A 72089-nucleotide genomic window follows, 5' to 3' on the forward strand; every position below is an offset into this window, starting at 1 on the left:
CTGTGTTCTCTTAGGGTCTGCATGATATCCATCCAGGCCCTTCTGGCTTTCATAGTCTCTGTTGAAAAGTCAGGTGTGATTCTAATGGGTTTGCCATTATATGTTACTTGGCCTTTTTCCCTTGCAGCTTTTAGTATTTTTTCTTTGTTCTGTATACTTACTGTTTTGATTATTATGTGGCGGGAGGATTTTCTTTTCTGGTCAAATTTGTTCGGTGTTCCTTAGGCCTCATGTATTCTTATTGGCTTCTCCTTTAACTTGGGGAAATTTTCTTCAATGATTTTGTTGAAAATATTTTCTGGGCCGTGGAGAAGGGAGTCTTCTTTTTCCTCTATACCTATTATTCTTAGGTTTTGTCTTTTCATATTGTCTTGGATTTCTTGGATGATCTGTGTCAGGAATTTTTTTGGATTTAACATTTTCTTTGACAGATACATTGATTTCTTCCATTGTATCTTCTATATCTGAGATTCTTTCTTCCATCTCTTGTAGTCTGTTGGTTATGCTTACCTCTGTAGTTCCTGTTTTCTTCCCTAAATTCTTTCTCTCCATTATTTTCTCCATTTGTGTTTTCTTTAATTTTTCCAGTTCTTTCTTTAGGTATTGATTTGTTTTGTTTACTTCCTTCACTTGTCTGATTGTATTTTCCTCTTTTTCTTTTAGTTCCTTCAACTCTGTTTCTTTTACTTTTTTCAGTGATTTAATTATCTCTTCTGTGAAGGGTGCAAACTGTTTGGCTGCATCTTCCTGTATTTCTTCACGGATGGCCATAATCAGTTTGTCTTTATCTTCCTCCATTTCTTTACGGATAGCCATGATCTATTTGGTTTTATCTTCCTCTATTTCTTTACGTATTTTATTTGTTTCCTCTATTATCCTCTTCATCATCATAGATGTAAGGTCATCTTCTTGATTTTCTATTATGCTTCATTTTCCAGGGCTGTTCGCCCCTGGATGGCTGGGTTCTGGAGATGCCATATTGCTCTGTCTATTTTTGGTTGAGCTTTTATGCTGACCTTTATCCATTGGGCTGTTTCAGGTGTTGGCTGTTAGTTTCTGTACTTCCTGAAGTCCTGAGGTAGGGAGAATCCCCTTGGTCGGAAGATGATTTTTCCTGAAGGAGTCCTCCTCTGCTTTTTGGTTATGGTCACTGTATGGCCAATGTTTCTCAGGAATTGCCACTGCTCACCTCAGGTGTATAGCCCTGAGTAGTAGCTGTGGTCTTTGTTAGGCAGGGGGGGGTGGGGGTGGGGGCTCTTCTCTTACCCATAGAAGTTCTCAAGACAGCTGCCCCACTTTTGGGTTTCTCGTTATAAATTTTCTCATTATAAATGAGCTGCTGCTGTTGTTACAGTTTTCCAGGTACAGTCCTCTTGAAGAACCTGCTGATTCCCTAGCTGTGGGGTTTTTTCCCAACAGGGATACTCAGTCTGTTATTCTGGGGCACACAGTTTTGTCCAAGAAAGTGAGAGGAGCGCCCAGCAAGTCTCTGGGCCAGAGGCTGAGTGCTCTGCTCTGGGCCTAGAGAATGTGCACCTAGGTTTAGTTGGCGCCTGGGGGCGCCGCCCTGGTCTGGAGGCTGGGTGCCTCAGTCTGGACCGGAAGCTGTGTGTATCTGTTTGGGATGTCGGCTGCAGGCACTGCTCTGGTCCAGACGCTGTGGGTGCAGCCCTCTTGAAGTACCAGGGATTCCCACAGTTTTGTCAGTCTAGCTAGGGGTAACTGGTTGATCCTTGGCACAGTATCTGAGGGCTGCTGTAATGGCTCTCTGGCTTTTGTAGGTCTGAGGATGCAGCTGTGTGCCCCAGTGCCCTAGGGGTACTCAATAATGGCAGCTGAGCACAGCGCTCCTGCCTGCATTAGAAAGCTAGAACCTAGAGTCTACGTGAATCCAGAAGGTCGTTTGGTGCTAGGTGTCCTGAGCGTTAGACCTGATGATCCCCCCCGCTGGGGGTTTCTTCCTGCCAGGGACACCCAGTCTTTGATTTGGGGACCGTCATTCTGTTTGGGGTGTCGGCAAGTAGAACCCACAGGCACAGACGCCTGCCCGTGGCTCCACCTTTCTGGCAGTTGGGAGCCTGGGCGTCTGCCTAAACTAGGTAATTTTCCCAAGACCTTTTCAGGGTGGTGGTATCAGCTGAGTGCTCTGAGATCAGACCAGCTGTTTCCCTCCCTGTGGGTTTGCACCCAATGGTGAAACTGAGTCTCTGGTGCCCTGGTGCCCACAGTTCTATCTGAGGCGGCAAATCCGGCAGGCAGGGCTCTGTGCAGGCGCCTGGGTCCCCGGCTCTGGCTCCGGACCCAGAGGAACCTGAATCTTTTCCAGGGGATGTCTGGGTGACCTAAGGTCGGTCCCAATTGTTTCCTGCTCCGTGGGGTTATTTCTCGACTGGAAAATCCAGTCTGTGATATTGTGGTCCCACAGTTCAGTCTGGGACAGTGACCAGATCACGCTGGCGTGTAGCTCTGGGCTGGTGACCAAGTGCCTGGCGGAACAGGGTCTCTTCCGCGGTTTAGCCGGTTGAGTTAAAGCTGATTGAATCCCCCACCGTGGGGTATCCTCTCACCTGAGAAACACAATCACTTGTGTTTTTTGGCCCCGAGTTTTGCTTGCTGGTCACTGTGCCGATCCTGCTGTGCTGCTGTTCAGAATGAGAGTCCTCCTGGCACAGCCATCTTGCCCCGCCCCCACCCCTCTATTTTCTTGAAAGTAGTTACCTTTTTAGGGATGGAGTTTTCCTCCTAGTATTTTCTGTAAGGCTGGATTTGTGAATAGATTTTGTTTAAATTTGCTTTTGTCTTGGAATATCTTGTTTTCTCCATCTATGGTAATTGAGAGTTTTGCTGGGTATCATAGTCTGTTCTGATGGATGCTTGTGGTTTCTTAGTGTTTGCAAAATATCTGTCCAGGCTCTTCTGGCTTTTGGAGTCTTTGGAGAGAATTCAGTTACAATTTTGGCAGGTCTGTCTTTATATGTTACTTGGCCTTTTCCCTTTGTAGGTTTTAATATTCTTTCTTTGTTTTGTAGGTATAGTGTTTTGATTAATATGTGGTGGGAGGGTTTTTTTTTTTTCCTGGTCCAGTCTAATTGGTGTTCTTTATGCTTCTTGTATGTTTATAGGCATCTCTTTCTCTAGGTTGGGGAAACTTCTATGATATTTTTGAAAATATTTTCTGGCCCTTGGAACTGGGACTCTTCCCATCTTCTGTTACTATTATTCATTGGTTAGGTCTTCTCATAGTATCCCAGATTTTCTGAATGTTTTGTGTCTTGAATTTTTTAGCTTTAACATTTTCTTTGACTGATGTATCAATTTCTTCTATTGTATCTTCTATGCCTGAGATTCTCTCTTCCATCTCTTGGATCCTGTTGGATATGCTTGACTGTCATTTCTTTTTTCTTCCCTAGGTTTTCCGTCTCTAAGATTCCTTCAGAATGTGCTTTCTTTATTGTTTCTACATCCATTTTCAGGTCTTGGACAGTTTTCTTCATTTCCTTCACCCTTTTAATTGTGTTTTCCTGTATTTCTTTAAGGGATTTATTTATTTCTTCTCTAAAGGTTTCTATCATCTTCATGAAACTGGATTTATGGTTGTTTTCATGCTCCTCAGCTGTGCTAAGATATCCTGGGCTTGCTGTAGAATGATACTTGGATTCTCATGTTGACATATTGCCCAGGCTATTGTTTTGTTTTTTTTTTTTCTGCCACTGGCCTTTACCTATATGGTTGTCTCTGGTAGTGGCTGGTAGGCCCTGAAGGTCACCAGCTTCCAGGAATGCACTTAGGTGTGAGGTCCAGTAGATGGAGGATGCTGGGAGCCAGGTGTAGCTCACCTCAGCTGTGTTTGTGCTGCATCCTGGTAGTCTCTGTTGGTCCCTGGGCCCTCAGGCTTCTGTGCATGCAGGTAGGGGTTAGGTCCAGTAGATGGAGGGTGCAGGGAGCTGGGCACAGGTCATTGCTGCTGTTTGCCCAGTGGCCTGGTGTAAGCAGGGGGCTGGCATGTTGAAATCTCACCAGTCTTTCCCAGGTGCCCACTGAGGACCTCTAGGAAGGGGGCACTGGACCTAGAATGAGGTACACCCAGATTAATTATTAATAGGTGCTACATCTATACAATGCACAAGATATTCTTTCTATGAGTTGTTACATAATTCAGGTCTGTGTAGGCAACTATCTTTTGGAGATTTCATGGATTCAGCTTCCTTGTGTTGGGAGCAAATTCGACTCATGGCTTTCTCAGAGAGCCTGATAAAAAGACAAAGAGGATGTTAGTTCTTGCCCAGAGGCAGATTTGTCAAGTTCAGGTCTGGGGCTGGGGACAGGGCCTTGGAGGAATCCAAGTTGTAGTTTCTAAGAACCCAACTCATCCTCCTGAAGGTTTGTGATTATCAGCCTCAAGGCTGCTGTGTGCTCAGTCTGAGGTATCCTGTGCTCTCCTTTTCAATACTGCTTACTTGACTTTCTGTTCCATTATCTTTCTTCAAACATTATAAAAGATGCTGTACTTCTCAATAAATTTGCTTGGCATATGCTATCAGCTTATGAAAATTTTTCTTGTTTCAAAATTTCAGTTTTATTTGTCTCCTCATCCCTGGTTCTCCTCCTCAACACCGTTCTGTTTAAGTGCCCAATTCCTGCAGGTTCAGTCATCCAGTCATGTGTAAATGGTCTTATCTAGCAACAGGTTTCCTGGTTCTCTAGCTCTTGAAATCTTACTACCCTCCTTTCTATGATCTCCCTTAAGTTCTACATGTAGGGTTTGCATTGCAAATAAATAATTTAGGACTGTGTGTCCCACATTTACTCATTATCAGTTTCATCAGTTGTGGATATCTGTAGTAGTCTGCAAAAAGAAGCTTTCTTTCTTTCTTTTTCTTTTTCTTTTTTCTTTTTTTTTTGATGAGGGCTGAGAGCTATATTCACCTGTAGGTGAATATAAAGGTAAATATAGAGTACAGTTTTTTTTAAAGTAGCAATACAGGCATATTTTTGTCTTGGTTACTGTTCTTTTGCTGTGAAGAGACTTCATGATCAAGGCAACTCTTAAAAAAACATTTAACTAGAGGCTTTCTTACAGTTTTAGAAGGTCAGTTCATGATTATCATGGTAAAATACAGGCAGGCATGGTACTGGACTAGTAGCTGAGAACTTCATATATGAGACAGAGAGAGAGAGAGAGAGAGAGAGAGAGAGAGAGAGAGAGAGAGAGAGAGAGGACCTGTGTGGGCTTTTGAAACCTCAAAGCTCACCCCCATGGACACACCTCCTTCAACAAGACCACAACCCTTAATCCTTCCTAAACAGTTCTACCAGCTGGGGACTGAACATGCAAACTTAGAAGCCTATAGGGGCCATTATCATTCAAACCATGAGAATTTTATTTCATGTTTTTATTAGTAAATTGAGGAGGGTGAGGAATAAAATAGTCCATTAAAGTGTAAGTCAACACAAAATGTATCAAACTAGCCTTTTCTTAAAAGTTAAAATGAAGAAAAATACCTATAATTTTAGCTAAGAAAACAATTGAAGTCAAGTATGTTCTTTTTGGTTTCAGAAAGTCGAAAATTATATTTTAATATTTTAAATTGCAAGTGTAGGTCTTTTTTTTATCAGAGTGGAAAGAAGTGGAAAGGCTTAATTTTCCAAAAGAACTATATATTTCTCCTTCCAATGTCATAACATTTCAATAAGACAAGGAAATCAGCAAAAAAAATGTCTAGAAAAAAGGAAAAAAAGGAAGTGCTATTCCTAGTTGTCTGAGAAAGCGCCAGATTGATTTCCAGAGTGGTTGTACGAGTTTACATTCTCACCAGCAGTGGAGAAGGGTTCCCCTTTCTCCACAACCTCTCCAGCATGTGTTGTCACTTGAGTTTTTGATCTTGGCCATTCTCATGGGTGTAAGGTGAAATCTCAGGTTTGTTTTGATTTGCATTTCCCTAATGGCTAGTGAGGTTGAGCATTTCTTTAAGTGCTTCTCTGCCATTCAGTATTCCTCTACAGAGAATTCTCTGTTTAGCTCTGTTCCCCATTTTTTAAGTGGATTACTTGGTTTGCTGCTTTTCAGCTTCTTTAGTTCTTTATATATACTGGATATGAGACCTCTATCAGATAAAGGGTTGGTGAAGATTCTTTCCCAATCTGTAGGCAGTCGCTTTGTTTTGATGAAGGTGTCCTTTGCTTTGCAGAAGCTCTTCATTTTCATGAGGTTCCATTTATTGATTGTTGCTCTTAGAGCCTGTGCTGTTGGTGTTCTGTTCAGGAAGTTGTCTCCTGTACCAATGAGTTCTAGGGTATTTCCCACTTTTTTTTCAAGCCGATTTAATGTGTCTGGTTTTATGTTGAGGTCTTTGATCCACTTGGACTTCAGTTTTGTGCGGGTGATAAGTATGGACCTATTTTCATTTTTCTACATGTAGACATCCAGTTGGACCAGCACCCTCAAGATCCAGCCATACCACTCCTGGGCATATATCCAAAAGAGGCTCAAGTACACAAAAAGGACATTTGCTCAACCATGTTTGTAGCAGCTTTATTTGTAATAGCCAGAAGCTGGAAACAACCCAGATGCCCCTCAACTGAAGAAATTGTGGTACATCTACACAATGGAATATTACTCAGCAATGAAAAATAAGGAAATCATGAAATTTTCAGGTAAATGGTGGGATCTGGAAAGGATCATCCTGAGTGAGTTGTCCCAGAAGCAAAAAGACACACATGGTATAAACTCACTCGTATAGACATACAACATAGGACAAACCCACTAAAACCTGTGCATCTAAAGAAACTAAGCAAGAGAGAGGACCCTAACAAAAATGTCCAATCCCCATCTGGAAAGGCAAAGAGGATGGACATCAGAAGAAGAAGAAAACATGAAACAACCTAGGAACCTACCACAGAGGGCCTCTGAAAGCCTCTGCCCTACAGACTATCAATGCAGATGCTGAGCCTGATGGGCAACTGTTGGGCAGAGTGAAGGGAATTTTATGTAAGAACTGGGAAATAGTAAGAGCTGGAGAGGACAGGGTCTCCACAAGGAGAGCAATAGAACCAGAAAATTTGAACACAGGGAACTTCCCAGAGACTCATACTCCAACCAAGGACTATTCACAGAGATAACCCAGAACCCCTGCACAGATGTAGCCCAGGGCAGTTCAGAGTCCAATTGGGTTACATAGTAATGTGAAGAGGGACTGCCTCTGACATAATCTGATTGGCCTGCTCTTTAGTCACCTCCTCCTGGGGGGGAGCAGCCTTACCAGGCCATAGTAGAGGACAATGCAGCCACTTTTGATGTGAACTGATAGACTAAGATCAGAAAGGAGAGGAGAACCTCCCCTATCAGTGGACTTGGGGAGTGGCATGCATGCAGAGGGAGAAGAGAGGGTGGGATTGGGAGGGGAGGAGGGAGGGGCTTATGGGGGGATGCAGAATGAATAAAGTGTATTTGATGAAAAAAAAAGGAAAAAAGGACTAGAAACATAAGGTTTGATTATTAGAAAAGAATCCCAGAATGATTAAAAAACTGTCTATGTGTGTGTCTATGTGCATGTGTTTGTAATGTTTGGTGTGTGTGTGTGTGTTTGTGGTGTCTCTCTGTGTTTGTGGTGTGTGTGTTAGGGGTATCTCTGTGTGTTTGTGGTGTGGTGTGGAGTGTGTGTTGGAAGAAACTGATTTCATTTTGAAAATTAAGTCAAAATGAATTGAACTTTCTCTGCTCAGTCTCAGGATATATAGAATTGACTATCATTTAATGACACTTGAGTTGGAAAAAAATAACCTCAAAATGCAGGACTCTGAGTTAATTTCACACCAAATAATGAGTATGAATGACCGTATTCAAAATGTTCTGACTTGAGCCCAAGACCTTCATCAGCTCCTGAAACCAAATCAAACAAAACAACCACAAGGTATATCTCAGGGGATGAAATCTAGAACCAGCCCCTTATTCTTTAAGTCAGACTGAACCACTTCTGCCTACCAGAAGTCAATGCACCCCAGCATCTGGAATGGATTGCACTCTCATTAAAGGCAAACCAAGTCTACACTGATCGCCCCACCATGGGCTGAGTGGTGTACTTCCTTTTTTCACTATGGTTCCCTGAGTCACTAGTATGTACGCATGTATGTATGTATGTATTTTTAAGGCAAGGTTTCTCTGTGCAGCCTTGGCTGTCCTCGAATTCACAGAGATCTGCCTCTCTCTGACTGCTCCCATGCTGGGATTACAGGTATGCACCACTGTGCCCGGCTAAGAGTTAGCAGTATTTTAAAATTTATCACACCAAACTTTATTTATTTATTTATTTACTCAGAAACATGAAAGGAAAGATACATTTGTACATACAGATTGAAATCTTCATGAAGTACTCCACTTTGGGTCTGTATATAGATCAGATGAACCAGTTTTCAAAAGAATGATGCTACCGTATGCTTGGTGTGCAGGCCATTATAGTCCGAAGGTCACGGTGCACAAGGCACGACCCCAGCCAGTCTCACAAAGAAATGATTTTTAGTCTGCCAACAGTTTCTACTTCTGCCAGCCAGCTGTTCTGAAGAGGTGAAGATGCCACAGCCCTTGGCTTGTAAGTGAGAAAGGTCAAATTAGCCTCAACTCCCCAACCCAGTTCTAACATGAAACAGAGAGCTTGCTCAGGAATATCAGCAGATTGATTATTGCTGGCTTCACAATTCTGTGTGCGGATAATTTTAGATTATCAGAACCTCTGCAGCTTTACCTTAATTTTTTAAAATGAAGGCACTGCCTCTCCCTCCCTTTCTTCCTTTCCCCCTCCCCTTCTCTTCAAAAAAGGGGATGCTGCCACCAACTCATTCCAGCACATCAGGTTGCATCAGGACTAAGCTCAGCCTCATCAACTGAGGCTAGGCATGGCAGCCCCACCAGAGGTAAGTGTTTGAAAGCCAGCAGCAGAGTCCATGCCATAAACAGCCCTTACTCAACTCACTAGGGGACACACAGGAAGGTTAAATTGTCCATCTACTACACATGTATGGGAGGTCCAGGTTCAGTTCATGCATGCTCCTTGGTTGGTGCTTTTGTCTCCGCAAGCTCCCTGGTCCAGGTTAGTTGGCTGTGTTAGTCCTTCCATCATCCCTCCACCCACCTCTTCCATAGGACTCCTCTAGTTCTGCCTAATACTTGGCTGTGAGTCTCAGCCTCTGATTTGATCTGATTCGGTCAGTTGCTGAGTGGGGCCTCTCAGAGGACAGCTATGTTAGGCTTCTGTCTGTAAACCGGAGAGTATTGTTAAAACCTTCATTAATGTTGTCATTCTGACTTACTAAGGCACAGTCTCTAGCTTTCCTTAAGAGGATCTATGAAGATCTGGCATCCTCTTAGTTAAAGGTTATGGGAGCATCTGTCCTGGACAGGTGTGAGAGCACCTTAGATGTTGAAGCAGTCCCCATTTATAGTTTCTGGGAGAAGTTGTACACGAGATATGTGAGAATGAAGGGACCTGTCCTCCACGCTGGCTTCACCATGTTGTCTGGTGTGCAAATTGCAGGCATGCGGTATTTTGTGTGTGGTGAAAAATGGCAATCTTCTATGAACAGTTAGGGCGACTCCTGGGAGACAATGTTTGTGACCCTTGGAATGTCACCTCCTGTTTGAGAGAACTAGTGGAAAGAAGACCTTGGTATAGTGTTCAGTCAGGGTTTGTGAAGACAGTTGGAAGTGAAAGGGACCACGTTTTTCTGGTCTGTGTTCCACCCAGAGAAGAAGCAAAAGTATTACGTTCACTTCCGTGGTTGATTATTTTCTGCCTCTTCCTCCAAAATTTTCAAAAGGTTTCCAGAAAATCTGAACCTTCTGGTAAGAGTTCTGACAGGCAGGCCATGGAAGTGTGGTGAGGGCTGCAGTGCCCTCTGGGGCAGCTCAGCCCACAGAGCCAATCCAGGTCTTGCATGACATATTGTTACACTCCAATTGTTGTGGCAGAGCACTGTGATCAAAAGCAACTCATGGAAGAGTTTATTGTGGTGCACAGATCCAGAAGAAGAGCCCATAACTCTGCGGAGGAACAGATGCCTTAGCTGTCAGTGCCGGATAGGTCCTCATTTTTTTGTCCACATTAGAATCAGCTTTTGACAGTTATTATTATTATTTTGAGCAAGTAACAGTCTAGGCTTTCTCTTTTCACATATTGTAAGCTTAGCTCAGTGGTTCTGTTTTTTCCCATTGTTCCAGTACAGAGCAGTTTCCCCTTCATTGTAATCTCTCTAACAATTACAGGCTCCTTTTAGCTCATGCATTGGCTGTAACAATAAGTTTTCTGTTACACTATTCTCTCCAAATTGTACATTCTGTGTTTTTTTTTCTATCCTTCCTGATCTTTTTCATTGTCGGTTTGCATAAGGTTTATTAGTACTAACCATACAACAGACTCAATTTGCAATATGCATGTAATTATTTAAAATAGATTCTGTTCTCATACAATATCTTCTGTTTACAGTTTCCTCTCCCTTTACTCCTTCCAGTTCTTCTTCACTTCCCCTCCACTCCAGATCCACTCCTTTTCTGTCTCTCTTAGGAAAAGATCTCTTAGGAAAAGAACAGGCTTTTCCTAAGAGGTAACAACAAAATGCAACAAAATAAAAATATAATAAGATAAAACAAAAACCATTACAGGTTGGATAGGCAACTGACAAAAGGAAAAGAACCCAACAACTCATTCAAGAATCAGCGACCCACTCATTCACATGCTTAAGCATCCTGTAGTACCTGATGGCTGTGTCAGCCACTGGCTGCAGCACTCAGGAGAGAATGCCCTGCATCTCTCCTGGGCAGCACAATAGAGATGATCCTGGTCATGGGACTATGGGTGAGCCAGCCCCAAGAGCACTGGAGAGCTGTCCCTGCCACTCATCTGTTGTGCAATGGCATGGGCAAGGCATGGCATGGCATGGCCCCATACCTGTGGTGAGCAGAAGAGCTGGCTCCGGGTCATGAGAGCTGGAGAGCTGTCCTTACCCCTAGCCTGCTGTAGCACTCAGGAGAGTGAGCCCTGTGCCTCACCTGGACAGCACAGTAGAGCTAGCCTGATGTAAAGGCATGGGTGAGCCATCCTCTAGGGCATGAGAGAAGGAAAGCCGGCCCTGCCCTTTGCCAGCTACAGCACTGGGTGAGCTAGCTTGGGCAGTGCTGGAGAGCTCACCTTGGTGATATGGGAGAGCTGGCGGGCTGAGCAACTGAGCCATCACCCAGGCTCAGATCCAGGGCTTTTAGTTGGCCCACTTCAACATCCACCTTATCTATGAACTATGGGAGCACACGAAGGGGCACAGGACAACAACAGGGTATCTGAAAGAAGTCCTGGTGAGGATCCAGCATTGATAGTGTCGCAGAAACCAGAGGCCTTGTACCACTCACCACTCAAATGACTCATTGCAAGGAACATTTGTAAATAAAGATGTGTGGACAAAAGGGTGTACTGTGGGACACACTTTGGCATACTATAGCTTCCACAAGAAGATGTTTTGTTTTGTTTTATTTTTGATTCTTTTGGAGGGAGGTTGCAAGGGTGGAGGTGGATACAAAGGGACAGAGAGATGAGTGGGATTGGTGTGCATGATGTGAGATTCACTAAGAATCAACAAAGGGTGAAAAATACTGAGTTAAAAGCTATTGTATGTGGTGAAGACTTATGTAGGCCATGTGCTTGCTGCTTCAGACTCTGAGCTCATATGAGCCTTCCTAGGTTGATTCAGAGGGCTTTGTCCTCCTGGTATCCTCCATCCATCTGGCTCTTACACTTTCTGTGTTATCGTCCATGGGGTTCCCTGAACTCCGAGGGGAGGGACTTGATGGAGACATCCACTTAGAACAGTGTGTTCCAAGGATACTCCCTCTCTCCATAATGTCTGGTTGTGGGTCTCTACATTGCTGTGTCTGTTTTCATCTACTGCAGGAGGAAGCTTCTCTGATGATGGCCGAAGTATGCACTGATCTGTAATTGTAGTAGAATATCATTATTTTATTAATATATTTTATTATTTTTTAAGACCAGGGTCTCTAGGCTATCTAGTCTGTTATGACTGGTCAACCAGGCTGTGATGAATATGGGTTTCATCTCATGAAATGTGCTGTAATTTAAATCACACATTGGTTGACTCTTCCCACAAGTTTTGTACCACTGCTGGCGCAGCGTATCTTGCAGACAGGGCAGAGGAAGGTAAAAGGTTTTAAGGCTGGGTTGGTGTTTACATTTCTCTTTTGGTAGCCTGCAGACTATCATTCTGTAGCAAAGACATTAGGATGTTGGGGTGAAGGCTTCCTGTAGGCACCAGTTCAACTCCTCTGTGTTCAGTGAGTTGTGGGGGTGTTATACTCAGAGATGGGGCCCAGCTGTCAGTTTTCAGAAAGCAACCTTGTCACCAGCCCGTGTTGTTTGAAGATCTCCATGGGATGCCTTTGGCCAACAACCCAATTGAGTACAACCCAGTTCCATCTCCCTCATTTTTAGGAGACTTCATTAGGATCACCGTCATATATTTAGAGAAGTTTCTACTCCGCTAAGTTTCCATACCATCCTTCAAATGCCCCTCCATTCCAGCTGTTTCTTCCTACATTTCCTCCCTCAACCATATCTCCCCCCTCACCCATTCCAGCTTCATGCCCTGCCTCCTGCCCCAAGGCCATCAATAGAATGAATCTATTTTATTTTCTCTTCCCACGGAGATCCATGTGCCCCTTAGTCTTTTACTCTACACCAAACTTCTCTGGGTGTATGGATTGTGGCTTGGTTATTATTTATTTAGTTACCAGTATTCATATATAAGTGAATATCATATTCATACCATATTCATCTTTCTAGGTCTGGATTACTTCACTCAGGATCATTTTCTTTTTCTAGTTCTGTCTATCTTCCTGAAAATTTCATGTAGTAATTTCTTTTAAAGAGCTGAGTAATACTCAGCTCTTTAAATGTGTAAAAGTAACACATTTTCTTTATCCATTCTTCTGCTGAGGGACATCTAATTTGTTTTCAGTTTCTGACTATTATGAATAGAGCAGCAGTGAACATGGTTGAGCAAGTGTCTCTGTAGAAGGATGAAGTGTCTTTGGGTATGTGCCCAAGACTGGGATAGCTGGGACATCATATTGATTTCTATAGTGGCTATATATGTTTGCACTCCCACCAGCAATGGAGGAGTGCTCCCCATGCTCCACATTCTCATCAGCATGAGCTGTTGCTTATTCATTCTGACAGGTATAACATGGAATCTCAAAGTAGTTTTGATTTGCATTTTCCTGATAGCTAAGGATGCTGAACATTTCTTTAAGTGTTTCTTAGCCATTTGAGTTTCAAAAGAGATTGAGAATTCTCTGTGCTTATACCTTTGTTATAGGTTTGTTTTCAAAACTCCCAATAGAAGTTTACCTTGTATATCCAACCTTTTTTCTCTTAGAATACTTGGAAGATATTAAGACTTAACCTTCAGCTTTTGGGTGTCCAGAATGTACCTAACCTGCAGGTTCACTGAGCTCATCCGGTTTCACTTGTAGCCATTCCTTACAGGAATGACATGACAATGGATCCTTTAGTTACTCCTGAGCTGCATGTACATAATCTCACCTCCAGAATCCAGTGCTAGAGTCCAGTTGGTCTCCAAAGGTTCTTCACAGTCACCCGGTATCAGTGTAACAGCTTCCAGAGAAGTCCCAGCCTCAGATCAATGCGTTTTTTTTCTGTTTATAGCTGCCTCAGGTACTTTATACATTAAACTGACCTCACTGCTGACACCGCTTCTCTCAGTGATGTTTTTTTGAGCATATAGAAGACACTCTCAGACTCCTACACTCCACAGTGACAGAGAGTGTCATAGATGTATTCCTGGGGCCATTGTAGTCAAGAAAACCATCAACAAAAAGCACAAACCATGAAGATTGTGAAACTTAGTTGCTCATGGGGAGAGCCGATGAGAGTTGGAACAAGGACTAGGGTTGTTGTCTGCTGGGGTGTGCATACTCATGATTCAACTTTACCCAGGCCATCAGTGCACAAGGCATATGTCAAAGAACCACTGATTTGGACTTTGGGGTGCAAATGAATTTTTATCAGTACTCAAATGTAGCATATGCAAAGTGTTATGGGTATTCTAACATTAGGAGACTAAAAGTGGGCATTCAGTTTCTAGCCTATGTGCATACAACTGTGACATTGATTCAGGGATGCTGTTGATTCTTCCTGAAATGATGACCTGCAAATTTTAGAAGTACAGACATTTTTTTGAAAACACAGAAAACTTTTTTTTTTTTTTAGTCTGTGGTTTGAGCATATTTACTTCATCCTTCAGCTCCTCCCAGACCCAGCTTTCTTTTCTTAAGCACTCATATTCATGTGCCCTTTTCTTTAAATCATCATGCCTGATCTGTGCTGCCCATAAATTCTTTGGTGTAAGGCCACTGACCAGAATGTGGTTGATCTCCTTGGGTGACATCCTTAAAGAAGTCCAGTGTTCCCTCTCCTAGCAGCTATCAATTGCTATTAGACTTTTCAGTTAGGGGTGGACTTCTTCCCACTTCCCCTCTCCATGCTGGGGTTTTGTCTGGCTTGAGACTTACTCTTATGTGTTGTTACATCCAGTAATAAGTTAACTGGCAAATAGACATGTTAGGAGCATCATAGAGAAAAAGTACTAAAAACATCTCTATCCAACTTATATATCCAATCCTCTTGAAATACTGTTAATGTTTTCAACCTAAAATCATTTTTGGGCCCCCAAGCTTTTACTGTGACTCAAAGTTGTGAATCTACTCGCTTTTTTACAATGTATATATAAGTACGGATTGCAAACAGTGGTAATGCTAACCTATCTGTTGTAGGAGGCGATTAATATTTACTATTGATATATCTTCTGGTATTTCTGCTGTTAGTCCTAAACAGATGTATTACCAAATCACCACACAGAGACTGGGTTTATTTAGTTAACCTAGAACACAACCCCGGGCAATAGTTATTCCATCCTAAACCTCCAAGCTCTCATAGTTTCCTAACATTTAGATTTCCCACATTATGCTTGCTTTTTGTGAAATCTTAGGTCTGGTTCATGCTCCATGTCCTCCAAGATCTCTCCTCCAGCTCTGCTCTCCAAGCTCTCTTACACCTTCTCCTTCCACTCATTATTTCTTGCCCTTTGGCTCCTCCCCTCTTTCCTGTCTTCTGGCTTCTCCCTTTGCACAACATTGTGGCTAGTTGTTTTATTTTGGCCTGTTTACACACAGTTGAGACAGGATGCTTAGAATAAGTATCACCATGCAACATCTGGCTTGAAACCAGAGAGTGTGTGTGTGGGGTGGCAGAAATCAGCATTTGAATGAACAAGGGTAAGGTGTATACATTTCAAAAAAACATTATACCAACACCTATCTAAAAAATGTCAACTATTTTTGTAAACAAAAAACATGTAAGCTTCAGGGAATCAAGTTTTTGTGTCTCCCCCCATCCCCAATAAATCTCTTGTATAATGTCTGTTGCAGTGTGTGAATCCATCTCTCACAGGTCAAATGGACTCCAAATAAGTACTCCTGTTTCCCTAATTTCATGTTCCTGAAGGTGGGCTTCTTCTCTCTTCACTTGGCTTAGGACTGCCCTCCCCCAACTACCTGGAAAGTAGACATAAAAGTTTCAAATATACATCCAAGATAAAAAAAATTTCCTAAACTCCTTAACTTTACCTTTGTCTCTAATCTAGATCTGTTTCAATACATTTCCAATTAAATAAAGACTACAAACTGCTTCAGTCTCACCAGTCCTTGGTACTTCTGACATAATTCCAGCAAGCCTGAGCCTCTGAATTCTGAAGTATTCCAAAGAAGCTAATCACCAGTAGTCTAGCCTCACAGACGGTTCTGATGTGGACAACATGTTCTCCTCAGCCTTTGCCAGCATTCTTAGGTGGCCGAAGATGTCGACATCCCAGAGAACGACAGCAGCTACAGCAGCAAACAGTCTGAAAAGCCTGTCTCTCTCATTCCTGCCTCACCGTCACCCCACTCCTATGTTCTTACCTTTTACAATAAACAAAAGGGAGGAATGTTAGTTAACTGAGACCTGCACACACCCCAGAACCCCCCAGAACCAGGTTCCTTCCTGGCTTCAATGACTTAGCATCATACCTGCCCGCCCCCAGATGTCTATGTAACACATTTCCACCATCACCACAGCCTCCATATTTTTCCAGTGCTCATGCTCCGTATCCCCTATAAAGCCCACCATCATGACCTGGTCCACCACTGTCATTTTTCAGAGGCAGCTTTCTTTCTTCCTTCCTTCCTTCGTTCCTTCCTTCGTTCCTTCCTTCGTTCCTTCCTTCGTTCCTTCCTTCCTTTCTTTCTTTCTTTCTTTCTTTCTTTCTTTCTTTCTTTCTTTCTTTCTCTCTCTCTTTCTCTTTCTTTCTTTCTTTCTTTCTTTCTTTCTTTCTTTCTTTCTTTCTTTCTTTCTTTCTTTGTCTTCCCCTGCTTCCCAATAAATCTCTCCCTTGAGGTTTGTTGCATTGTGTGATTTTTGTGGCATTCCTTGGTCTCAATTTCCAAGATTCTTTTTTTTTTTTGCAGCAAAAATCCTTTCATCTATGTCCTGATGTGGCCATGACTAGAAACACTCCAAGGGATGCAGTTTAAATTTTCATAGATGAAAAAAAAAAACATGTAGTACGAACCATTAAATGTGATTGGTGGAGTTTTGGCACTGCTAGTGACAATAATGTAATATTTCTTGTGTGTTCACTGGCATATAAACATATCAGTTTGTATGTAGTAATTTTTGTAGTGATCATTTCTTAATATGTCAGTTAATGTGGACAGATGACTGGTAGATGGTACATAGAGAGATGGATGTAAAAGAGACATGGGGTGACAGGTGGATTTATTGGTAAATGCACATGGATGGAAACTGTACAGATAGAGTACAGAGCACATCTCCACCCCCCTCTCTCTATAGTCAGTAGATCAATGGATGATAAATGTATAACTGATACAAGGATAGACAATGAGAGGACACTCAGACAGGAGGACAGGAGATGATAGACAGCTAGATAACTGAAGTGCAGGGCAGGTGTAAGAGGCCACTGCTCAACTGTGTTATTATGTGAGGGTGATGAACTGCTTCTGTATTTGAAAACAGTTAGGAGTGTCACCATGTATGTCTGCATCTTAGGGAGCGATGCCCACATTTTCACAATGGACCTGAACTGCTCTTATTTCAAGGCTCTGAGTGACTTTACAACAAAGTAGGAGACAATGCTTAGTCTTCTTGCTTCATCCTCAAAAAAAAGCAAAAACAAAAACAAAACAAAACAAAACAAAACAAAAACCCCAAAAAACAAAAGCAACAACAACAACAAAAAACCCAAAACACAGAATGGTTCCCCCATGGCTGATTTCCACCGCCTGGATTTGCAGACTTTGATCTTCTTCCTGGGTCACAGTCAGCTACAGGTCCCTGCTTTTATAAGTCAGGCTCTATAGAAGGAAGCTCTAGTGTAGTGAATGGATGCATTTCCTGTCAATTAAAAATGTATGGCCTGTAGGAAAGGGTAGACTAGAAGGCAGGACATCTGGCAGGCAGAATGGATTCTATGATAAAGCCAGGTGTAGGGGATTCTACAGGAAAATGTCAGAAGGACAGATGCATGGTATCTGGGCACAGGTAACCAGCGATGTGGCAGAACTAAGAATAGTATAAAGGGGCTATTTTAAAGTATGAGCTAGTCACAGAAGAGCATAGATATATGGCCTAGGTATTTGAAAATTTATCTTAAGTTTCACAAGTCTTTATTCTGGTAGTTTAGGGCCAAGAGGAAAAACCACCACAAGACTCTTTCCAAATGTTGAGTGGACAGGGGACACTGGCCCTCAGAGCACACTAAAGTCAGGTCTGCGGTGGGTTTTCTCCATTTCTTGAGGGTAATTTTCATAGGACAAATTTACTTTATTTTCTGAACTTTGACTAAGTTTAAAGCTGTTGTAATGTTAATCATATTGCAAATTTTTGTGTGCCATTTGTACTTGTTGAGAGCTGATTGTGACAGCAAATGTTCCCCTCTACCTCAAACTCAATTTTGTTTACTTCATGTCCTCTGAGACTGTTTCATGGGGCATGCTGCTCTCCTGCCTCCGTGACTGAAAGAATAGGAAACAGCACAAAGAGAAGGGCATTAAGAACATTGAGTCCATCTCTGCATGAACTCAGGGGCTGGCTCTTTGATCACCTTCCTTTGAAGGGGAACAGCTTTGCCAGGCCACAGAAGAAGACAATGCAGCCAGTCTTGATGAGACCTGATAGACTGGGGTCAGAAGGAAGGGGAGGAGGTCGTCCCCTATCAGTAGACTGGGGGAGTGGCCTAGAAGAAGAGGAGGGAGGGAGGGTGGGGCTGGGAGGGGACAAGGGAAGGGGCTACAGCTGGTATCCAAAGTGAATAAACTGTAATAAACAATAAACAAACAAGCATTGAGTCCTTGAGAACAGTGACTGATAGAAGGAAAGAAATTTACACCATAGGTTATTATTGCTTCTTTCCATCAAGAACTCCAGCATGAGTGTTCAGGAGGGTTTTTCCAGTCCTTTCTGCTACAATGTTGTGAGGGCTCCCTTAAGAAACTTAATTCATTTGAAACTGAAAACATGGCTACCAATGATCATTCTGGGGACAGAACAACCTTACAGGTGTTTGTGCACCTAAGAGTACTCTCACCTTGAAAGGGTTAGACTAACTTTGTAACCTATATGTCTTTTAAAGCCTATAGTTTTGAGTTTTAGGTCCAGGTTAAGCTAAAGCTGAAAGAATAAAGTCCTAGCATAATGCTGACTCTGCTCACAATCTGCCTTCCCGCCTTCCCGGTTCCGGGTACGTGACTCTGCTCACAATCTGCCTTCCCGCCTTCCCGGTTCCGGGTACGTGACTCTGCTCACAATCTGCCTTCCCGCCTTCCTGGTTCCGGGTACGTGACTCTGCTCACAATCTGCCTTCCCGCCTTCCCGGTTCTGGGTACGTGACTTAACTACGGCTTTGTTCAAACCACCCAATCAGACCCCTGTAACTATGCTTCTCGCTTCTGTAACCTCGCTTCCTGCTCCCGAGCCCTATAAAAACCTGTCACCCCAACCGAGAGGCGCGCAAGTCTTCCGAGAGACTTTGTCGCCCCGGGTACCCGTGTACTCAATAAAGCCTCTTGCTGGTTGCATCCGAACAACTGGACTCGTTGATCTTTGGGTACGGGGTCTCCCTGACGGAAGACAACCTTCGGGGGGGTCTTGCATTTGGGGGCTCGTCCGGGATTTGAGACCCCTGCCCAGGGACCACCGACCCAGCCTCGGGAGGTAAGACTGCCGGCTTCCTATTCTGTGAGTCTTGTGTATCGTTGTGTTAAACGGTCTGTCTTTGTGAGTTCGTTTCCAGGGGGTTCGAGTCCCCCTGTGGTCTGGGCTTGGCCAGGTCATCTGTATCAGACGGAAACTAGAAGGAGCGACGGGCTTGGACTTCTTTTTCGTGCCTCCTGGGAGACGTCTCAGGAGTGCCTGGTAGGGGAATCATTTGCTTCCCCATCTGAAAGGTAACCCTTCTTGGGTTCCCTCCTGTCTGGAAACACGAGCCGAGTGGGATTCTTTGGGGCGATGCCCCAGAGAAGGCTACGTGCTTCATCTGGGAGACGGAGGAACCGGACCTCCGACACGGTCTCCATCTGAATTTTTACTTTCGCTTTGGCGCCGATCTCGTACCGTGCGGTTTGTGTTGTCTTCTGTCTGCCTGATCTTTGTCATAAGTGTAGTGAGTGTTGTTTGTCTGTCTACCAACATGGGACAAACTATCACCACCCCCAAAAGTTTAACTTTGCAGCACTTCAAGGAAGTCTGTGACATCGCCCACAATCTCTCGGTGGAAGTGCGGAAAGGAAAGTGGGACATCTTCTGCTCATCTGAATGGCCCACCTTTGACGTGGGCTGGCCACGAGATGGCACCTTTAACCTAGATATTATTTTGCAGGTGAAGGCCAAAGTCATGAATCCTGGGCCCCATGGGCATCCAGACCAAGTCCCTCATATCATCACGTGGGAATCTCTGGTCAAGGACCCCCCACCGTGGGTGAAGCCCTTCTTGCCTCCCCCTTGCCCAAAACCCACTCCTTCTGTCCCCTCTCTCCCGCCTCCATTAGTTCCTACCCCAGTAAACTCCACCCTTTACCCAGTCTTTATGAAACCTACTCCAGAAAAGGACCCTAGCCACAAGAAGACACCCCCGGTCCTGCCGGCGGATGATGGCCCTCTACTGGACCTGATGACCGAACAACCCCCTCCTTACAGGGGCCCAAACCCGGCAGAGGAACCAGAGGAGGCAACCGCCAGAGGGGGACCCCAGGGAGAGCCCCCCTCGTCCCCGGTGGCAGGACACTTAAGGGGAAGACGGGAAGTCACTCCCGACTCCACATCCCAGGCCCTACCGCTACGGATGGGGCCTGATAGCCAGCTCCAATATTGGCCCTTTTCTGCGTCTGATTTATATAATTGGAAAAATAATAACCCTGCTTTTTCGAAGGATCCCTCTAGGCTCACTGCATTGATCGAGTCTATTTTAGTGACTCACCAGCCCACTTGGGATGATTGCCAACAGCTGCTCCAGACGCTGTTGACCACTGAGGAAAAGCAGCGGGTTGTCATAGAGGCACGTAAAAATGTTCCAGGAGACGATGGACAACCCACCCAGCTTCCACACAGAATAGATGCGGCTTTTCCCTTGGAGCGACCGGATTGGGACTTCTCTACTGAGCGCGGTAGGGAACGCCTACGTCAATATCGCCAGTTGCTCATGGCGGGTCTCCGTGGGGCCGCAAAGCGCCCAACTAATTTGGCCCAGGTTAAATTAGTGACTCAAAAGTCTGAAGAATCTCCCTCTGCCTTCCTAGAACGCCTCAAGGAGGCATACCGTGTGTATACTCCCTACGATCCAGATAGTCCGGATCAGGCAACTAACTTAGACATGTCTTTCATTTTTCAGTCAGCCCCAGATATTAGACGGAAGTTAGAAAGACTTGACAATTTAAGAGAAAATATAGTGCAGGATTTGCTGAAGGAGGCAGAGCAGATTTATAACAAGAGAGAGACACAGGAAGAAAGGGACGAAAGGCTGAAGAGAGAGGCAGAAGAAAGGGAGAATGTCAGGGAGCGGAAGAGAAATAAAGAGTTTAGCAGGTTGTTGGCCACTGTAGTGATAGAACAAAGGCAGAGTAGACAGGACCTGGGAGGCTGTAGGGGTCCCCGACTGGACAAGGATCAATGCGCCTACTGCAAGGAAAGAGGGCATTGGGCCCGAGACTGTCCCAAGAAGCCAAAGGGCCACCAAAAGGGACCTCAAAGACCCAAGCCTCAGACCAATTTGCTCAATCTGGAAGACTAGGGGTGTCGGGGTCAGGAGCCTCCCCCTGAACCCAGGATAACTCTTAACGTGGGGGGGCAACCTGTCACCTTCCTGGTGGACACCGGAGCCCAACATTCGGTACTCACCACCTCACCGGGACCCCTAACTGACAAATCAGCATGGGTTCAAGGAGCAACCGGAGGAAAGAGGTACCGTTGGACTACCGAGAGGAAGGTACCGGTAGGGTAACTCACTCCTTTTTGCACGTCCCTGATTGTCCCTACCCCCTGCTGGGGAGAGACCTACTTATGAAACTTAGGGCACAAATCCACTTTGAGGGGACTAAAGCCCATATTACCGGGCCGCAGGGACAGCCCTTGCATGTGCTAACCATACACTTAGAAGATGAGTACCGGCTCCACGAGCCTGAGAAACCTGAGTCGCAGGATGTGACTAGTTGGCTAGAGAAATTTCCCCTGGCTTGGGTGGAGACTGGAGGAATTGGTCTCGCCATTCACCAACCGCCCTTGGTGATTGCTCTAAAGGCATCTGCGACTCCTGTCTCTATCAAACAATATCCAATGTCACATGAGGCCTACCAGGGAATCAGACCCCACATTCAGAGACTTTTAGATCAGGGCATATTGGTACCGTGCCAATCTCCTTGGAATACGCCTCTCCTTCCAGTCAAAAAGCCAGGAACAGGAGATTATCGCCCAGTACAGGACTTAAGGGAAGTCAACAAAAGAGTGGAGGACATACACCCCACAGTCCCCAACCCATACAATCTGTTGACTGGGCTTCCCCCGAGATATGTTTGGTATACAGTCCTGGACCTCAAGGATGCTTTCTTCTGTTTGAGGCTCCACCCAAAGAGCCAATCTCTTTTTGCCTTTGAGTGGAAGGATCCAGAGCTGGGAATATCGGGCCAGCTTACTTGGACAAGATTACCACAGGGGTTCAAAAATAGCCCCACCCTTTTCGATGAAGCTCTACACCGGGACTTGGCTGACTTCAGGGTCCATCACCCTACCCTAATTTTACTCCAGTATGTGGATGACCTCCTCCTGGCTGCAGAAACTGAGAAAGAATGTAAGGAGGGAACAGAGGCCCTCTTGAGAACTTTAGAAATTCTAGGATACCGGGCCTCAGCCAAAAAGGCCCAGATTTGCCAAAGACAAGTTACTTATTTGGGATACCAGATCAAAAATGGGCAAAGGTGGCTGACCGAGGCAATTTTGGGAATTCCAGAACCCAAAAATCTGAGGCAGTTAAGAGAGTTCCTAGGTACGGCGGGGTTTTGCCGCCTCTGGATCCCGAGGTTTGCAGAGATGGCCGCACCACTCTACCCCCTTACCAAACAAGGGACTCTCTTCACTTGGGGGGATGAACAACAGAGGGCCTACGCATCAATAAAAGAGGCCCTGCTAACTTCCCCTGCATTAGGATTGCCGGATTTAAACAAGCCCTTTGAGTTGTTCGTGGACGAGAGACAAGGGTATGCTAGAGGAGTCCTAACTCAAAAACTTGGACCTTGGAGGCGTCCGGTTGCCTACCTGTCTAAGAAACTCGACCCAGTGGCCTCAGGTTGGCACCCTTGCCTACGGATGGTGGCTGTGATCGCCCTCTTGCTCAAGGACTCTGGCAAACTGACTATGGGGCAGCTGGTAACTATCCTGGCTCCACATGCGGTTGAGGCCCTGGTAAAACAACCTCCGGGCCGATGGCTCTCTAATGCCCACATGACTCATTACCAGGCTCTGTTACTAGACACTGATAGAGTGCAATTTGGTTCTGTGGTAGCCCTCAACCCAGCAACGCTGCTTCCCCTACCAGAAGGTCCAGAAGTTCATGATTGTCTCCAGATACTTACAGAGGTACATGGCACCCGACCTGACCTAACTGACCAACCCCTTTCGGAGGCCGACTTCACCTGGTTCACCGACGGGAGCAGTTTCCTGGACAACGAAGAGCGGAGAGCAGGGGCTGCGGTCACCACCGAAACTGAGGTAATTTGGGCCAAGGCCCTACCACCTGGAACCTCAGCGCAACGGGCTGAACTCATCGCCCTGACCCAAGCCCTCCGAATGGCGGAAGGTAAGAAGCTAAATGTCTATACAGACAGCCGTTATGCCTTTGCCACTGCTCATATCCATGGAGAAATATATCGAAGAAGGGGACTGCTTACCTCCGAAGGGAAAGAGATTAAAAATAAGACGGAGATATTGGCCTTGTTAGAGGCTTTGTTCTTACCCTCGAGGCTGAGCATTATTCATTGCCCAGGTCACCAAAAGGGGGACAGCTTGGAAGCCAGGGGCAACCGCTTGGCGGACATGACAGCCAGGGAAGTAGCGATGCAAGGAAATTCAGAGGCTCCCCGCCTCATGGCCATAGATCTGGCCATGGCAGAGGCCCACTCCGTCCAAAAACCCTCCTTCCATTTCCATTATACTGAGGAGGACCAAAACCTCCTCAAAGGAACGGGGGCCACATACAACCCCACAACAAGACTCTGGACTTTCAACGAGCGACCTGTGTGGCCCCTACAACAGACCCGGGACCTGATCAAGTATCTCCATCAACTGACCCATCTTAGCTCCAAAAAATGAAAACCCTCCTGGACAGAGAGGAAAACGCCCACTATCTGCTAGGTAAAGATAAAATCCTACAACAAGTAGCTGAAGAGTGCACGGCATGTGCCCGAGTCAATGCAAGCCGTAACAAGATCGGTGCGGGGGTCAGGGTCCGAGGACACCGCCCTGGCACTCATTGGGAGATAGACTTCACTGAGGTGAAACCTGGACTCTATGGGTACCGGTACTTACTGGTATTTATAGACACTTTTTCTGGGTGGGCAGAAGCCTACCCTACTAAACATGAGACTGCCAGAGTTGTCACCAAGAAACTTTTAGAAGAAATCTTCCCTAGGTATGGAATGCCGCGAGTACTGGGCTCTGACAACGGGCCTGCCTTCGTCTCCCAGGTAAGTCAGTCAGTGGCCACATTGTTGGGGATTGATTGGAAATTACATTGTGCATACCGCCCCCAGAGCTCAGGGCAGGTAGAATGTATGAATAGAACTATTAAGGAGACTTTAACCAAATTAACGCTTGCAACTGGCGCTAAGGACTGGGTATCCCTCCTTCCCCTAGCGTTGTATAGGGCTCGAAACACTCCGGGCCCCCATGGGCTCACTCCTTTTGAGATCTTGTATGGCGCCCCGCCACCCTGCCCATTTCTTTGACTCTGGAATAGCCTCCTTTGCTGATACCCCCTCTCTTCAAGCTCATTTGCAGGCTCTACACCTTGTGCAACGGGAGGTTTGGAAGCCTCTGGCGGCCGCGTATCGAGAGCAGCTAAGTCAACCTGCGGTCCCGCACCAATTCCAGATTGGAGACGTGGTTTGGGTACTGCGACACCAGACAAGGAACCTGGAACCACGCTGGAAAGGACCTTACACTGTTCTGCTGATGACACCCACAGCTCTGAAAGTAGACGGCATCGCCGCCTGGGTCCACGCCTCCCACGTCAAGGCCGCCACCCCTGAGCAGCCGCCTGACGCCTCGGACTCGGGAACCCGATGGAAACTCCACCGCACTCAAAATCCTCTCAAGATAAGACTGACTGGGGGGGGGGGAAGCCTAATAGTCTTGCTTCTTACCCTGAGTATTACAACAACCCAGGCCTCTTCCCCGCACCAAATTTTTAACTATACCTGGATTATCGAAAATCAAGCTGGGGACATTGTTAACACCAGTTCCCAGGTTGGAGCCCAACCCCACTGGCCCAGTCTGGAGGTAGATCTCTGTGCCCTTGCTCTAGGGGCCAGCCCCGACTGGGGAACCCCCGAGGTCGTGTACACTCCGGGGTCAAGCGCCCCCCAGCTAGAGGGCCGTCGCCCCATAGTTCCGGGCTGTCGCAACGGGATTGAGAGAGCAGACCTACATGTTCAGGCAGGGATCTATGTCTGTCCGGGAAGTCATAGGAACAAAAACCTCAACTATAAATGTGGGTGGGCAAATGACTACTTTTGTGCCTCTTGGTCCTGTGAAACTACGGGAGACACCTACTGGGCTCCCTCCTCCAATTGGGATTATATAACTGTTAAGAGAAAAGATCGCCAGCCAGGGGCGACCCCCAATCATATCCCAGATCAATTAAAGACAAAATGTGCCACCAATAGCACTACAAAGGGGTGGTGTAATCCCCTGCTCATTCAGTTCACTGAGCAGGGAAAGAAAGCACCCTGGACAACTAGCACCAGGGGTTTTGAATGGGGCATCAGGCTTTATATGCACGGATGGGATATGGGCCTTACCTTTAAACTCAAACTTAAAAAGACCTCACCCACAACTGCCTCTGTGGGACCCAACCCAGTCTTACAGAAGCCCTCTCTACCACGACCTCCACCCCGGCCAACATCACCCCCAAGTACTTCTGTTTCTTCCCCCAGCTCCGCTTGGTTAATTACAGGCCCCACGATGCAACCTCAGCGACCTGGGTCAGGAGGTAGGCTCCTCCATTTAATAGCAGGAGCCTACCAGGTGCTAAACCGCTCCGATCCCCACCTGACTCAAGAATGTTGGTTATGCCTGGTTTCTACCCCACCCTATTATGAGGGATTAGCTATAATGGGCAATTTCTCTAATCATACCACACCGCCAGCAACTTGCTATCCCTCTGTTCAGCATAAGCTAACCCTGTCAGAGGTATCCGGGCAAGGACTTTGTGTAGGGACCATACCCGCTGCCAATCAGCCACTTTGTAATTCCACTGCCCCTCTTACCTCAGGAAGTTATTACCTGGCTGCCCCCAATAATACCTTGTGGGCCTGCAACACTGGCCTGACCCCTTCCCAAGGCTGGAATGATAGTTCTGAATTTTGTATTTTAATCGAACTATGGCCTAAAATAGTTTACCATGAACCAGAAGAAGTTTATAGGCACTTTGAAAAAGGGACTCGATACCCTAGAGAACCTTTGTCTCTAACCCTGGCAATAATGCTGGGGGGACTAACGGTTGGGGGCATAGCCGCAGGGATTGGGACTGGGGCCACCGCCCTATCAGCGACCCATCAGTTCCTACAACTTCAACAAGCTATGCATGCCGATCTACAGGCGTTAGAAGAATCAGTAAGTGCCTTGGAGAAATCCTTGACCTCACTGTCTGAGGTAGTTCTACAGAACTGTAGAGGGCTAGATATCCTCTTTTTGCAAGAGGGAGGACTATGTGCGGCTCTAAAAGAGGAGTGCTGTTTCTATGCCGATCACACCGGACTAGTCAGAGACAATATGGCCAAACTTAGAGAGAGACTTAATCAGAGAGAAAAGCTCTTCAATGAGAGACAAAGTTGGTATGAAAGTTGGTTCAATAAGGCCCCCTGGTTCACCACTCTTGTTTCCTCTCTCATGGGCCCCTTAATTATAATTCTTTTAATTCTACTTTTCGGGCCTTGCATTCTAAATAGGTTAGTTCAGTTTATGAAGGACCGGCTCTCCGTCATACAGACGTTAGTGCTAACCCAGCAGTATCATCAACTCAAGCAGCTAGAGACGGAGATTGACTCTCCCTAGACCCGCAGAATGAAGGATTCCATTCTAAGCTAGAAGAAAAATGGGGGAATGAAAGAATAAAGTCCTAGCATAATGCTGACTCTGCTCACAATCTGCCTTCCCGCCTTCCCAGTTCCGTGTACGTGACTCTGCTCACAATCTGCCTTTCCGCCTTCCCGGTTCTGGGTACGTGACTTAACTACGGCTTTGTTCAAACCACCCAATCAGACCCCTGTAACTATGCTTCTCGCTTCTGTAACCTCGCTTCCTGCTCCCGAGCCCTATAAAAACCTGTCACCCCAACCGAGAGGCGCGCAAGTCTTCCGAGAGACTTTGTCGCCCCGGGTACCCGTGTACTCAATAAAGCCTATTGCTGGTTGCATCCGAACAACTGGACTCGTTGATCTTTGAGTACAGGGTCTCCCTGATGGAAGACAACCTTCGGGGGGTCTTGCAAAGCCTCTTAGTACATTTCCAGAGAGTGACCCTATCTGTGAGGACAGATATAAAAAAAGGGCAAGCAAGCAATGACCTTCACTCAGCAAAAGAAAGACCAGACCCTTGTCCTTGAAATAGCGTTTCTTAGCAATGAACCTAGACTTCTTCTGAGTACTTTTGACCTCCAGCCAAAAGTCTGTAGCCCCTAATCTTCAAGGATAAGCTAACCACCCCCACCTTAAATTGCAGCTGCATCCACACTTGGCAGGACTGGCCAAGCTTGAGCACCTAAGACTAACCAATTATCTTACTTTATAACTTCCTCATCCAATCCTAAATTGCCAAAACTGCAACTTCAAATTTCCCGCAATTTTTCTTTTAAAAACCTTGAGGCCTTTGTCTCCCAGTGCCACTCTTTGCTGACCGGCAGGGGTGACCCTGTTGTACAATGGTTAATAAACCTCTTGCTTTTGCAATGAGTCTTGGTCTGGGGGAGTTTCTGGGAAGGGCGTGATTGAACTCCTGAGCTGTGAGACCCCAGGTCTTACATTTTTGGTGCGTTTCGCCGGGAAAGGGGGTACCCCTTCCCCAACCCTCATCAGACTGAACTCGGAGGTCGAGCTCGGAACAGGTTAGTCTGTTTCTGTCTTACCAATCTGTTTCTTGTCAGAGATGGCGGCCATGAGGCAGCCTCTCAATTAGATTTCTGTGGTACCAATCTGTTTCAGTTTAGGCGCCTATCTGGACCTTTTTGGTCATCTGATCAGTCATTGCGATTGACAGACATGTCAGAATATCGCTTGACTGGGAACTGGGGGACGCCCCAGTTTCCGTTTGGGAGGTTGGATCTGATACGGCTCTCCTCCTGTCTGATTTTCGTAGAGAACGGCCGCCACCAGGCAGCCGTTCTATCAGAGCACTGTGGTACCACTCACAAGGGAGTCCTTGTTTGATTACTTGCCTGATTCTTTGTGTTTCTGTTGTTGTTGCCTCTATGACTCTTTTGACAGGGAGATGGTCTAGCTCGAGAGCATCTGTAGAAGGGGTTCGAGTCCCCTGAGTGGTTCGAGGCCACTCGCCTAGAATGGTTTCATTAAGGCAGACAGACATGTCATTAATGCCAAGTCCATGGGACATCCTGTAGGACACTCAGCTTGCCCCTTTCTGTGAACAGGGAGGAGCAGAGAGCTTCTGTTCCCCCAGCAATTTAAATCCTGTGTTTCTCATGTATGTATGTATTTTTCTGTGTCTGTTTCTTTGTAGACTTGGACTGATGAAAATCGGACAGAGGATAGTTAAAATTAGAACTAGTTTTTGGCCCGGGAGTGCACATGGGTGCATGGCAGGACACCAAGCAATGTGCTCTCCCTCCCGAGGGAGCCAAGGAGGGAATGCTTTCGGGTGGCTGGGGAGACAAGTGGAGCTGGGGCTGGAGCTTGGGCAGGCTGTGCTCAGGCACTTGAGCGTCTGTGGAATAACAATGCATACCCAGCAGGGTATGGGCTTGATGCGGCCCCTTGTTGTGATGGATGGACAGCCAAAGAGCACGGGGGAGGGGAGAGGCCCAGCCAGGAAGCAGGTTCAGGACCTGTCGGGGAGGTAAGCTAGAGTAAAGCTCACAAGGGAGCCAAGGGAGCAGGTAAGGCTCACGGGCTTGCTAGGTGGAAGTCCTTAGACATGGCTAGGCGGGGATTGGCACTGTAGCTGCTCTACGACAGGAGCTGCTCTGGCTGCCGAGAGTTAGGAAAAACTCCTCCCCCTTGCCTTCATGCCAGCTCAGCAGGGAAGTGAGCAGCAGGAGCTCACTATGCCCTCTTGCTCCTCTCTTCCCTCCTCCCACCTAGGGGGCTTGCAACTTTCAGATCAAACAGTAATTTAGGAAAAAAAAAACTGCACTTGCTGTAATGTTTAGAATTACAGCTGAGTATAAATAAAAAAAAAGTTTTGTCTGTCTGTTTAAATATATGGCCATTATACGATTGTTTTCAACTGGTCTTAAATGGTTGATATGATAAAAAATAATTGGGTATGTTTTAAGGTTAAATTCAAATTCTTGTTTAAAACACGTATATGTGCCTATGTGTTTGTAGGGTCTATAAATGCATATGTTTAAATAACAACAATGTAAATTGCCACATGGTGTGGCTCAGGAAAAGAACAAAGGTTGCAAAATCTCTGAGTCAAAATGATTTTATTTCCTTTTAGGATAAGAAGAAAGTCTTATTCTAAGTTGATATTGGTTCTGAAGATTGGGTTGTTTTCACTGATAAATTTTGGTCTTACAACCTGAGTCTGGAAAATTCTTTATTGTGGGCATGTGCTTGGGAGCACGAATAACTAGCATGATCTGCCATTTATAACAGATCAATTAAGTCGGAATCAAATGCCCTCTAGTGGAGGGCAGCACAGCTATGGCCAGCCATGTTACAGTTGGTCACATCCCCAAGCCGTCCACTGCAGTGGCTTTGTGTGAACACCAGGACGTGTAGACCCACAGAGGCATCTGGAGGTGGAGTGTGTGTCTAGTGAAGAGTGGCATCATTCTTGTCTTTATTAGTTTTAGATGTGACCACCAAAGATAGGGTGAGGGCTGCTGAGTCTCTAGTCAAGCTTTTATCATGAGGTGTTACTGTGCAGCATGGCTTAAGGCTAGCGGAGAGATAAGCATGACTGCATGAAGGGGTCAGCCCATGCCTGATGGTCCTTAAAGAGAAGCAGAACAGAGGAAACTTCAGTGTCACACCATCGCTCAGTTCAGCTCTTGTTCTGTTTGTGTTGAGCACCTCCTGCTGTTCATAAGTTTTTCTGCAGGGAAGTTTGTGTCTCATGCTGAAATCTCTTCAGTCAGTGTCTTGGGATGTTTTTGTAGTGATGGAGATGATTGTGTCAATCAGGGTGTCTTTTGAGGAATGGCACATAGTAAGTGCCACCACCACTGTTATACATGTCATTCACTCCATGCCCTTTCCTGGGGCTGCTGAGTCCCAGCCCAGTAGTAACCACCAGTGACGGAATAACTGGTGACAGTGCAGGTAAGGGACTGTGACTGTGGAAGCCTCAGCAGACCAGGTCTTGATTATTTAAGCTGCACGTGAGATGAGACACCTGGGGGCAAAAAGAATCAGTTGCCATCAGTCATCTACTGCCACAACCTCTGCACTGGCACATGTGTGGCGTGGTAACATTCTCCTTGGAAAGCTCTGATGAGGCACAGGAGAAAACATAGCAGTCTCATCCTCTAGGCCATACTCTTCCCTCAGAGGTCTCATGCTTGTGAGAGTCAGAGACAGAGAGAGACACACAGACACACACACACACAGACACACGAGAGAGAGAGAGAGAGAGAGAGAGAGAGAGAGAGAGAGAGAGAGAGATCAGTGATGTCCCCTAGCTTAGGAAAGGATTTAAAGATTTAAATTGGAGCAGGAAGACACATTTGCACATGGGGAGTCAGTTCTGCATCTGTAAGTGGGGATGCTGAATACTGACTCCTTTTGGTTTTCCCAGGGCGCGTGCATCAGTGCCCCAAATTCTTGCTATCTGAGTCTGCAATAAGAGAGCATATGGACTGGGGAGTCACTGGAGAGCGATGGGCATGACTGTACCCTGTTATTGTAAAGATCCCTCTTCTACCATGTACTCTGTAAAAAGAAAGAAAGTATGTCATCTGTGTTACTGTTTGAGAATTTGTATATATGTGTCCTGTATTTTCACAAACCTGCCGTACTTTCTCTCCCAAATTCCTACTCTAAAAGCTTTTCTTTCCCAGCTTCACATGCTCTCTCTCTCTCTCCCTCTGTCCCTCTCTCTCTTAACCCACCGAGTCCACTTAGTGGTGCCTGCATGTACGTGGGTGTGCGGCCATGTGCAGGAGCGTGGGAAGCCTCTCAGGAGCTGCAGGTCTGAAGGAAACTGACTCAGTGTTCTATCAGTTATCAGCTGTGGATAGTTCTTCATGTGGGGCTGAGATGTCGTGACCCCATTCCCAGCCGTGCTTGGATGTTGGTGGTGCAAGTGGTTACACTGTCGTGAGTGCAACAGCCTCCCAATGCCTGGGACACATGACCTCTGCTTCCTATATCTCCTTTTCCTTCCCTTCTGTGATGAGCTCTGAATTTTTTTTTTTTTTGGGGGGGGAAGAAAGTGTGATAGAAATGTCACATTTAGAGTTGAGCACTCCACAGTCTCGTATTGTCTGCGTGTGGAATAGTTTTAGGGTTTTGTATTAATCTTCATCTTCTGCAAAAAGCAGCTTCTCTGATGTGCTGGAGTAATCCACTAATGTACGGGTGTAAAGATAAGTACTTAAGGGGACGTTTGATTCTACAGCCATTTATCAGAATAATAGCATTAAATTCTCTTCCAGGGACTATGACCTCTGTAGTCATGGGTTCCCGCCTCAGTCTGTGGCACCAGAGATAAGTTAAGTCTTGTGGAGTGGGCCTTAAATACAGTCAGAAGTGTTTGGTTGCTCCCATAATATTCACGGCACTACTGCACCAACATGCATCTCTTGCCAGGCCATTTGATATGTAGATTGTCACCTTGTTCTTTAGGCCCAAGGCCAGTGTCCAATATCTTCCCAAGCTTTGAGTCTTGCTTAGACATGGCTGAATCCAGCACCCTTTTTGCTTTCCCTTACTGTTCTTATAACTGTGACATTTATTTTTGTCTCTCTGAGCTCCTTAGTGTATCACATTGTTGTTATATGTGGTCTGCACCTGTTTTCTGTTCCACATACCTTGTTGGCTGCTGAGGAAGCACAGGCTGAGAGTACCAGCCAGACCCTCAGCATCCTATTCCATCTTAAACACTCTCTTTTGCACGTTCCCATGGCTCCCACTCTCTTCAGGCATGCATGTAACGATGCAGTGGGGATGTTTATGCACCGTAATCACTGCAACCAAATGTAATGACTCAGGGGTGAGGACCCTGAGGTCATTCATCCTCTTCACAGCCCCGCACAGCCTGAGGCTCCTCCTTGGAGAGGTCGCCTGTGTCTTCTCTGAACACTCCCGACCCTCATCGCTTACTTTCTTAGTATGCTCACCTTGAGTCAGGAGTTAGTAAACCAGTTTCACTTACATTCCAGTTATCACCAGCTCGCGGGACGCCACCTCAGACACAGGCTCTCAAAGGCAGCAGTGGAAAAGTCTGCTCACAGAACATGGAACAGTCCTCTTGACCAGAGCAGAGATAAGCACGGCCCTGGGCAGCTATTGGAAACAGCAAATGACTGATTGTGAGATGGGACGTGGGTTGGCCAGGCCATTCATGGAACATGGTGTGGAGATCTCAGAAGTTCACATGAGGAACATGGCTCTAAAATGCTTCTGATGAGAGGATGGATTTGAGGGAGGTGACAGTTTGCACAACTGAAACCACAGGACACCTATAGTCACACTTACAGATCCTAGCACACACACACACACACACATGCATACACAAAAAAACACACGTACATATTCACGCAAATACATAATGCACACACACACTCATATACATACACACAGACACACAAACACACACCCACACTTACCAAACCCCACATTCACAAATACACACATACATGCACATACTCATACAAACACACACAAGCATACACATATGCACATACATAGTCATACACATACCCACACACATACACATACACACAGATACAAAGATGCATGCAAAACCACGCGCAAGAACACTCATTTTCATAGGCAGAGGGAATGACTTTCTCCTTTCTCTTTGGCATATTCTCACTGCTCTGCCCATGGAAGTTCATGTCAGAGACAGATCCTCTTCCCATTACTAGGAAACCCACTTGGACACTGAGCTTCCATGGGCTACATCTGTGCAGGAGTTCTAGGTTATCTCCATGCATGGTTCTTGGTTGGCGTCGCAGAAAACACTTCTTTTTTAATTTTTAAATTTTATTTTTTTATTAATTACACTTTATTCACTTTGTATTGCCCCATAAGCCCCTCCCTCCTCCCCTCCCAATCCCACCCTTCTTCCCCCTTCTTCACGAATGCCCCTCCACAAGTCCACTGATAGGGGAGGTCCTCTTCTCCTTCCCTCTGATCTTAGTCTATCAGATCACATCAGGAATGGCTGCATTGTCATCTTCTGTGGCCTGGTAAGGCTGCTCCCCCCTCAGGGGGAGGTGATCAAAGAGCAGCCAATCAGATTATGTCAGAGGCAGTCCCTCTTCCCATTACTACATAACCCACTTGGGCACTGAACTGCTATGTGGTACTTCTGTGCAGGGTTCTAGATTATCCCCATGAATAGTCCTTGGTTGGAGTATGAGTCTCTGGAAAGACCCCTGTGTTGAAGTTTTCTGGTTCTGTTGCTCTCCTTGTGTGGTTCCCGTCCTCTCCAGCTCTTACTATTCCCCACTTCTTACATAAAATTCCATTCACTCTGCCCAACAGTTGGCCATAACTCTCAGCGTCCGCTTTCATGGTCTGCAGGGCAGAGGCTTTCAGAGTTATGAACTCCCTGCCACTCCTCAGCCACTGCTGCAGGAGCCAAAGAAGGTGCAGCCCAATGTGGAGGGGGTGGAGCAGCCTTGCTATGCCACAGAGGAAGACAGTGCAGCCAGACCTGAGGAGACCTGATAAGCGACAGTCAGATGAAAGGGGAGGAGGACCTCCCCTATCAGTAGACTTGGAGAGGGGCAGGGAGGAGATGAGGGAAGGAGGGTGGGTGTGGGAGGGAATGAGGGAGGGGGCTACAGCTGGGATACAAAGTAAATAAACTGTAATTAATATATAATTTTTTAAAAGAAGCTCTTAGAGAAAAAAATAATAGTTAACCACTCTCAGACCCTGGAGACATCCATGGGAGACCTGCATCCAATCAATCTCAGGTCACAGGTTGTTCTCTCTAGGCCAGGAAGCCTCAGAGTCAGTGCTCTGGCTTCAGCTGCCCATTCATTAGTTTGTTTTGGAGTTTTGAATCTTCTGCCCTTCAGTAATGGTGCACACTGGTTCCCGCTGTCTTGGAGTCCTCACTTCCTGAACAGAACACCAACAGCACAGGCTCTAAGTTCAACAGTCAATAAACGGGGCCTCATGAAACTGAAAAGCTTCTGTAGAGCAAAGGACACTGTCATTAGAATAAAACAACAGCACACAGATTGGGAAAGGATCTTAACCAACCCTATATCTGACAGAGGGCTAATATCCAGAATATATAAAGAACTTAAGAAGTGAAACATCCACAGCCAAGTAATCCAATTAAAAATGGGGTACAGAGCTAAACAGAGAGTTCTCAATAGAAGAATATTGAATTGTACAGAAATACTTAAAGAAATGCTCAAGATCCTTAGTAATCATGAAAATTGAATTAAAAACAATCCTGATATTTCACCTTATACAAATCTGAAAAAATAAGATTAAAAAAATTAAGTGACAAGACATGCTGGAGAGGAAGAGAGGATGTGGAGAAAGGGTAACTCTCCTCCATTACTGGTGAGAATGTAAACTTGTACAACCACTTTGGAAATCAATCTGCTGCTTTCTCAGAAAATTAGGAACAGTGCCACCTCAAGATCCAGCTAAACCACTCCTAGGCATACACCTAAAAGTATATACAACAAGGACATTTGCTCAACCATGTTTGTATCAGATCTATTTGTAATAGCCAGAAGCTGGAAACAACCCAGATATCCCTTAATGGAAAAATGCATACAGAAATTGTGGTACATTTACACAATGGAATGCTACTAATCAATTAAAAAACAAAGAAAACATGAAATTTTCAGGCAAATGGTGGGAACTAGAAAAGATCATCCTGAGTGAGCTAACCCAGAAGCAGAAAGACACATATGGTATATATTCACTTATAAGTGGATATTATCCATATAATATAAGACAAACATACTAATATATATTCCTGAAGAAGCTAAACTACAAGGAGGACCATAGGGAAGAGGCTGAAACCTCATTCAGAAGGGAAAACAGGATAGGCTGAAACCTCACTCAGAAGGGAAAACAGGATAGACATGAGAAGTAGGAAAAGACAAGGAACAGGACTGGAACCATCCCCAGATACCTCTTAAAGACTCTACCCATCAGGGTATCAAAGACTATATGGAGACTTACAGCCAAACTTTGAGCAGAGTGTTGCAAACCTTAGGGAGATAAGGGAGATAGAAAGACCTGGAGGTGACAGAAGTTCCATAAGGAGAATAACAGTTCCCCAAACCTGGTCCCAGTGGGCCTGCAGAGAATGCTGCTCCAACCAAAGACCATGCGTGGAGAGGACCTTGACTCCTTGTTCAGAGGAAGTCCATAGGCATTGCAGTCTCCATGTGGGTATCCTAGTAAGAGGAGCAGGGGCTGTGTCCTCATGTATTCAATGGCCTGGTCTTTGATTACCTCCCCCTGGGAGTGCAGCATTCCCAGCCCACAGAGTGAGACGATACAGCCAGACCTGATGAGACTTGATAAGCTAGGGTCTAATAGAAAGGGAGGAGGTCCTTCCCTCTCAGTGGATTAGGGAAGGGAAAAAGGGGGAGAAAAGGGAGAGTGGGTGGGGCTGGGAGGAGACAAGGAAGGGCTACAGCAGGGAATATGAACTGAATAAATTCTAATGAGTAAATAAATAAATAAAATTAAATGACGCGATTACACACATGTTCAGTTGTGTCACAGGAGAATCCACACCAACTACAAGGCTGTTCCTCAGTGTGGGGCAGGTAGACTGTTGGAAAATTGTTATAAGAAAGATTGTGCTGACTCTGGTGATGCAGCCGAGAAGCACAGGTCACAGGGAGGGTCAGCTGGCATAACCCAGTGAGCTGCTTCAGGAGACAGGGGCTTTGTTTCTGGGCTACACTGACACTTCTCTATGTATCTCACAGTAACACATTTCCTGTCTTCACCATCACTCAGCTGAGCAGCAGGAAGACTTGGGTCTTGGAAATGTCATGAAATGCATCTGTGATTTGGAGGATTGGGCTTTCTTCAGTGAATTCAGAAATCCTCATGCATTGTTCTCATCCTGGAGACTTGGTGAACATGACTTCAGGAAGAAGTGCTGCTTGTCACAGAGAATTCAGTCAGTGCGAGTGACAGGGAAGGTCTATGAGCTCTTCACAGTCTTAGCACAGACTCCTGCAGCTCTTCCTGGAGAAGAACCTGGGGAGCATCCTCAGAAGGAAGTGATATGGTCCTCTGCCATCTTTTAAAATCAGCCAGCACTCACCAATGCTTGTCAGTCCCAGGACTACTCACATTTCTTTTCCTTTTCAGTGGGTCACAAGGAAGGAATTCTCTAGTGTTCTGGGAAGTCCACCTTTTTTCCTGCTAGACTGATGTATCACCTGAGGACCCATGACCTTGATGAGCTCCCTAGTGTCCATGTGGGATTTGTGTACAGAAAACTGTCCAGAGTATGTTGTGAACACACCCTGAGTCCTAAACTAGATGGAGATTGTGATTTCTGTGTGTCCCTACCGTACACTGAGAACTCTGACATTGTTAGTCCAGGGTCCTCCAACTGCAGCTGGAGAAAGACCATGGAGGCGGGTGTTGATGTTGCTGTGGTTGCGTTTCTGTCACCCCAAAGTCCTGTCTTCCTGGCAAACTCTGCCCCTGTTATGAGGGGTGAGTAACCTTGTAAGTGCTGCACACTGTGACCCAGAGGTCTCAGATGACACTTGTCTTTCTTTCTTCTCCTTGTGGTGACAAATACCCTGACAAACAAACTTAAAGGAGAGCAGTAGGTTTCTGGATCCAATACAACACATATTGTTTCTGTGTGCACCTCACAGAACAGCACATTCCTGCCCTCCAGGCTCTATTCTAAGAGAAGCCTATGCCTGGTAGACAACTCAGCCCTATTCCTGTAACTCTTTTGGAAACACAGTGATTTAGCAGACTCATCTCTTCTTTTGCTGCAATCTTCCACCCTGTGCTCTCAGCTTCCACAGGCTCCTCTCTCTGCACTGCTCTGCAAGAATGCACATCTCCTTCACAATTTACAGAAACTACAAGAAAGTTGGTGTTTGGCTCTCAGAAGACATCCATTACCAAACATTTCAGAACCTCTCCGCTGGAAATTAAGAAGAAACCACTTAAATTGTCATTTTTAGGAAACAGTCTGTCAGACAACCGTTTCTCTTTTCTCAGGAATTCACTAGTGCAGCTGTGATCTGTGATCTGTGATCCCAGAATACCATTAAGAAGAGTGTTCTTTTGGCTTCTAGGTGCCATCTGACTACTTCTGAGTTTAGGCAGTTGGAGAGATCTGGGCCCAGTGATGGAACTATTTTCAAATTATTTTTAGACTAATAAAGGAGGACATCTAATGTCAACATGTAACAAACACACACACACACTCATACACACACAGAGTGAGAGATATAGACAGACATATAGAAAGAGACAGGAACAGAGAGACAGAGACAGGTATAGACATATAGAGAAAGACAGAGAAACACCATAGAAAATAAATACAAAACACATACTGTACAGGCAAACAGAAAGTTGAATATAGATTTGGACACTTCAAGGATCCCTATACACTGTACTTGTAGAGAGAATCCCTGTGACAGGCAGGCTAAACACAGATGAGCCCAGTCCTCTTTGAACTTGTCTCTGTAATCCAGAGCTCTGTGCTCTCCGCGCCCCCTGCTGGTCATGAGCGCCCTGCAGGGAGGTTTGTGTCTGAGCTCTCAGCAACATTCAGTCACTGTGTCTCTTGCACAGTAATATGTGGCCGTGTCCTCAGACCTCAGACTGTTCATTTGCAGGTACAGGGTGTTCTTGGCATTGTCTCTGGAGATGGTGAACCGGCCCTTCACGGCGTCAGCATAGTGGATGCTACCACTATTATAACTAATGTACGCGACCCACTCCAGTCCCTTCCCTGGAGCCTGGCGGACCCAGTTCATGCTATAGTCACTGAATGTGAATCCAGAGGCTGCACAGGAGAGTTTCAGAGACTTTCCAGACTGCACCAAGCCTCCTCCAGACTCCACCAGCTGCACATCACACTGGACACCTACAAACAGAGATTGATGGTGAGAAATTGTCACACACATACAATTTTTTTTCTTTCTCATGTCCACATAACACCCACAATCTCATCTCCAAAAATTACCTTTTAAAATAAAGACAAGGAAAATCCAGCTGATCCCCAAGTCCATGATGAATGGTCTGTGGTCAGTGGTAATCACTGAATGTGAGGACCTGGGAACACAGGCCTGGGCTCCTCTGCCAGAGCTGCAGGGTCAGGGCAGGGCTGGTTTTCAAGGGTACAGAGAAGCCTTATTTGCATGTCTTCCTGCTGTAGCTGCTCTGGAGTCTGACCTGGGGAGAAGGCAGTGCTCAGAGCAGATATAAGACATCTAAGACATTGATGTCATTTATAGAATTTAACAAACTATGGTAGTTACATTTTCACATTTTTTGTCAAGGATTAATTTTACTTCATTTAATGCCCTGTTATGCACATACACAGAATACGCTTTGTTTCCATAGTCACAGGTCTCTTTAGTATGAATGTGTTATTAAATAGTGCCACACATAATTGTGTTTCTATATATGAGCTTAGTGTATCCCACTGTCTGGCCTGGACATGGCTTCTCTGTGATGTGGACTTTGGGCAGGGTCACTCCTGCAAGGTGATGTTAGCAGAACTGACTGACTGTGATGAGAACACTTGAGAATTATCTGAATTTTACTTTTTTTCAAAATTTTTTAATTTTAATTTTTGTTAATTACATTTATTTCACTTTGTATCCTCCCTGTAACTTCCTCCCTCCTCCTAGTCCCAATCCACGCACCTTTCCCCTTCTCCATCCATGTCTTCCCCAAGTCCACTGATAGTGGAGGTCGTCCTCTCCTTCCTTCTGACCCTAGTCTATCAGGTCTCATCAGGAGGGGCTCCATTGTGTTCCTCTGTGTCCTGGTAAGGCTGCTTCCCTCTCAGGGGGAGGTGATCAAAGAACAAGCACTGACTTCATGTCACAGACAGCCCCTGTCCCGATTACTATGGAAACCACTTGGTCATTGAACTGCCATGGGCTATATCCGTGCAGGGGCGCTAGGTTGTCTCCATGAATGGTCCTTGGTTGGAGTCTCAGTCTCAGAAAAGACCCCTGTGCCCAGACTTTTAGGATCTGTTGCTCTCCTTGTGAGCTCCTGTCCTCTCCAGGTCTTAATATTTCCAAATTTTTCATAAGATTCCCTGCACTCTGCCCAAAGGTCGGTAATAAGTCTTAGCATCTGTTTTGATACCCTGCAGGATAAAGTCTTTCAGAAGCCCTCTGTGGCAGGCTCCTTTCCTGTTTCCTGTTTCCTCCTTCTTCAGAAGTCCATCCTCTTTGCCTTTCTGAATGGGGGTTGAGCATTTTAGACAGAGTCCTCCTTCCTGATTAGCTTCTTCAGGTGTAAAGAAAGTAGTAGGTTTATCCTATATTATGTGTCTAATAGCCACTTATGAGTGAGTGTATACCCTGTGTGTCTTTCTGCTTCTGGGATACCTCATTCAGGATGATCTTGTCCAATTCCCACCATTTACCTTTAAATTTCATGATTTCCTTGTTTTTTTATCACTGAGTAATATTCCATTGTGTGGATGTACCACATTTTCTGTATCCATTCCTCAACCGGGGGGCATCTGGGTTGTTTCCAGATTCTGGCTCTTACAAATAAACATTACAAACATAATTGAGCAAATGTCCTTGTTGTGTACTTGAGCATCTTTTGGATATATGAATAGGAGTGGTATAGGTACATCTTGAAGAAGCACTATTCCTAATTGTCTGAGAAAGCACCAGTTTGATTTCCAGAGTGATTGTACAAATTTACATTCCCACCAGCAGTGGAGGAGGGTTCCTCGTTTTCCAACACCTTTCCAGCATGTGTTGTCACTTGAGGTATTGATCTTAGCCTTCTGATGAGTGTAAGGCGAAATCTCAGGGTCGTTTTGATTTTCATTTCCCTGATGACTAAGGACGTTGAACATTTCTTTAAGTGTTCTTTGGACATTTGATACTCCTCTATTGAGAATTCTCTGTTTAGCTCTTTACCCCATTTTTTAAATTGGGTTACTTGGTTTGTTGCCGTTTAACTTCTTGAGTTCTTTATATGTTCTGGATATTATCCTCTGTTAGACATATGGTTGGTTAAGATCTTTTCCCAATCTGTAGGGAGTCATTTTGTTCTGATGACAGTGTCCTTTGCTTTACAGAAGCTTTTAGTTTCATGTGGTCCTATTCATTGATAGAGCTTGTGCTGTTGCTGTTCTGTTATTTATCTGGACTTGATTGAGCTTTAGTAAGTGGAATCTATCAAGAAAATTGTCGATTTCATTTAGATTTTCATTTTTTTTGTGCACATAGGCTTTTAAAGCAAGACCTAATGATTATTTGGATTTCCTCAGTGTTTTCATGTTCCCCTTTTCTTTTCTCATTTTATTGATTTCGATAGTGTCTCTCTGCCTTTTAGTATGTTTGGCTAAGGGTTTGTGTATCTTGTTGATTTTCGCGAAGAAACAACTCCTGGTTTCACTGATTCTTTGAACTGTTTTATTTATTTCTAATATATTGATTTCAAGTGTGCGTGATTATTTCCACCCTTCTATTTCTCTTGGAAGTGTCTGCCTTTTTTCCCTAGGGCTTTCAGGTGAGCCATTAAGTTGATTGAATGAGATGTTATGAATTTCTTCTTGAAGGCACTTAGTGGTATGGACTTTTCTCTGAGCACTGCTTTTGTTGTGTCCCATGTTTGGTATATTGAGCCTTTAACTGGCTGAATTTTGTGCAGGCGTTGTTCATGGACCCATAGCTACTTTGGTTTTATTCTTTCAACCCATTTTTCAATGACAGTCCTGAGCCTTGGTGGAAGGACACTGAGGGGCGGGAAACTAATTTGGGTGGTTTGATATTCTCTCTGTGGACAAGTTCAGGTTCAATGTGAGACCGTCTAAGAAGAAAGCATAGCTAAATTGGTGGAAACAGAATCAACTTCTGGCCTCCACATGCAGTTGCAAATGTGCACACACGGTTCCTGCAATTAGCATTTTCATCCATTCAAACATTGACATTCCCCTGCATTGGAATGTCCGTTCTTTAGAGCAGTGTCTTGCCTATCCAGAGTCCAGACCCCATATATGATGACATCAGTTCTCCTGTGAAGATGACCCACAGTGTAAATGCAAGAATCTTGTTATTCACTGTGGAACACCACGCACCTGAATGCAAAGGTGAAATAAGAGCAGGCTGTGCACATGAGCATCACAGTGTTTGCCACACACTGAAATGAGGATGGCGGGGGCGTCTGTGCAGTAGGACTTTCCTGTGTCTGTATGGAAGCACCACCTGTCAATAAAAGCTAATGGCCTACCAGCTGAGGCACGAAATAAGAAGGTGCAAATTCTGGGAGAGAGTGGAACTCTGGGATAGAGTCCGAGGTGGAAAGATTTTGCTCAGGAACATTGTGAAGGAAGGTCGCATAAAACTGAAGAAAAGTATCAAGCCATGCAGCACACATAGAATAGAATAAACAGGTAATTTAAGTTATGAGCTGGTCAGGGAGCAAGTCAAAGCTTCTGGTCTAGCCATTAACAGTAGAGTCTCAGAGTCATTATTTTGGAGACTGGAGCCTGGGAAGCAAAACCCGTGGTTACACTGCTGAGGTGTGTTCTCAGCCTCTGGTGTTCCGAGAGTCACCAGGGGGCTTAGGCAGGAAGGGGCACTAGGCTCTTTGCAGCGCCTTGCTCAGGGAATGGGAGGCCCGACCCTGTGCTCAAACCCTCATCCCCAGCCTCCCTGGGAACCTGTCCTCTGAGCTGGCTGTGCTGTGATTATAGTCTTTCATTTCTGCTACCTCCTCTTCTCTGCCTTTCACTCCTAGTGACCCCTTTCTGGCCCCATATATTCTCATGTTTCTTTCCTTCCCTTCTGCCTCATGTCTTACATTTCCTTTCTTCTTTTCTGTTCTTCTTACTCTCCCTCCCTCTCCTCCTTCAATCAATCTCTACTATTTTTTTTTTCTGACTTGGTGCAGCAGGTACCTATCACTGTGTGTGCATGACTGTAATGGCCATGGCCATGGTGCATCCATAACACAGCACCTCACTGTGTTGCTCCTAACCTTGCTCTCAGATTACTTCCTGCTGTCTTCTGCTAGGTCTCTTGGCTTCAGCACCTGTGACAAATATGCACACATATGACAAATAAGCTGCTCTCTAGACATCACATGGCCGTTGCAGACAAATTCACAGTAGCTATGGGTTCCTGCACAAGACCTGAAAAATCTAATCTGGTTAAATGGTGCATGAAGAAGAGAGGAGAGGAGAGAATAAGAAAATACTTTTACTCAGTATTATGGTAGTTATGGGTCTCTGCTTTGAATTTCACATACTTTATGGAGAGCCCACTCTGACCAAGCCTGAGAGCAACACTAATCTAAGGGTGTAATACAAATATTTAGACGAGAGTTTAACTACATGTTCCTTGGCAAAACATCTGTAACAGAATTCCTCATAGCCCTGTGATCTTTGTACTCCAAAGCTTTGATGATTTCTGTGTTCTTTAAAAAAAAAGCATTGAAAACTATGTTAGGCTTAAAACACTCTCAATTTAGTAAAAGTTACTGATGATCTCAGGGAGGATGTGGGCATGTGCAGTACCTTGCCTCTCCTTTTCACGCTCCGTTTAATCAGATTAGTGTTTTCAGATGCTGTGCAAGGAGCCATAGTCACTGTGATGTTATTTGCAATGACCATGAGATGTCCAGAGGACAGCATTTCACAGGACTCACTCCCATTCACCAGTACTTGCATTCTTTCAGCACACTTCTGAGTGACATTCCTTGAACTTTGTTGTGAGGGGCAGGGAGGATCAGGGAGATTGGGGGGGGGGGGTTCTGAGAGGTTTGAAAAAAAAAAACCTGTGGACAAGCACTGACCACTGCTCATTATTAGCTCTGGATAGCTGTAGATTCTCTGCATTCCCTGACACCTGCAGGGGTAAGGAAAGTCATTTTTCTTTGGGGATGCACACATTGGTTGGCTGCTCTTGTTCCACTGGATGATTTTATACCATGTGCATATGGGGACACTAACTGGACTGAGTGAGTTATAAAGAAGAGGATATGAGGTTGGAAGATGTATTGAGAGGGCCAGAGGTGGGGGATTTTTTGGGAAAGAGTTGGGTATGGATATGACACTGTATTCTTGTATGATATTTAAAAGAAAATAGAGACAAGATAAAGAAAGTGTCCCAAATACAATAGGTTATTAAAATCCCATCACCATAAAACATTAAACTCTCCCACTCCATTGTTCTGAGGAGCAGCTGGTTCACCAACAGTTGCTTTCCTTCCTCCACAAACTGAAGTTCTTTAAATATGGTTGTATCCATGAACCCTGGATTCAAGCCCACTTACCGCTTTTTCTTCAAGAGCTGCATGGGCCCGGGTAACTGTAATTACAGAATTAGACACACCCAGAAGTATTGTGAGACTTTGAGGAGAACACCCGTTGAACTTTGGCCAAATAGGAGAGTGAAATGAGAAGATCTGGGAACCACTCTTCCGTGTTCACACTTCTGATGGTTGCACTAATGTCCCCCAAAAGCTGTGATGTTGTTTCTGGTTCATTACTTTCCTTACTAAAGGCAGCTTTAATGGCTCCTTTTTGGCCTTTTCTTCCATAATGGCCCTCACTCCACATGGCTGGAACAAGTGTAACAGTTCTGCCAGTTTCTATATATGTCTAAATTTTGTGTTACAGTACTTGGAAAAACCATCAGAAGATACACTTGGAAATTCTTGGAATCCACTGTTAGTTGATCTTCAGCTCATTTTTATTGATCAATTGAACTCCATGATCCCCGACTTTGGTTTTGGGAGCAGCAGACAGCTCTTCAAATCAGCATGCGACTCACCAACTGTCTCAATATTTCCTTTCCCTGAACATATAGTCACTCTAGTTTAAGAATGTATATCCCATGGGAAATCATGGAAGACAATCAACAGCAACCCCTTTTGTAGTGCAGCTGGCTTCTTTGTCAATAAGATTTGGAATCTCCTTCCTCAAGCTATTTTGGGTCCACAAGACAGTTCAGGTGTGGAAATTGGTTGTGGGGCTGTGCTTCTCTGTTGGTTTGATTGAAGATAACTTTTAATTCATTTTATTGAATTTTTCTCTACTTATAGAAAGTGAACAAGAGTTCAGGATTCCTCCTAACTGTGTAATCAGGTAACAGCATTATCATAGCACTGCATGAGTCAGAGTATTATGCCCTGTTGTTTTGGATTGCTGTGCATTTGAGCAAATACACTCTGCTTTTGATGGCTAAATGCTGTTACTTGGCTGTTGTGGCTCCAGGATATATTCAGGCCCATTACAGTTGATCAGCCATGGCGCCCATTGCTGGGCTTGTCTACAGAGATGAAGAACATCAGTGCTCCCAACAATCCTGGTATCCCTCTCATAGTCCGATTTGTACAGTGAAGGGCCTGTCCTTTGTCTGTACCATCCCTGTTTGGAGGTAGATTTTATATAATAAGACAATTCCGGATTCCTATTTCTCGATCCTTTGAATTGTTCATCAACACTAAACCGTGTAGTTATTTACGTCACTCTGTCTGAGTGTGAGTACGGTTACTATTTCTGGTCACACAGTTACCTGTGAGTACAGTCCTGTGGCTGTTGGAGGTTTGGCATCAAGAGAGAATCTAGACTAGATGCCAGTTGGTCAATCTCCTCCATGAATATGATGCTGAAAACTCTCTCCAAAATTTTCTGGAGATCTTTTAGCAATATTTAGACACTATTATCAATATGTACTTTACAGGGATCTGTCCATGGAAAGGACACATTGAGAAGGAAGAACACAGAGAGAAACAGACAGGCATTCAGAAGCAAAGAGAGACAGACAGGTATAGACCTACAGAGAAAGACAGAGAAACACCATAAAAATAAATACAAAACACATGCCACACAGGAAAATAGAAAGTTCGATAAGATTTGGACACTTCAAGGATTGCTGTCCACTATACTTGTAGACAGAATCTCTGTGGACAGACCGGCCAAACACAGAACTCAGCCCTCCATGTCCTCCAGGACTCTGATCAGGCTGGAACTCAAGTCAGCCAGATCTCTGTGTGCTCTCCGCGCCCCCTGCTGGTCATGAGCGCCCTGCAGGGAGGTTTGTGTCTGAGCTCTCAGTTATATTCTCTCACTGTGTCTTGCACAGTAATATGTGGCCGTGTCCTCAGACCTCAGACTGTTCATTTGCAGGTACAGCGTGTTCTTGGCATTGTCTCTGGAGATGGTGAACCGGCCCTTCACGGCCTCGGCATAGTAGATTGTACCACTATTATAACTAATGTACGCGACCCACTCCAGCCCCTTCCCTGGAGCCTGGCGGACCCAGTGCATGCCATAGTCACTGAAGGTGAATCCAGACGCTGCACAGGAGAGTTTCAGGGACTTTCCAGGCTGCGCCAAGCCTCCTCCCGACTCCACAAGCTGCACATCACACTGGACACCTGCAAGCAGAGACTGATGGTCAGATATCTGTCACACACACACAATATTTTTTTTTTCATATTCACATAACACCCAGAATCTCATTTCCATTAATTACCTTTTAAAATAAAGACAAGGAAAATCCAGCTCATCCCCAAGTCCATGGTGAATGGTCTGTGGATGGCTATTCACTGAGTGTGAGGACCTGGGAACACAGGGCTGGGCTCCTCTGCCAGGGCTGCAGAGTTAGGGCAGGGCTGGTATTCAAGCGCACAGAGAAGCCTTATTTGCATGTCTTCCTGCTGTAGCTGCTCTGGAGTTGGAGACAACAGAAGGCAGTACTCAGAGCAGATATAAGGCATCGAAGACATTGCTGTCAGTTATAGAATTTTACAAAGTATGGTAGTTTCATATTCACATTTTTTGGTTAAGAATTCTTCCTACTTTATTTAGATCCCTTTTGGGTGTATACATGGAATTTACTGTTTTCCTACTCCCCCTTCTAATGTAATGTGTTATTAAATAGTTGCACACATAATTGCTTTTGATGCATGAGCTTAGGTTCTCCTCCTGTCTGGGCTGGACATGGCTTCTTCCTGATGTGGATGTTAGATTGGACAAGGTCACTTCTGCAAGGTGATGTCAGCAGAAATCATTATCTGTGATGAGAACACTTGGGAATTTTCTGAATTTCACTGGTTTGTGATAGAATGATGTCCTCAGCCCTCAGAGAGGCTTGCAACTGAGACATTCCACGTCCCTGTCTGTCTATCACTCAGAGTTTGCTATGGAGACACACTTCCATTAGTGGCAAACTCTCTTGTATTGTTTCCTGAAGTTTTTTCCCTCTTATTCCTTTTAAGTCCTGCCTCTACCAATTTCTTTTTGTATCTTTACTCCAGGACACATGTGAATGTCTTTGTTGTGTTAAGCTAGTTAGTTTCCCCCATTTAATATAATCAGTATAATCTGGGCTTTTGATTATTTTTAGGATGACTTTTTTCTCTTATTCAACCCGTTCTCTTGTTTCCCTCCTACTCTTCTCGTTTCTCTCCCCTCATCTCACCTTCGATTTCACATCACCAATATTCCCTTGTTCTTAGGTCCTCCTTGTCCCACACTTACGATGTGTCCCATGCTAGGGTTCCCTTTCTGGTTCCAACACTTACAGCATAGAAGTCAGAACTCCTGACACCCACAGTGTAGGCTCTGGATATGACAGAAACAGGCAGAGTTTGTCCTTTCAAATCTTTGTGGTAGTGTCATAACACTTTTTAGTTCCATTCAAGTTCCTCCAGGTCTCAGAGGACACGGAGCAAGAGGAGGTGGAAAAGGTGTAAGAGGTGGAGCGTGGGAAAGAGGGCTGGGGGATAATGTCTTGTGGACATGACTTGGCTACTTCATTCATAACTCACCATGGATGTTGTCTGTGTAACCCCTGAGACAAAGTCAGCCAAATCCTAGTACAGACCATGTAAATTATTTCCCAGCCTCATCTATTAGTGAGGAGTTGTTATTGGAAGTTAGTTCCAGGAGAAGGAGATTCTGTCCTTTGGAAAGTTTGGTCATTGGCAGGTTTTCTGTTCTGCACTGCTTGGCTTCACACACATGCACATAAAGGCAGATTTCACTGGGCTTAAAAATGTCATGATGTTGTAAGTGATTTGTGATGGTGAAGATACGATGGGAATTGAAAGTATAAATAGGGAAGAGATTGATCATATTTGATTGCATATGTGTAGATTATAAAATTCCTCAAAATGAAGAAAAGTAGTGCCTACTCAATGGGAGAATGAATTAAAGATAATAAATTCCCAAAGGAAATACTTAACGAGGACTCTGTTAAATGTGAAATAACTGTGTAGACAAGGCTGGAAACCCTCAGGAAAAGACTGGTGATAAAGGTTTTTAACCACACTTTATTTCAAGTGCTACATTGCAGTACCATGATAATAGAGTCAGCATGGCACCAGCACAGACACAGACATGCATAAAAAGAATCTAGGAAGAGACACAGAGCCCTGAGGGGTGGAGGATGCTTGTGCAGGTGCCAAGGATACAACAAGGATTAGCAGTGTCACCACATGGGCTCTCTTGAGCAAGTCTCAGGTAGAAGGCAGGGCATTGGGGTGTAGATGAGCCAGCAGAATAAGTGCAGCTAAGACATGTTTTTATGCCCGGGCTTGGAGAAGAGCACAGGGGCCAGGAGGGGGTGAACATTCATTACAAGGATTTTCTGGTCACATGAGCAAAAAGGGTTTCTGAGTGGTGAAAAGGTAACTATAGAGACTCTTGACAGAGAGGACTTGGGAGAAAAGACACAGAATATTGGGACAGTGGCAGGTGGAGCTTTGAGAGCCTTTTAGAGTATGTGTTCTGGGAGTTAAAGCTCAATGTCTTTCATTATATCTGTCTCCTGGCTTATTGGGGGAAATGAAGGGCCCTTAGTAGCCTCTGGGTGTGATTTGGGGCATCCTGAACAAAAAGGACCAGAAGGAGAAACATAAGATACTGGATGGAGAGTGAGTAGGGAATTTGCAGGGGTGATGACTGCTCTTCCCAGGCCTATGGGACAGTTGTTGGAGTGATAGGATGGCATGTAATAGGTTCCCCACTCTTAGAGGCCCAGGCCTTGAGAATGCAAAGACTTGAACAAACCATCCATGAATTTAGAAAAAACAGGGACAGGAGAGTCTGCTTCCTTTATAAAACTTCATTCAAGAGGGAAAATGCCAGAACAACTCACTGAGAAAGCATAAACATTGTCAGGACATGTGTCCTAAAGAGGCTCCCATGTTCACAGGAGGGAATATTGACAGGAACTCCAGGGAGCTGGTGAATGTTTATTGTCTTACAGCACAGTGGTGTCAAGTGTTTACTAGTAAACTCTTCAAGACGTAGGTCAGTATGCAGAGCTTACAGTATGCACCATAGCCTTGGGAATTACTGCTTTGAAAATCTGACTGATGTACCTTCTGTCCACACTTTTACTCAAGGACAAGTTCCATGCTGATGACACACATAAGAAGAGCACAGGGCTGTGTGAACAGAAGCAGCATTCAGCGAGGGTCTCTTTATGTGACTTCACACCTCAGGCCTCAGACAGAGAATCCACCTAGTGGGGAATGGTGCAACTCTGAGATCAGGGAGTGAACATAGGAATGAAAAAGTATTTTAAATGAAAATGTCAATTTCTTTCATCACTACCTATCCAATGGTGATATTTGTTGGTCACATGGTCTGTATTTGTAATTCTGTGAGGGTCCTGCACCTTATTTATCAAGTCATAGCAGAACCAAGCAAATGTTGACAGGGAACAGGAGAGGATTACTTTCTCCCCATCTTCACAGCACTTCTTTTCATTATTCTTTTTTCATAAATTCATCTAATTTTATTCATTACAAGACAATTTATTGTTTAGAATATAATTCACATTTTTTTTGTGAATGGAGATGTTCTTTTAATTCAACCTTGTCTGCCCACATGCACTGACCAAAACGAAGGATCTCAATCAGAGGATGGAAGGCAGGAAGATGTACTCTAAGAAAACATTTTATCTGTCTTCTCTTTTTCCTGATCTATGTTCTCCTGAAGAACCATATCCCAGACAACTGATAAAAATAAGTTGTTCTTGAGAAGAAATATGAGATGGCCATGTTGGAATACTTCAGTTACTCATATAAAATATCATCATCACAGGGCATATTTAAGAAGAGAGAGTTTCAAGGGCATCTCTGTCCTATTGGTACTTCTGTTCTACTTTAGAGGAGTGTCCTTATCTGTACTATTTGTTCAATAATTGACTTTAAACTGTAAGGACATATACGTGACAGAGTGTTAGAAACTCAATAACATGTTGTGCATGTTCTTGGCCAAGAGTGAAGTCATTACAAAGTGGAAACTCTAAATGTTGGCTCTCACATATTTCAGGTCCCACCCCACTTTTTCAAAAAGCTTCTCCCAGCTCATCCCATTTCACAGCAGCCATTTGTGCTGATCCGCAGCCTGATCCTGGATAACATGGCAGTGCACGCTCTGCATTCAGCTAGTGTGCAGCTTTCCAGTTTACTGTTGTTCATACAGATCTCAGGGATCCTATAATCTAGTCAGCCTGGCTTCTGGAGCTGCCCACAGTCAACACTGCTTCTCTGAATCACACTTCTCTAGCTCACACATGAGATGAAAGCTGTTCAGTCAGCATCAACAGAGAGTCAGAGCAGTAATCCTGGGAGACTTTGTACACAGCAAAGGCACATGCACTCATCGCTGACACACACACACACACACACACACACACACAAACACACACACACACGCACACATGCACACACATGCACACACAGTGAAACTATAATGATTAACTCAGTTGCCTATGTGAAGCTCTGCTGAGAGATGGACCAAGGACTATAGCTGACAGCAGCTTGGATGTACACACTGATGGTGGAAAAATTTGTGGATAGAGGGTACACAAAATGCATCTGTAGAGTGAGCATTACAGTCAAATTTGATGTGCAACTTAATTTATACCAATATGCAAATTCTCAAAAATAAAATATTGATCAAATTGGATATAAAGACAGTAGAATAGAGTGTTGTGCACAAAGATGTTTAGGTGCTGAGTGCGTCAGGTCCTCTAGGAGGCTCCAGCCCCCACTGGCCCCACTTAGCTGTGTTGCAGCTCTTTAGGCTGGTGCAGACACTTGTCCTGCAGGATCTCTGCAGCATGGAGCCACTGTGTCTATTGCTCACCCTCTTGATGTGAGGAGAGAATTTGGTTGCATGGCACTTCCTGCAGGCTGCAAACAGCATAGTCCTGCCTGGGGCAATGGCATGGCAGCTGGTGCTCAGGGCAGGGTGTAGTGCAGCCGTCTGGAGCTCACCCAGGTCCTGGCTCTGGACATGTGGCCAGGCTGAAGGAGCACCCTGGACAGCAGAAGGACATGGGGGATGAAGAGTGGATCACTCTCTGGACTGAATCATCTCTGGTGACTTCATGGTCAATGCTACCACTGGAGGACATGCAGAAATCTGTGATCTGTGCTGCTCTTGATGGCCTGTTGATGTCTGTGTCTGTGTTGGGTGCAGGGACCATGCTGAGGTCTTTATCATTGCTTCTTCAGGAGAGCAGGTCCTGTGATCTGTCTGCTGCTGGGAACCATGTGAAAGTCCATGATCTAGGCTGCAGGCTGTTATGGACAAGGAAGCTTCTTCTGTAGTGACATCAGGGCTTCTGTGACAATGTCCCTGCTCTCTGCCACAGAAGAAACAGCCCAGGGAAGAAGCTATTGAAGAGAGTCCTTAAAATTTGAGATAAAGATGCTCTCTTTAGAAACATCATTAATTCATGGAAGTGGTGGTTTCTCTGTCCATGTGCAAAAACAAAGAGGTTGAATTCCAGACCATTCAAAAATGGCAAAGCTACTGCTGAAAAACATGTTCATATATAATTATATATATTAAATAAAGTAAATATATATTTACAGTAAATATATATAAACACATAAATATATAAGGAGATATATGTGGAATATATAAAAGGAATGTGCTCACTTGTCTGTTAACCAGAAGCAAATGGTTAGCTTAGAGGATGTGTGTGAAATGATAGATGTTTAGAGTGTAAATAAAATGCAAGTTTAATAGAATCTGACACTACAGTGAGGCCTCTAGAGGGTTTTCTTGGCTGGAAGAAGAATCAGCAGGTTCTAACACTGAATACAGGGTCATGCAGCGTAGACATGATCTTCCTAGAGTCAAAGTGACCCTCACTGGTGCTGGGATGTCCCTGTTGGTCCTCATCGCCCCCTGCTGGTCATGAGCACCCCTACAGTGAGGAGGTTTTTGCGCAGGCTCACACTGGAGTTCCCTCACTGTGTGTCTGGCACAGTAGTACTTGGCTGTGTCCTCAGTTTGCAGATTGTTCATTTTTAAGAAAACTTGGCTCTTGGAGGTGTCCCTGCTGATGCTGAGTCGGTATTTGAGGGCTGAATTGTACTCTGTGCCTCCACCACTCCACATAACACCCATCCACTCCAGACCCTTTCCTGGAGGCTGTCGAACGTAGTGTACACCATAGCTGCTTAATGAGAACCCAGAGACAGTGCAGGTGAGAGACATCGGCTGTGAGGGCTGCACCAAGCCGGGTCCTGACTCCTTCAGTTGCACCTGTGACAGGGCACCTGGGGACAAGCAACATCACAGTCAGTCACACATCCCACAGATGACAGGCTGGGTCCCTCCTGATGCCCTGAAACACTTACAGCTTGGGAAGGTCACCAGGCAGAGGAGCAGCACCAGGACAGCCATGCTCTGATGGAGGCTCAGGGAGAGGAGATGGGGCTGCTCAGCTAGGCCTGGGCTTTCAGCCTGAGCCTGAGGGCTGCTTTGCATTGGGGGAGGATCCTGAGAGGATAAAGGAAGCCCAGGTCAAGGCTTCAGATTCCCTTCAGGGGACTGAGATTTGCCTTGTGCTTCTGAGAGCAACTGGTGACCAAGAATCAGGAAGAGTTTTGCATCTGTGTGGATTTCCAGGTTCATATGAACTTGAAATTGACTGATTCACACTATGCAGGTCGTCAGTGAGTCCACACATGCTGTGCAGGCAGAAGAGGACACCACAGCCTCAGTGCCCGTTATATCCCTGTAAATTTCAGCAGAAGGTTTAGTCATGTGATGCACGTTGGCTCTTAGGGATGTGAAATGCAGATAAAGAAAATACATAAAATCCTTTCTCTCGGTGTCAGTGGAGCTATTCTTACTCGTATCAGTCACCTAGAAAATCCACGTCTTGAGGAACAATTCACAACCATTTTTACAATTTACTAGAAATGTTTTTTTCTGAGAGGAGACCGAAGGGATTGACTTTCCTGCCATGTCAGTGGCCTCAGAATATTCACTTGTCCACTGAGATCCACCAAATCTACAGACTAGTCTCACTACTTCCTGATTCATGCGTATCTGTCTGTCTGTCTGTCTGTATGAACTTTTATATCACTCCCGTTCCACTTTAGAGCAGGAAACATAATAAAATTAAGTTCTTCATCTTGTGGTTTCTTTGTTGTTTCTATTTTCATTTTTAAGGCTTGCACCATTTTATTAATTTCCTTCACATCTTTGTTTGTGTTTTCCTGTATCAACTTAAGGTGTTTATTCATTTCTTTCACCTGTTTGCATTTTCCTGTATTTCTTTAAGCGATTTATTTATTTCCTAATTAAATGCTCCTGTTTCTATGAATTTATTTTTCTAGATTTCTTTAATGGAGGTATGAGTTTCCCTTTTAAAGGCCTCTATCATCTTGATAAGCATTGTTTTAACGGTATTTGACTTGTGTTTATATTGTATTACAATATCCAGGGCTGCTTGAGGTAGAATCAATGATAGACACCCTCCCACTCCAATTCGGTGCCTGTGGGTCTATCTGGGACACAGACACCTGAGGAGCATCACAGGCTATTCCCTGAGATCCAGCAACCAGTCCACAACCTACCCACCATTCTGAGGAGAGCTGCTCCTGGAATATCCAGTTTTCTACACCCCCCTAGAAACCCAGAGGACAACAGGGACAACCAGATGGCTAAAGACCAGAAGAGAACACAATAAACAACAACAAGAAAACACAGGGCAAATCGGCAGCACCAGAATCCAGTTCTTCTACCACAGGCATCTTTCCACAGCAACAGAAAACTGACTAAGAGCGAAATCGGTAACAGGGAGCAGAGAATTGCTGTGACAGGTCTGACCATGCTGTTTATTGGAGGAACATGGAAGACTCTTGTACTTTGGATTAGAAAATCAGTTGAATGCTTTAAGCAGGGCTAATTGGGCCACACTAGTAGATTCATGGAATACAGTGCTGAGAGCAAATTGAACTGAGATGGCCCAGCAAAAGAAGTAGAATGTTTCTGTTTTCTTCCCTCTTCCAAAAAATCTGCCTGGGGCTAAATTGAAAAGTTTTGTATTAATGGCAACAGCAGAGGAGATTTCAAGACAACATAGTATAGACTCTACTGTTTTGATATTATTGGCAACTCTTAGGAAGATTTGAAATGAAAAGGAGCAAGATGAGCAAGGAAAAACACAAAATGTACAGTATGTGAAAAAAAGATCACCAGGAAGTGTAAGTGAACTGAGTCCAGTTGTTAAGGAGATGAAGATTTAAGGGAAAGCCTGATGCCAAGTGCAATAAACAGATCATGATCTGGGGCCAAGACCTCATCAAGTTAAGCTTCCAACCTGTGAAAAGGAATCAAAGAAAAGCTTAAGAAGCCAAGGAAGCCATCCACAGCAGAAAGCTGGTGATAATGTTGGAAAAGGAGGCCATGTTCCAGCCCCAGCAAAGCAGCAGGTTTGGGAGCTTCAGCTGTGAGGTTCTGGCTTTAGAGCCAAGTGACAAGAAAGGGGTTGTGGAATCTCCCTCCACAGCTAAGGAAAGCTGCTGAGGCCAGGCATGTGTCAGGGGTTCTCTGCATGGAGACCTAGAGGGGCCATTGCATGCAGCTAAGAACGTGAAGCCCAGATTATGTTGAAGACCCTAAGATACTGGAGATGTCCGAGCCATGGTACACCTGGCAAGGAACGCTGAAGACTGGGTGTGGATCCAGCCTAAGAGAGAAGAGAGACCTGTGTTGCATCAACAAAGGGAGTTGCAGATCTGAAGAGCGATTTCACACCAGATATGGAGATGCCCTGCTGGTTTTCAGTTTGCGCTGGTCCAGTATTTCCTCACTGTGCTCCACTTTCTTCCTTTTGGAATGGTAATGTATATTCTGTGTCCTTGTATATTGGATGTATGTGATATGTTTTGGATTTTACAAGAAGTTGCAGTTAAATGATTGCTTTCCATTTCAGAAAAGATTTTTAAGTTTGGACAGTGAAACATCAGGAAAATGTGTAAGACATTGGGAAATTCTGAAGTTGGAGTAAATTTATTTTTGCATTATGATATGGCTTCCAGCCTCTGGGGACCAGGGAATGGAATGTGGTGGCTTGAATCAGAATGGCCACAGAGGTTCTTATATTGGAATGCCTAGTCTTAAGTTAGTGTGAAAATGATTAGGAGGTTTGACCTTGTGGGAGTGTATGTGGTCTTGTGGGCAAAAGTGTGTCACTGGTGGTAGGCTTTGAAGTTTCCAAGCCCAAGCCAGTAGCAATGACTCTATCTTTTCTCTTCTTGCCTAAAGATCTTGAAGCTGATCTTTTATTTACTTCTCAAGCACCACCTCTGTCTGCGTGCTGATATACTCCTGTCATGATCATCATGGGTGAAACCTGTGAAACTATAAGCAGATACCAACCAACTGCTTTCTTTTATAAAAGTCGCTGTGGTCATGGTGTTTCTTCAGAGCAACAGAACACTGACTACTGTGACACTAAGTGAAATTCTCTAAAATTAAAAATATTATTTAAGAGGAAAGATAAAAGGAAAGAAACTAAAGAGATATAGACTTCAAACTCCATATACAAATGCTGCTAGGGGACAAAATATGCACAAAAAATGCTGAAAGCTGGTTAAGGCTTCTAAGGCCAAAGTTCTGCAAGCCCCCTCTCCCTTTCCTGGCCACTACACAATCAGTCCCAAACACACAGAATTAAAATTTATGACTATCAATTCTCTCCCTAACTGCTAAGATCATAATTGCATTTCTGTGTCTTAAACTTTATCACACCCAAAACACGTTATTCAGCTGTGTTCTCCTTTGTAGTCATCACATTCTCATGATGTTGTGACAGTAAGATAATGGAATGGCCAATACTCTCTGTACTGAATCAGTTCACTGGGGTCCCTCTCATATGTTTGGGGCTCACTGGGGTCCTGTTGGGTCTCCTATTATACATTTTGAAGAACTGCATTCAAGTTGAGGGAGCCCAGAAGACTGGATCCATGCACAGCCTAGGAAAGACAATTTTCAGAGGTTATGAGAGTAGGTGTGTGGCAGTTCATCCCTCTCTCCTCAGGTGATCCCTCCTGGTGTGTTCCTTCTACATTCCTATCTTTGTATGACATGTTTAGTTCTTGGGATATGCAGAGTTTATAGCAATAGCTGGATCCTTCCCTATCCATGGTCCTGCCAAATAACTCCACATCTTTAACAGTCAAAAGAGTAGCATTAAAAAAAAAATTCAGGAGCCTTTGCTGTTTGCTCCTGGAACTGGAACTGCAGACTGGGTCCTTCTGTCTCTGGAGTCTGGAGTATACTTCAGGAAGATGAGAGAGGTCCACCGGTTTGAGAGTGGCTGTTGGTGTTTCAGATGCAGCTAAGGGAGGAAGGTCCCAGGCTCTAGGGTCAAGTGCAGGAGTGTGTGTGTATGTGTAGCTGCCTGGAAGGGTGAAGTGTAAGGGAGGACACAAGAGCAGGTTGTGGTGTAGGCGCCATTGGCAGTCACAGTGCATGTGTGCAGGTGTCCAGGTGTCCTGAATGGCCCAGTGGCCAACAGGCATGTTTCAGTTTCCAAGTGGGTTCTCTTGTAAAGGGAACAGGGGCTGTCTCTGGCATGAACTCAGTGGCAGGCTCTCTGATCACCTCTCCCTGGAAGACACAGCCTTTCACAGAGAACTACAATGCAGCCAATCCTGATGAGACCCGATAGACTAGGGTCAGATGGAAGGGGAAGAGGACCTGTCCTATCAGTGGGTTACAGGAGAGGAATAAGGGGAGAAGAAGAATGGAGCAAGGGAGGGATTGGGAGGAGACGGTGGAGGTGGCCACAGTTGGAATACAAATTGAACAAATTGTAGTAAAAGATAATAATAAAAAATGTGAAAAAAATTCTGAAAATGAATCTGGCACTTTCTCCCAAATTGGTAATGTGCTACCTCAAGATCCAACTATACCATTCATGGATATATATCTGAAAGATGATAAACTATACAACAAAAACATTTTGCTCAACTGTGTTCAAAGCAGCATATTATTCATAATGGCCAGAATCTGGAAACAACCTAGATGTCCCTCAACTGAAGAATGGATAAAGAAATTATGTTACATTTAGACAATGGAATGCTACTCAGCAATTAAAAACAAGGAAATCATGAAATTTGCAGGTAAATGGTGGGAATTAGAAAAGATCATCCTGAGTGAGGTATTACAGAAGCATAAAAGGACTCATAGTATATACTCACTTATAAGTGGATATTAGCCATATAATATAGCATAAACATACTAAAATTTATACTCCTGATGAAGCTAAACAACATGAAAGACCCTAGGGATGAGACTGAAACCCCACTGGGAAGGGCAAACAGGGTAGACATCAGAAGTAGGAGAAGACAACAAACAGGACAGGAGTCTTCCACAGAAGACCTCTGAAAGATTCTTCCTACCAGGGTATCGAAGGAGATAGTGAGCCTCATAGCCAAAGTTTGGGCAGAGTGCTGGAGACCTTATGGAAAAGATGGAGATAGGAAGACGTGGAGGGGAAAGGAGCTTCACAAGGAGACAAACACAGCTCAAAAATCAGGGCCCCGGAGTCCTGTAGAGACCGATAATCCAACCAAAGACCATGCATGGAGAGAACCTAGAACCCCTGCTCAGAGGAAGTCCATCGGCTGCTCAGTTTCTAAGTGGGTCCCTAGTAAGAGAAACAGGGCCTGCCTCTGACATGAACTCAGTGGCTGGCTCTTTGCTCACCTCCCCTTGGGTGGTGCAAGCTTTCTAGGCCACAGGGAAAGATGATGCAGCCTGCCATGATTAGACCTGATAGGTTAGGGTTAGATAGAAGGGGAGGAGGACCTCCCCTTTCAGTGGACTAGGGAAAGGTAATAGGGGGAAAAGAGGGAAGGTGGGTGAGACTGTGAGGAGATGAGGGAGGGAGCTACAGCTGGAATATAAAGTGAATAAATTGTAATGAACAAACAAACAAATGAATAAATAAAATTTAATGAGATGATTACAGAGATGTTCAGTTGTGTCACAGGAGAATCCATAGCAAACACAGGCTGTTCCTTAGTGTGGGGCAGCTAGACTGTTGGGAATTTGTTATAGGAAAGGTTGTGCTGACTCTGGTGATGCAGCCGAGAATCACAGGTCACAGGTAGGGTCAGCTGGCATAACCCAGTGAGCTGCTTCAGGAGACAGGGTCTTTGTTTCTGGGCTACACTGACAATTCTCTATTTATCTCACATTAACACATTCCCTGTCTTCACTATCACTCAGCTGAGCATCAGGAAGACTTGGGTCTTGGAAATGTCCTGAAATGCATCTGTGATTTGGAGGATTGGGCTTTCTTCAGTGACTTGGGAAATCCTCATGCAATGTTCTCATCCTGGAGACTTGGTGAACATGATTTCAGGAAGAAGTGCTGCTTGTCACAGAGAATTCAGTCAGTGCGGGTGACAGGGAGGGTCTGTGAGCTCTTCACAGTCTTAGCACAGACTCCTGCAGCTCGTCCTGGAGAAGAACCTGGGGAGCATCCTCAGAAGAAAGTGATATGGTCCTCTGTCATCTGTTAAAATCCCCAACACTACTTGCTGTAGTTAGTCAAGAGACTATTCACATTTCTTATCCTTCTCAAAGGGTCACAAGGAAAGGATTCCCTAGTGTTCTGTGAAGTCCACCTTTTTTTCCTTCCAGACTGATGTATCACCTGAGGACTCATGACCTTGATGAGCTCTCTGGTGTCCATGTGGGATTTGTGTACAGAAAACTGTCTAGTGTATGTTGTGAACACACCATGGGTCATAAGCCAGATGGAGACTGATTGTGACTTCTGTGAGTCCCAATGGTTCACTGAGACCTATCACTAGGTGGTGTGATGTCCTCTAAATGCAGCTTGATAAATAGCAAGGAGGAGGGTGTTGCTGTTGTTGTGTTGCATTACCTTCACCTCAGAGCCCGGTCCACCTGGCAAACTCTGCCCCTGGTATGAGGAGTAAACTCCTAAGTGCTGTACACTGTGGTCCCAGAGTTATCAAATGACACTTGTCTTTCTTTCTTCTTGTGGTGACAAATATCCTGACAAACCAACTGAAGGGAGAGCAGTGAGTTTCTGGATCCAATAGAACACATGCTGGTTTTTTCTGCACCTCACAAAAACTCAGAACTTCACATTCCTGAACTCCAGGCTCTATTCTGAGAGGAGCCTGTATCTTGTAGACAACTCAGCCCAATTCCCCTTTGGAAACACAGGGATTTAGCAGCATTTGACTCCTCTCTTCTTTGCTGTAGTGCTGCAATCTTCCACCTGTCCTCTCAGCTTCCCCAGGTTCCTCCCTCTGCACTGCTTTGCAAGGATGCACATCTCCTTCACAATTTACAGAAACTATAGAAAGGTTGCTGTTTGGCTTTCAGAAGACCTCCATTACCAAACATTTCAGAACCTGTTGACCGAGGTCTGTAGGAAACTGAGAAAAAAATCACTTAAATTTTAATTTGTAGGCAACAGTTTGTCAGACCACAGTTTCTGTTTTCCCAGGAATTCACTAGTGCAGCTGTGTCTGGGTAGCTGTTGCAGGCATGATGTTATAGCTCAGCTCCCTCTCAGGAACACTCTCCTCACACAGGTGGATGGACATGACAGGCCAAACAGGGCAGAGAAATTTGAATCTCATTATAGAAAGAGCCATGGTTCCTGCCTGCATCTTCCAGACCTTTGTCTAATGGATGCACCTATGAATACAGAGCTCTTTCTCTGTGGCATTTCTCAAGAGCACACAAGACAGCAATGTGTTGCAGCCACAGCTGTGCCATCACCACAGGCAACAGAATTCCACGACAATTTGACAAACATAGATTATTTACCAGGTGTCTTCATGTTTGATTGAGCAACCATCATCCCCTGGATTCCAAAGCCCAACTTCTTTCATAGTGACATCATCCATGTGATCCCAGAATGCCTTTGAGAAGAGTGTTCTTTGGGGTTCTAGGTGACACATCTGGCTACTTCTGAGTTTGGACAGTTGGTGAGATCTGGGCCCATTGATGGAACTCATTTCATTATTTTGTGTATTGATAAAGGAAGACATCTCATGTCAACATGTAACACAAACACACACAAGTACACACACATATAGGAACACATAGACATATAGGAACAGAGAGAGCACAGGACAGAAAAAGAGAGACAGAAAGAGAGAGACAGGTATGAGCATAGAGAGAAAAACAAACACTATAATAAATAAATACAAAACACTTACCACACAGGAAAATAGAAAGCAGAATAAAGACTTGGACCCTTAGAGGATTATTACCTACTATAGTTGTAGAGAGAATCCTTGTGGACAGGCAGGCCAAACATTGAGTCCAGCCCTTCATGACCTCCAGGACTCTCTGATCAGTCTGGAACTCTTATCACCCAGAGCTCTGTGTGCTCTCAGCGCCCCCTGCTGGTCATGAGCGCCCTGCAGGGAGGTTTGTGTCTGAGCTCTCAGTAACATTCACTCACTGTGTCTCTTGCACAGTAATATGTGGCCGTGTCCTCAGACCTCAGACTGTTCATTTGCAGGTACAGCGTGTTCTTGGCATTGTCTCTGGAGATGGTGAATCGGCCCTTCACGGCGTCGGCATAGTAGATGTAACTACTACTACTGCTAATGTATGCGACCCACTCCAGCCCCTTCCCTGGAGCCTGGCGGACCCAGTGCATGTAGTAATCACTGAAGGTGAATCCAGAGGCTGCACAGGAGAGTTTCAGGGACTTTCCAGGCTGCGCCAAGCCTCCTCCAGACTCCACCAGCTGCGCATCACACTGGACACCTGCAAACACAGAGATTGATGGTCAGAAAGATGTCACACAGACAACACATACACACACACACACACTAAAAATATTTTTTTCCTTCTTTTGTTCACATAACACACTGAATCTCATTTCTATTAATTACCTTTAAAAGTAAAGAAAAGAAAAACTAAGCTGATCCCCAAGTCCATGGTGAATGGTCTTTGGTTAGTGGTAACCACTGAGGGCTGGGCTCCTCTGCCAGAGCTGCAGAGTCATTGCAGGGCTGGTTTTCAAGGACACAGAAAAGCCTTATTTGCATGTCTTCCTGCTATAGCTGCTCTGAAGTTGAATTCAATCAGAAGGCAGTGCTCAGAGCAAATATAAGACATCTAGGACATACTAACATAGTTTGACAGTTTCTTTTTCACATTTTTTTGTCAAGAATTATTATTTTTACTTCATTTAGTTCCCTTTAATGCATATGCACAGAACATGCTTTGTTTCCATAATCACACATCTTCTCAGTATAAATGTGTTATTACTAAATAGTGCCACATATAATTGGGTTTCTATGTATGAACTTAGATTCTCCCCCTGTCTGGGCTGGACATGGTTTTTCTCTGATGTGAATCTTGGACACAGTCACTCCTACAAGATGATGTTAGCAGAACTCATTATCTGTGATGACAATGCTTGGGAATTTTCTGAATTTCACTTGTTTGTGATAGAATGATGTCCTCAGTCCTCACAGAGGCTTGCATCTGAGACATTCCATGTTTCTGTCTGTCTACCACTCAGAGGTTGCTTTGAAGACACACTTCTATTTACAGGAAACTCTCTTGTTTTGCATCCTGATGTTCTTTCTGATATTCCTTTATTCTTTCCTCTTCCATTTTCTTTTTGCATCTTTACTCCAGGCCACATGAGAATGTCTTTGTTGTGTTAGGCCAGTTAGTTTCCCCCACTTAATACAATTAGTATAATTGGGGATTTCAACTGATTTTTAGGATGCTTTTTTTTTTTTTCATTTAACCAGTTCTCTTATTTCTGTCCTATTTTTCTTGTTTCTCTCACAACACCCCACTTTTGATTTCCTACCACCAATATCCCCTTGTTCTTGGTCCTCCTTGTTCCATACTTATGATGCGTCCCATCCAAGGATTCCCATTTTAGATACAAAAGCTACAAAATAGAGGTCAGAACACCGGACACACACAATGTAGGCTCAGCATATGACAGAAACAGACAGTGTTTGTGTTTTCAATTCCTTGTTATATTGTTTGACATAACATTTTCCAGTTCCACTCATGTTCCTCCAGGTCACAGAACACTGGACAAGAGGAGGTGGAAAGGGTGTGAGAGGTGGAGCATGGGACAGAGTGCTGGGAGATACTGTTTAGTGGACATGGCATGGCTATCACATTCATAACTCATGTTGGACATTATTTTGTGTGTAAACCCAACCTGAGACCAAGCCAACCAAATACATATTGTAGATGTGCAGATTCTTTCCAGGCCTTAAATTTTAGTGAGTAATTCTTGGCTATAGTTCCCTCCTGGAGAAAGAGAATTCATCTATTTGAAAATGTAGTCACAAGTGTTCTATTCTGTAGTCCTTGCCTCTGCTGCACATATACACATAGGGGCAGCATTAAATGACTTTAAATTGTCTAGAAGTTCTAAGAGGTTTGTGTTGGGAAGATATCGGGGAGTTGAAGTACAGCTGAGTTGAACCAGCCAGCCTAGAGCTGAAAATGAGTACAAAAGTGTGAGCTTATTATGCAGTAATTCTCAGAGGCTGAAAACATTCTAGGCCTAAGTTAGAGTGAATGGAGGCTAGAAGAATCCAGGACTAGACCTATGCTAGCAGAAAGAGACAGTAAGCCTCCGAGACCACACTGAAACAGGTGAATAAATGTTGCACTTACACTACTCCCTCTTCTCCCCCTTTCTCTCCTTGTCCTCACAGAGATGGGGAGACCTCCCATGGGTGTCAACCTTAGTTGGCATATCAAGGATCACCTTCTTCTCTTGAGGCTATATGAAGCATCTCTGTTATGGTGTCAGGATCCAAGTGTAGATACAGGAGTCAGACCCTGCTACAGCTCTCAGAGGTCCCACATGAGGACCATGTTCCTTGACTTTTTTATCTTAGCCAGTCTGACAGGTATAATACGGAATCTCAGAGTTGATTTGACTTGCATTTCCCTGATGACTAAGGACTTTGAATAATTTTTAATTTTAACTTTTGTGTGTTTTTATCTTAATTTTAATTTTTTATATTACTTAGAGTTTATTCACTTTGTATCCCAGCTGTAGGCCCCTTCCTCATTCCTTCCCCATGCCCCTCTCTCTCATCTCTCCCCATTCCCCTCTCCAAGTTCAATAATAGGGGAGGTCCTCCTCCCCTTCTGTCTGACCCTAGCCTATCAGGTCTCAGCAGGACTGGCTGCATTATCTTCCTCTGTGTTCTGGTAAGGCTCTTCCCCCTTTAGGGGGAGGTGATTAAAGAGCCAACCACTGAGTTCATGTCAGTGACATTCCCTGTACCTTTTACTAGGGAACCCACTTGGAGACTGAGCTGCCATGGCTACATCTGAGCAGGGATTCTAGGTTATCTCCATGAATGGTTCTTGGTTGGAATATCAGTCTCAGAAAAGACTCCTGAGCCCAGAGTTTTTGATTCTCTTGCTCTTCTTGTGGAGCTCCTGTCCCTTACAGATCTTTCTTTCTCTGCCTTCTTTCATAAGATTCCCTGCACTCTTCCTAAAGTTTGGTTATGAGTCTCAACATCTGCTTTGATACCCTGCTGGGTAGAGTCTTTCAGAGGCCCTCTCTGGTAGGCTTCTGTCCTGTGTCAAGTTTTCTCCCTCTTCCAATGTCCATCCCATTTGCCTGTCTGAGTGAGGATTGATCATCTTACCCAGGGTCCTCCTTCTTGCTTAGCTTCTTTAGGTGTACAGATTTTAGTGTGTTTATCCTATATTATATGTCCAATATCCACTTATAAGTGAGTATACACTGTGTGTGTATTTCTGCCTCTGGGATACCTCACTTAGAATGATCTTTTCTAGTTCCCACCATTTGCCTGCAAATTTCACAATTTCCTTGTTTTGAATTGCTGAGTAGTAGTCCATTGTGTAAATGTACCACAATTTGTGTATCCATTCCTCAACTGAAGGGCATTTGGTTTGTTACCAGGCTCTTGCTCTTATGAATAAAGCTGCTATGCACACGATTGAGCAAATGTCTTTGTTGTGTACTTGAGCATTGTTTGGATATATGCCTAGGAGTGGTATAGCTGGATCTTGAGGAAGCACTATTCCTAATTGTCTGACAAAGTGTCAGACTGATTTCCAAAGTGCTTGTACAAGTTAACACTCCCACCAGAAATGGAGGAGGGTTCCCCTTTCTCCACATCCTCTCCAGCATTTGTTGTCACTTGAGATTTTGAGTGCTTCTTGGCCATTAGAAATTCCTCTGTTGAGAATCCTGTGTTTATCTCTGTACCCCATTTTAATTGGGTTATTTGATCTGTTGGTGTTTAATTTCTTGAGTTCTTTACATTTTTTGGATGTTAGTGCTCTGTTGGATATAGGGTTGTGGAAAATCTTTCCACATGCTGCAGGTGTCATTTTTCCTATTTACAGTGTCCTTTTCCTTGCAAAAGCTCTTCAGTATTACGGGGTCTCACTTAACTGTAAATCTTGGTGCCTGAGCTGCTGGTGTTCTGTGCAGAAAGCCGCCTCCCATACCAACTTATTCTAGGAGATTCCACACTTTCTCTCCTAGTTTTAGTGGCTCCAGTTTTATGTTGAGTTCTTTGAGAAACTTGGAGTTGAAATCTGTGCAGGCTGATTAATGTGCTTGTATTTGCATTCTTCTACATGCAGACATCCAGTTAGATCGCACCATTGGGTGGAGATGTTTCTTTTTTTCATTCTCTGGTTTTGGCTTCTTGTAAGAAATCAAGTGTGTGGGTTATTTCAGGTCCTTTGATTCAATTTCAGTGATCAACTAATCTGTGTCTAGGCCAGTACCATGCAGTTTTTATTATTATTGCTCTGTAGTACAGCTTGATGTCAGGAACTGAAATACTTCAGGAAATCTTTTGTCCTACAGGACAGTTTTCAATATCCCATATTTTTATTTTTTCATATGATGTTGATAATTGTTCCTTCAAGGTCTGTAAAGACTGTTCGAAAACTGATAGGAATTGCATTGAACTGTTTTTGGTAAGATTGCTCTTTTGACTATGTTAATCCTACTGATCCATGAGCATCGGAGATATTTCCACCTTTTGATATCTTCTTCAATTTCTTTTTTTTAAGGCTTGAAGTTCATGTCACACAGATCTTTCAGTTGTGTATTTATAGTAACACGAAGATATGTTATATTATTTGTGGCTATTTTGAATGATGTTGTTTTCATAATTTCTTTCTCAACAGGTTTATCACTTATATAAAGGAGTCTATCATTTTTGAGTTAATTTTGTATTCATGCACTTTGCTGAATGTATTTTTCAGGCATATGTGTTCTTTGTTGGAATTTCGGTGGTCTCTTATGTATACTATCATATCTCTGAATAGTAATGCTCTGAATTCTTCTTTTCCAGTTTGTATCCACTTGATTTCCTTTAGTTATCTTATTGCTTTGGCCAGAATTTCAAGTTCTATATTGAATAGATATGGAGAGAGTGGGCAGCCTTGTCCTGTCCTTGATTTTGGTGGAATTGCTTTAATCTTCTCCCCATTTTTTGAGACTGGCTATTGGCTTAATGTATATTTCCTTTATTGTGTTTAATTATGTGCCTTGTATCAGTGATCTCTCTAAGACATTTAACATGAAGGGGTGTTGGATTTTGTCAAATGCTTTTCAGCAGGTAGAAAGATGATCATGTAAATTTTTTCTTAGGATTGTTTTTATGATTGTTTATATTAATGGATTTTCATATGTTGAACAATCCTTGCATCCCTGGGATAAGGCCTACTTAATCATGGTAAATGGTGATTTTGATTGTGCTTGGATTTTGTTTGTGAGTACTTTATTGAGTATTTTTGCATCAATGTTCATAATGGAGATTTATCTGAAACTGTTTTTCTTTGTTAAGTATTTGTGTGGTTTAGGTATCAGGGTGATTGTGCCTTATGGAAAGTGTTTGGCAATTTTCCTTTTGTTCCCTTTCTAGGAATAGTTTCAGGAGTATTGGTATTACTTGTTCTCTGAAAGTCTGGTAGAATTATGTGTTAAAACAACATTGCCCTGGGTTTTGTTGTTGTTATTGTTGATTTGTTTTTTGGTTGTGTTGTTCCTTGACCTTCATTGTCAGGTCGTATGATTCATTCTATGATGTCACAGTCATCTTGCTACCTAAACCACACAAAGACCCAATAACAATAACAAAAAAAGAGATCTTTGAACCTTATTTTTTATGAAAACAGATGCAAAAATACTCAATAAAATACTTACAAACCGAATCCAAGAACACATCAAAGATATCCACCATGACCCAGAAGGCTTCAGCCCATGCATGTGAGAATGTTTCATATATGGAAATGGATCAATGTAGTCCACTATATAAACAAACTGAAGGAGATACACCACATGATAATCTTCTTAGATGCCTAAAAAGCATTTAACAGATTCCAGCACCCATTCATGTTTAAAGTCTTGAAGAGATCAAGGGTACAAGGCACATTGCTTAAACATAGTAAAGACAATATACATCAAGCCTCTAGCCAACATCAAATAAATGGAGAAATACTTAAATCAATTCCACTGAAATCTGGGACAAGGCAAAGCTGCCCACTAACTCCATATCGCTTCAACATAGTACTTGAGGTCCCAGCTAGAGCATTAAGACAACTAAAGGAGATCATGAGAATACAGATCAGAAAGGAAGAAGCCAAAGTATCACTATATGAAGATGATATGATAGTATACATGATTGATGCCAAAGAATTTTATGAGAGAACTTCTTCAGCTGCAGCTGATAAACACCTTCAACAAAGTGGGTGTATACAAAATTAACTAAAAAAAAATCAGTAGCCTTTTTGTATTCAAAATACAAAAGGGCTGAGAAAGAAATTATGGAAAATACACCCTTCAGAATACCCACAACTAACAGAGGTACCTTCGTGTAACACTAACCAAGCAAGTGAAAGACCCATTCCAAAAAAACTCCAAATCTCTAAAGAAAGAAATTGAAGAAGATCTCAGAAGATGGAAAGAGCTCCCATGCCCAAAGATTGGAAGGATTAACATAGTTAAAATGGTCATCCTGCCAAAAGCAACCTACATATTCAATGAAATTCCCATCAAAATACTAACCCAATTCTTTCAGACCTTGAAAGAACAATTCTCAACTTCATATAGATAAACAAGAAACCAGGGATTGCCAAAACAATCCAGTACAACACATCATCTGGAGGTGTCTTCATCTCTGATAACAAGCTGTACTACAGAACAATTGCAAAAAAAATGCATGGTAATAGCATAGAAATAGGATGGTGGATCAATGGAATCAAATCAAAGACTCAGAAATAAACCCACACACTTGTGGATACTTCATTTTTGACAAAGAAGCCAAAACTGTACAACGGAAAAAGACAGCATCTTCAACAAAAGGTGCTGGTCTAACTGGATGTCTACATGCAGAAACATGCAAATAGATCCATATTTATCAGTCTGCACAAAACTAAAGTCCAAGTGGATCAAAGACCTCAACATAAACCAGACATACTAAACCTGTCAGTAGCAAAAGTTGGGAAGAGCCTTGAACTCATTGGTAAAGGAGCCAATTCCTGAACTGAACACCAACAGCACAGACTCTAAGATCAACAATCAATAAATGGGACCTCATGAAACTGAAAAGCTTCTGTAGAGCAATGCACACTGTTATCAGAACAAAACGACTGCCTACAGACTGGGAAAGGATCTTCACCAACCCTATATCTGATAGAGGGCTAATATCTAGACTATATAAAGAACTAAAGAAGTTAAAAAGCAATAAATCAAGCAATTCAATTAAAAAAATGAGATTGTCAGGGTCAGGGCTGAGCTGGTTTTCAATAGGAGAGGGATGCCTTATTTACATATCTTCCTGCTAAATATGTTCTCTGCTCCAGGGCTCAGAGGGAATGTTATGCTCATGGAAGACCAAAAATATTGGTGGGTATTGAAATAATTTTAGAATTCAAGAAAAGTTATTTTATAAAACAATTGTACCTTTTAGAGTTTTATCACACTCCATTTAAATTATTTGTATGCTCACACAGAGCACATGTTTCATTAATTAATGCTATTCACTTAGAAATATAAAATAAGGCATAGTTGGGGATGGAGGGAGTGTGGAATTGGGATGGAATGAGGGAGGGGGCTAGTGCTGGGATTCACATAAAAATTTAATTAAAAATATAAAATAATAAATGTGTTACTTGCAATTGTGATCCTGGCTAGTGTTTCCATGTACCATTCTCAATTTTGGAGCTTTGTGTTTGAATTGACACAACTCTGAGACTGGTTGAGACTCACCTGGTAGGCTTTCCAGTAAGTTTTATCATGAAGAGAATTCCTGTTGGACATGTGGGCAAATAGGAGAGTCAAATGAGAAGGAAAAAGAACTTTAACGTTTTTGCACCTTTCACGTTTTTGAATATTGCAGTAATGTCCCTCCTGGGTTCATATTTGTTCATTACTTTTCCTCATAGAGGAAGCGTTAATGCCTTTTATTAGGCCATTTCCTCCAGAATGAACATCACTCCACAGGTCAGGAGACATTGAGGTAGTTCTGCCAATTTCTGTGTCTGTATGTCTCAATTATGAGTTATATGCTCATACAAAGTTAACCTGGTTTCAATATGATTCCTAATCATCTATGGATAATTAGACACTGTCATCACACTATATGTGTCAGACCACTGTGGTCATATCTTTTCTCTGCTGTCATTAAGCAAGCACACTCAGCTTTCCTTTGACAGCAAAATCATGTCAATTGGCCCATGCTACTCCAGCATCCAGTTAGGGCAATTTCACCTTCACCATGTTATCCTTTGAGTGCACTATCCAGGGCTCACACTGTCAGGGCTAGCCTACAGGGAAGAACAAGGACAAAGCTCTTCTAGAATGCTGGTGTTCCTCTCATAGTCAGATTCTCCCAGTTCTAGGAAGGGACTGACTTATGTTGCCTCCCATGATGGAAGATTAGATTTCCTGTAATAAGCCCATTTCTAAATTATGATTTCTCTGAACTTTGAATCGCATCACCAAGAAAAAGCCAAATGATATCATGCATCTCGGCTTTCCCAGCCATCTTTTGACCCATAATTCAGCTGAGCAATCAAATAAACCATTAGCACATTTTTTTGCAAAGTTTGTAGCTATAGCATTAATCCTAGGATCCCTGTTCAAATAGCCAGTATCAAATTATTAACCCAAATATAATTTTATGTTCTGGCCATCATCTTCCCACACCCTCAAAATACATTGCTGTAACTTAACTTATAAATTATCCTATATGCATTTGAAATGCAAAGATTATTTTTTACTCTTTAAATTTTATTTTAAAATTGTTTTAAAATCTATTTTTGTTTGTTTGGTAATTGAACAAATAAATTTTATCATTTCCATTCCTTATCTGAGGGTCATCTGGGTTGTTTCCAGCTTCTGGCTATCACAAATAAAGCTGCTACAAACATGGTTGTGCAGATGTCCTTGTTGTATACTTGAGTGTCTTTTGGATATATGCCTTGCAGTCCTATAACTGGATCTTGAGGAAGTGCTATGCCTAATTGTCTGAGAAAGTGCTAGATTGATTTTCAAAGTGGTTGTATAAGTTTACATTCCCACCAGCAGTGGAGGAGGGTTCCCCTTTCTCCACAACCTCTCCAGCATGTGTTGTCACTTGAGTTATTCATCTTAGCCATTCTGATGGGTGTAAGGTGAAATCTCAGGGTCATTTTGATTTGCATTTCCCTGATGACTAAGGACATTGAAATTTCTTTAAGTGTTTCTCTGCCATTCAAAATTCCTCTATTGAGAATTCTCTGTTTAGCTTTGTACCCCAATTTTAATTGGATTACTTGATTTGTTGCTGTTTAACTTCTTGAGTTCTTTATATATACTGGATATTAGCCCTCCGTCACATATAGGGTTGGTGAAAATTCTTTCCCAATCTGTAGGTAGTCGTTTGGTTTTGATTACAGTGACCTTTGCTTTACAGAAGCTTTTTAGCTTCATGAGGTCACATTTATTAATTGTTGCTCTTAGAGCCTGTGATGTTGGTGCTCTTTTCAGGAAGTTGTGGTACATCTACACAATGGGATATTACTCAGTGATAAAAAACAAGGAAATCATGAAATCTGCAGGTAAATGTTGGGAACTGGAAAAGATCATCCTGAGTGAGATGTTCCAGAAGCAGAAAGACACACAGGGTGTATTCTCACTTATAAGTGGATACTAGACAAATATAGAATAAACATTCTAAATTCTATATATCTAAGGGAGGTGATCAGGAAGGAGGACTCTAGCTAAGCTGCTCAATCCCCATTCAGAAAGGCAAAGAGGATGGACATCAGAGGAGGGAGAAAACAGGGAACAGGACAGGAGCCTACCACAGAGAGCCTCTGAAAGGCTCTACCCTGCAGGATAGTGAGACAGATGCTGAGACTCAGAGCCAAACTTTGGGCAAAGTACAGGGAATCTTATGAAAGAAGTGGAAGATACTTAGACCTGGAGAGGACAGGAGCTCCACAAGGACAGCAACAGATCCTAAAATTCTGGACACAGGGGTCTTTTTTTTTTTTTTCAATGCAGTTTATTCAGGAACCTTGAACAATCATCTGACCCTGGGGAAAGCCAGCCCACAGCTTAAATAGCCTCTGGGTAGCCAACCCCAGCATGCCACGTGGGCAATGCAGATAGGTCCACATACATGGAAGCAAGCCAGATCCTCAGCCTTAGCCAAATGTGGAGTTGTTTGTGACAGAGAGCACTTCCATTGGGAAGGTGGAAGGTGGAAACCAGCTCCATCTTTAAGGCGCAGCATTACGCAGCTCTCTACAGTTTCCCCTTTTTGTTTTAGACGCATCAGGCAAGAGTAGAGGTCTGATCTCTGATAATAGAAATAAATTGGGACTTTGTACCGATGTTCATTTAGGTGTCATCCACCCAAAGAGCATCAGATCCGTCCGATACCTTTTTCTCAGAGGCGGGACCTGGGGCATCAACCCATGCTCTTCCCTGGGTCCAAAGCAGCTGACCCTGAGTGCAGTGCTTAGCCTCGCATCCTGAGTGTAACATTTTAGCTTTTTATGGTAGCCAACCATGCTTGGGGAGACTGTCCTGCTTCAATGGCTGTAAAGGCCTGAATGATCATGGCTGCATTACGCTGTTGTGAGACTCTAATCTTGCATATACACCACAGGCAAACCAAGGAGACCAACACCAGAAGGCCTGCTAACGCTCCCATGCCTGCCCATTCCTTTAGATGATTCATGGCTGCAGCAATCCATGATGATAATCCTGTGGCTAGTCCTGTGTCCACTGTGGTAGAATTTTCTGTAACAATGGCCACTCTCAGCTGCTTCACGGTAGTATCAAATTCTCCAGTCCAATTACCTGGGAAACACGATTGATGTAGTTTCAGGGCCCAGAGTTCAGTCTCCTGGTCTCTGCATGGAGAGTGCTGTCCTGCTTCTCAAACGCAGTGCTCTCCTGGCGCCACCATCTTGGTGTGTCCCACAGGGGTCTTTTTTGAAACTGATACTGCAGCCAAGGACCATTCATGGAGATGGCCTGGAACCCCTGCACAGAGGTAGCCTAGCCTATGGCAGTTCAGTATCCAGGTGGCCTCCATGGTAATGGGGACAGGGACTGTCTCTGACAGGAACTAATGGCCTGCTTTTTGATCTTCTCCCCCTGAGGAGTAAGCAGCCTTACCAGGCCACAGAGGAAGACAACGCAGCCACTCCTGATGAGACCTGATAGACTAGGGTCAGACAGAAGGGGAGGAGGAACTCCCTTTTCGGTGGACTGGGAGAGGGACACTGGTGAAGAAAAGGGAGGGTGGGATTGGGAGATGATTAGGGAGGGAGGTACAAGGGGGATAAAAAGTGAATAAAGTGTAATTAATAAAAGAAAAATAATTTAAAATTTTTTATTGTATTATACATATTATTTTTTAAATTTTATTTGTTTTATTAATTTATGTTTTTAAATTTATTTTTAATTTATTTTCTATTAGTTACATTTTATTAACTCTATTCCAGCTGTATCCTGCTCCCTCATTCCTTCCCAAACCCTCCCTTTCTCCCTCATCTCCTCCCTGCCCCCTTCCAAGTCCACTGATTGGGGAGGACCTCCCCAATCAGTGACCCTGTTTTATCAGGTATTTTCAGGACTGGCTGCAAAGTCCTCCTCTGTGGCCTAACAGGACTGCTCCTCCCTTGGAGAGTAGGGAGGTCAAAGAGCCTGCCATTGAGTTCCTGTCAGAAATATTCCCTGTTCCCCTTACCATGGGAAAACAATTGGTTACTGAACTACCATGGCCTTCATCTGAGCAGAGGTTCTAGGTTATATCCATACATGGT

The 72089-nt window shown here is 44.1% G+C and overlaps 1 protein-coding gene and 4 gene segments (V, D, J or C); 1 reads left to right on the plus strand and 4 right to left on the minus strand.

The window, feature by feature from the left end:
* The first annotated feature begins 19818 nt into the window (after window positions 1–19818).
* Window positions 19819–26948, plus strand: LOC132655351 (uncharacterized). Its single transcript, XM_060388361.1, is given in 6 exon segments — window positions 19819–21209; window positions 21450–21604; window positions 21607–23754; window positions 23854–23970; window positions 23973–24604; window positions 24606–26948. Coding segments are annotated over 6 exon segments (6786 nt in total).
* Window positions 26949–38037: 11089 nt separating this feature from the next.
* Window positions 38038–38573, minus strand: LOC110542250 (immunoglobulin heavy variable 3-9-like). The segment is given in 2 exon segments: window positions 38038–38366; window positions 38466–38573. Coding segments are annotated over 2 exon segments (375 nt in total).
* A 4111-nt stretch (window positions 38574–42684) lies between these two features.
* LOC110542251 (immunoglobulin heavy variable 3-9-like) lies at window positions 42685–46098 on the minus strand. The segment is given in 4 exon segments: window positions 42685–42777; window positions 43760–43794; window positions 45560–45868; window positions 45967–46098. Coding segments are annotated over 4 exon segments (483 nt in total).
* Window positions 46099–51497: 5399 nt separating this feature from the next.
* On the minus strand, window positions 51498–52161 carry LOC110542983 (Ig heavy chain V region PJ14-like). The segment is given in 2 exon segments: window positions 51498–52024; window positions 52106–52161. Coding segments are annotated over 2 exon segments (573 nt in total).
* Window positions 52162–60207: 8046 nt separating this feature from the next.
* Window positions 60208–60753, minus strand: LOC110542981 (immunoglobulin heavy variable 3-11-like). The segment is given in 2 exon segments: window positions 60208–60536; window positions 60665–60753. Coding segments are annotated over 2 exon segments (375 nt in total).
* Between the last annotated feature and the right edge of the window lie 11336 nt (window positions 60754–72089).

The sequence above is a fragment of the Meriones unguiculatus genome, chromosome 7, assembly GCF_030254825.1.
Source record: "Meriones unguiculatus strain TT.TT164.6M chromosome 7, Bangor_MerUng_6.1, whole genome shotgun sequence".
Lineage (NCBI taxonomy): Eukaryota > Metazoa > Chordata > Mammalia > Rodentia > Muridae > Meriones > Meriones unguiculatus.